The 71015-nt window shown below is 40.3% G+C and overlaps 5 protein-coding genes across 7 annotated transcripts in view; 2 read left to right on the top strand and 3 right to left on the bottom strand.

Moving 5' to 3' along the window:
* Positions 1 to 947: 947 nt before the first annotated feature.
* On the bottom strand, positions 948 to 17837 carry atp6v0a2b (ATPase H+ transporting V0 subunit a2b). The gene is made up of 20 exons (XM_084055849.1): positions 17043 to 17837; positions 16245 to 16323; positions 15588 to 15685; positions 15188 to 15325; positions 14923 to 15020; positions 14146 to 14272; positions 12781 to 12863; positions 11945 to 12038; positions 9747 to 9959; positions 8305 to 8455; positions 8059 to 8198; positions 7794 to 7939; positions 6814 to 6904; positions 6587 to 6705; positions 6283 to 6493; positions 5128 to 5247; positions 4904 to 5020; positions 4511 to 4628; positions 4053 to 4224; positions 948 to 2953 (listed from the first exon to the last, which is right to left on the bottom strand). The coding sequence occupies exons 1-20, from the start codon at positions 17157 to 17159 to the stop codon at positions 2851 to 2853; spliced, it is 2535 nt and encodes an 844-aa protein (XP_083911975.1). The 5' UTR covers positions 17160 to 17837; the 3' UTR covers positions 948 to 2850.
* A 499-nt stretch (positions 17838 to 18336) lies between these two features.
* Positions 18337 to 25763, bottom strand: tctn2 (tectonic family member 2). Of its 2 annotated transcripts, none has more exons than XM_084054173.1 (18): positions 25645 to 25763; positions 25173 to 25289; positions 24666 to 24739; positions 23703 to 23904; positions 23472 to 23572; positions 23167 to 23366; positions 22228 to 22348; positions 21979 to 22135; positions 21291 to 21374; positions 21044 to 21163; positions 20856 to 20930; positions 20406 to 20504; positions 20165 to 20282; positions 19587 to 19690; positions 19276 to 19423; positions 18983 to 19117; positions 18767 to 18855; positions 18337 to 18664 (listed from the first exon to the last, which is right to left on the bottom strand). In XM_084054173.1, exons 1-18 carry the CDS (start codon positions 25736 to 25738, stop codon positions 18543 to 18545), a joined length of 2160 nt encoding a protein of 719 aa, XP_083910299.1. In that variant the 5' UTR covers positions 25739 to 25763; the 3' UTR covers positions 18337 to 18542. The 2 variants fall into 2 exon arrangements, with proteins under 2 accessions (XP_083910299.1, XP_083910298.1); XM_084054172.1 differs by having other exon boundaries at positions 18983 to 19123.
* Positions 25764 to 27017: 1254 nt separating this feature from the next.
* On the top strand, positions 27018 to 41062 carry LOC311042996 (tRNA (32-2'-O)-methyltransferase regulator THADA). Of its 2 annotated transcripts, XM_084054109.1 has the most exons (31): positions 27018 to 27190; positions 27769 to 27949; positions 28049 to 28135; positions 28229 to 28253; positions 28344 to 28492; positions 28879 to 29001; positions 29385 to 29505; positions 29861 to 30006; positions 30116 to 30200; positions 30302 to 30438; positions 30642 to 30839; positions 30957 to 31686; positions 31772 to 31924; positions 32084 to 32193; positions 32281 to 32441; positions 32533 to 32702; positions 32836 to 33006; positions 33591 to 33739; positions 33859 to 33993; positions 34084 to 34188; positions 34288 to 34488; positions 34648 to 34798; positions 34985 to 35234; positions 35788 to 36024; positions 36220 to 36424; positions 37275 to 37463; positions 38314 to 38564; positions 38679 to 38849; positions 38936 to 39202; positions 39301 to 39503; positions 40490 to 41062. In XM_084054109.1, the coding sequence occupies exons 1-31, from the start codon at positions 27075 to 27077 to the stop codon at positions 40735 to 40737; spliced, it is 5625 nt and encodes a 1874-aa protein (XP_083910235.1). In that variant the 5' UTR covers positions 27018 to 27074; the 3' UTR covers positions 40738 to 41062. The 2 variants fall into 2 exon arrangements, with proteins under 2 accessions (XP_083910235.1, XP_083910236.1); XM_084054110.1 differs by lacking the exon at positions 27769 to 27949 and having other exon boundaries at positions 27062 to 27190.
* Positions 41063 to 44382: 3320 nt separating this feature from the next.
* On the top strand, positions 44383 to 51496 carry pik3ip1 (phosphoinositide-3-kinase interacting protein 1). Its single transcript, XM_084055108.1, has 6 exons — positions 44383 to 44648; positions 44908 to 45036; positions 45613 to 45729; positions 47191 to 47361; positions 47500 to 47578; positions 49778 to 51496. The coding sequence occupies exons 1-6, from the start codon at positions 44537 to 44539 to the stop codon at positions 49992 to 49994; spliced, it is 825 nt and encodes a 274-aa protein (XP_083911234.1). The 5' UTR covers positions 44383 to 44536; the 3' UTR covers positions 49995 to 51496.
* Positions 51497 to 52433: 937 nt separating this feature from the next.
* Positions 52434 to 71015, bottom strand: part of limk2 (LIM domain kinase 2) — a 21640-nt gene continuing 3058 nt past the window's right edge. Inside the window, exons 3-16 of the mRNA XM_084054698.1 lie at positions 64168 to 64303; positions 59857 to 59966; positions 59072 to 59260; positions 58626 to 58731; positions 57805 to 58019; positions 57454 to 57640; positions 57228 to 57314; positions 56859 to 56990; positions 56102 to 56158; positions 55746 to 55811; positions 55180 to 55354; positions 54912 to 54967; positions 54662 to 54819; positions 52434 to 54037 (exon numbers count right to left, since the gene is read on the bottom strand). Coding sequence (XP_083910824.1) covers positions 53827 to 54037; positions 54662 to 54819; positions 54912 to 54967; positions 55180 to 55354; positions 55746 to 55811; positions 56102 to 56158; positions 56859 to 56990; positions 57228 to 57314; positions 57454 to 57640; positions 57805 to 58019; positions 58626 to 58731; positions 59072 to 59260; positions 59857 to 59966; positions 64168 to 64303 — 1885 coding nt within the window. The 3' untranslated portion in view covers positions 52434 to 53826. The remainder of the gene's footprint in view (positions 54038 to 54661; positions 54820 to 54911; positions 54968 to 55179; positions 55355 to 55745; positions 55812 to 56101; positions 56159 to 56858; positions 56991 to 57227; positions 57315 to 57453; positions 57641 to 57804; positions 58020 to 58625; positions 58732 to 59071; positions 59261 to 59856; positions 59967 to 64167; positions 64304 to 71015) is intronic.

Below are 71015 nucleotides of genomic sequence, written 5' to 3' on the forward strand. Positions count from 1 at the left end.
TAGGTATTCTAGTATTCTACTTCCTCTTTTGAAGGCTCATTTGTTACAGACTAACCTGACTCGGTGGGCCTCGTTCTTCAGGTCCAGCCAGCAGATTGTGATACTCTGTATTCTAACCTAGCCTGATGAAAAGCTAATGCTCAAAACACCATTTGTGGTGATAGTACTATTAAATTGCTATTGCTATAGGAGCATTCTCTAGTGAGGCTTTTTTGTTCTCATGTGTTTCTCTGTCCAGCATCACCTAGTCTTTATCATTTGCATGTGCATGCTTTCACACCATCTCCATTTCAGAGTTCACAAAAAGATAAGGAAACAGACCACATTTTCAAAGAAACACGATTTTCAAAATAGATAAAACAAAATGCCTGGAGATGAATTATGTATAGAAGATACAATATATTGAGCTTTGTGCTTGTTGTGCTTTTGAGGGATACGGCTGCAGACAAATTAAAAGTAAAGTTTTAAAAGGGTAAAGTGACAAAGTAGGGTTAAAACAAAACGTTTTGTTAAAGGCACTTCTGATAGTAATCATTGCTATACAGTGTGTGTTCAGTAACAGGGGGTTCCCTGTCCCTTCAGCTCGTTAATAAACAGAAAATACATTTTCAGGTAGGTGAGTCCAATTTTGTCGCTCATTTCTTTGTGTCATCACTTCCAATTTCACTTGTTTAATCTGTATCCTGACTGAGTTCTCTATCCTGATTGGATAAAATTGGTATGTCGACCTGAAAATGCATTTTCTGTTTAATAAAGAGCTGGAGAGACATGGAGACTCCTGTTACTGAACAAACTCTCTAGCAATGAATACTATCAGAATATAGAGCTATTTAACACTTTAACCAAAAAAAAAACACTTACCCTACCTTTAACCACACTGCATCAAGTTCTGTATTTCAGCCTTGGCTCAATTATATCAGTCTACAAAGAATATTAATTATAAAATGTACAATTCAATCAAATAAAATTTATTACCATCTTCAACATAAACAAATAGAAAATTAAAATAAAAACAGGAATGTATTAGTACAATGTATTTTTTTTTCTCCAATGTAATTCCTTGTGAAACCCATTCTCATTCTAAAAACAGACAATATTGGGGCTGCATTAGAAGAAATGACATGTAGAAGAACCAACCCCATGTGCGAATGTTATCAGTTATCAAAGAATGTCAAGGCAAATGCATCATACAGTACACACCTCTACAATACAGTGGTTGTCTGAATATTTTACCAAGTTTCGAATCTTGTTCCAATATCAAAGGCCACACCCTTCAAAAATGAAACACTCATAAACTGAAACACATTGCCGTTTGAACACCACAGCGAGATAAATTGCGATTGAGAAGGTGCAAGAACTCCCATAATGTTGGGAGTATATTATGTTCCCTGGGTCTCATGTTCCAAATATCCACCCTTTTGTGATCAAATTCACACACATACCCCTTGGTGCTGAGCCAAACAGTAGAAACCGGTGGAACAAATTTTAAAAAGGAAGGCTCGCAACTCACTTTTTTGCTCTGCAGAACTCTAACGTTTTGATGCGGTTGGATCTTCTTCGGGTTAAAATATCCATGGACACACTATCCACCTAACCGGACCTGGATACTGTAAGACCCTGGGAACATAATAGACACTAGGAACATAGGGGTGACCCCATCATGTTCAGCATAATGATCACAAATAAAACTGGCCAGATTTAATCATTCCAATGACAAGTAAAACTAGAAACATAACATAAAACACAAGTTAGATTTTAGTACACTAAAATAATTTCATAATTTCTTAAATCATATACATACTAAAGCATTGTTTGAGAATGATAAGGCTTCACACATCTTTCCAGTCTACACAGTAAAATCCACAGCGTTAATTTAACTCACAGTTCAATCAATACTTACTGTGTAGTGCAGACTTTTACTGCCCTATCGCCAACTCATTTCATGGCTCTAGAGCAGCTAAAACATAAAAGGATGTGAAGCTTTCAGTGGAATGTGAGACGCTTCCCACAAGGTGATGGGGGCATAAACAACATTGTAAATACACATCTTCAAGAAGCATATCACAGTATGGGACAAACATTCCACTTTCAAATTGATGCACTTTGATTCCAAAAACAAAATAACAATAGTAATAATTTAAACAATCGCTCTATAAAAGTATATACATCTCTTATCACATTCATGTCAAAACACTTTTCAATACAGAAAAGTCAAATACCCTTTGCAATTTCTTGATAGACCCAAAATATGAAAAATGGAAAATAGAGGATAATATTCTCATTCATTTGGTTGTACTTCTGTAAGGCAGTCAGTGCAAGAAAAAGTATAAAATAAAATGTGAAAAGGAACTTTTGCATCCCACTCCTCCCAGTGACCTCATTGACAGAAAAACTCTCAAACATACATTTAAAGCAAATAATTGGTTTACCATGTGGATGATGTAATGTTGAACAATTTCAAATGGGCCATGTTCAATTTCTCTGTGCAACATAAATATGAATGAAGCTGCAAGTTCTGATTCTGATACAAGAACGCTCAGTGAGCACATGAGTGAAAAAAATCATAATCCCGGGCTAACAATTTGTACTGTCTGTAGGCATGAAGAGGTCATCATTAGATACAAAGTCTTAGGCATTCTTGGGCTTGTAGGAAGTTACACTTTTCAGACTGCCTTGTAAGGCTTAGGAAGCCAATCATGTCAGACCTCGATTTCTTTTAAACAAACCTTCTTAAAAAAGGTAAAAATGTCATCAGGTCATCATGAAGTATCTAGGTGGCCTTTAGAACTGATCTCTGCTGGCACATTTTGGCTGTGTTTACTACAGGACAATGACGACCTGCGTGTCCTTTCATAGCAAGCCATCATGCTCAAAGCTGGATGGCAGGAGGGCGAAGGAAAAGGGAGAAAACTTGATCCCAGTTCCACCGTAGAATTTATTCTGGAACTCCACCCTGAGAAGGAAAACAAATGTTTAACTACAGGAACAGTGATTAATCAACTATTCTTCCTAATCTGTAGTAATCATTGGTTACTTTTTACTTTATATTTTCAGATCAAGAGAACCACTGATGAACCTGATCAGATTTTTTTTCAAATATTTCTTTCCCTTAAGTCTGTTCATGTTAATTTATTTGTTGTGTATCATGTCAAAACCTTTGTTTTATTGATATGATAAGATATATGTATTATGTACCCGCTTTCTCTTCTGACAGGTAAATAAATAAATAAAAAGGCAGTATAAGTCCAATGTTTACCCATCCATAGTTAGGAAAGTATTGTAACTAGGTATGCAGTTTATGAACAAAGCCATTTTGTATTAAATAAACATGAATAACAAGCACCATTCAAATAATATTTTTGCCGAACAAATTTCCCCCTTTAACCCATTAAGACCGGGAAAGCCTATACGCGGTTGGTTGTTATACCTTTTAAACCGGGAAAGCATCCGTGTTATTTTAGATGTTGCTATGTATATAGCAACAGGATTTCTTTTACATTTTTTGAATAACAAATAGAAGATTTTCTGAAAACTTAGATTAGGATTTAGAAGGCGTTTTTAAAATCGGCCTCAGGTCTAAATGGGTTAAAATAGCATACACTTATCCTAAAATAATTCTGCTCAATCAGTGCCCAGCTACTGTAGCAATTCCAGTGCAGTATCTCCAGATTATGAGATATAAAAATCCAATGGGTCCACACCTCCTGGGTATGGGAATGAAAATGATAACGCATGCGTAACTATAACCTTCACCATTTTTTTTATAGTTGTGTGTGAACTCTGCCATTCACTTGACTTAGAATGATTTTTACAACTATATTTTTTATAGTTATAGTGCTCAGAGTGAATGGCCCTTTAGATAAACATTTTCGTTTGTCTTGCCAGTCACTCACTTAAATGTTTAAATTAGATTTTTCATTTCCTAAAACAAATTGTAATTATGGAATGAAGCAGGCTGTCGAGTCAGTTGTAAGGCCAATGGAATTATTAGTCCAAATAAATAACATAATAATAATAACAGGAAATCATTGTGTAGGGGGCATGCATCTTACCAGTGCAGCCTGAGGGCATGAAGGAAGGCAGACAGTCCCTCCATTACCAGGAGGATAGACACTGTGAGAACAGCAAACAGGCCAAACACAGGGACCAAGAAAATAATGCCTAGACTGGTGTCCATCCGCAGCCCCACACGCATCACCATAGTCCACAGCACCTCAGACAGCTCTGTGAGAGCAGAGGCAAGGAGACATTCAGTCCAGTGATATTTGAGAGCAATAGAGATCAAGGAACAAGAAATATATTGCCTTTTTACACTACAGTAGTGGAATATCATTCTCAGGGCTATCATTGGGTGTAAATTATTTAGGTCAACAGACCAAACCATCCTAGGTCAAAATCTTAGTTGCAATAGGTTCTTGCAGTTGATTTGCCAGTTGTTTTTTTTTACAAGGAATTAATGGCAAATTTGTGTTGAGTGAGGGTCTGTGAATTTCACAAGGATGATACTCACGGGCATGTGCCAGACTCAGAGCCCAGAGCCTTAAGTAGGAGGCTGTGTTGGAGACGCAGCCTAAGCAAAACTCTATTGTGTGGATGGCCTGGTGTAGGAATTCATCTGCAAAGTCAAACTTTCAAAACAGAAAAAACAATAAAACATTACTTGGGTGGGGGCAGAAATCTGCCACTAATGTTGCATGATTGTGTTTTTTAAGTGGTAACATAATATGACTAGCTCAGTGGTTCTCAACCTTTTCTGGATCCGGGACTTCCGGCTTGAATATTAATGTTATATATTATTATTATAATTTCCCAATTATTTGTTGGCCCAATTGCAGTATCCTCACGGCCCACAGGTTGAGAATCATTGGACTAGCTGAGAAGACAATGGTGTTGTCGTGCCAACCTCCTCTGTCTGATGCTCTCTGCTGGTGGAGAGGTCACTGTGACTGCTTCCTTCCTCCATGTCTTGAGCCCTCATAAGGGAGAGTTCCTCCTCACTGCAGCGTCGCACACGCTCATACTAAGGGGGTTAGTGACACAAATATTTAGGCACATGACACATCATGCCTATCCACACACATACAAAGGCAAGAGCACACACACAAAACAAGACACAAGGAAACTCACCCTGTACATTCCTAGGTGGCGGCCTCCATTGTGAAGCCAATAAAGGTAAAGCGGTTTTCCCAGCAGTAAAACAGGCACGGAGAGCAAAGCAATGACCACCAGGAACACCTGCAGTCCAGTCTAGATGAAACAGAGCAGACATGTTCATAAGCTTCTCATATCCTCTGCCTCAGTGACAATAACCAGCTTAAAAGGAAGTGGACTTCATCTGATCAGTATCGATCAATTAAAATTTGTGATGTGACCTCTGCAGTAGAACCAGCATCTGCAATTAACTTTGTTTCTCCACCAGCTACTGTGGCAGGTAGATACAACTTTTCTACCTGCCACTCCCAAAACCAAAGCAGAAAACATCACAATTAAACACAGACCTTGGAGAATAATTGTAGTTTTTTTTTGCTCTGCATTAGGGCTAACAACTACACTTTCAGTCTTAAACATTGGCAGATTTTACATTATCATCATTATATTTTGGATGGAAAATGGTGCATATAATGCATTCTGATGGTAAGCCTAGAGTATAATCATGTTGCATGACCTTTATTCATCACCTATTGAGCCAAGTTCAACTGTGGTTTAGAGGATTTGACTATTAAAAATATAATACTGTAAATTGAAAGCCTTGAGGATAAGGGCAGATCATCATAAATATTACATACATCAACTTATTTACCATCAAGTTAAAGTCAATTAATTCATTTGCCAATAATCAAGCTTATAATTCACGTTTTATGTTGTAATACATTGAACTATTATTACCATACATATTTATTAAGTACATTCAATATTGAGTATCTGGTTTAGAGGCTGATTTGAATTTATTTTCCCACAATTCTTTCAATCATTCCTGATGTCCTGATTTTGCACAAATTTACTGCTGATTAGAACAAATCTGTTTAAAAGGTGAGTCGTGGCTTCATGATGCATTTTACAAGCAAGTCTCAACATGAAATGATCGCTAAGATATTAAGAATAATGTTTTACAACTATTTTATAGACGTGATAAGGGTTCTCATTTATAAAGAAAATAATGCAGAAAACCTACCCGCCACTGTGGAGGGTGACCTGACAATTTTTACCAGTCACAGCTAACAATCTACCCACATTTGGCGGGTATTTATTTCAAACCTAGAGTCGAACAGAGTTCCTTCTCACCTGTCCTGGATAGAGGGGCTGTATAGCATCGCCCTGCATGAGGAACATGTTTATAAAGTGGATGAGGATGCTAGGGGCATTCTTGGAGTCCTGAGCAGAGAAGGCCAGCCACTTGTAGAGTATCATGAACACCAGGTAGCCAAACAGACACAGCAGGAACAGGATTTCGGGAAGAAATACCAAGTACAGGTTGTATTTCTTCCTAAAGTGCCTATGTGGGTGTTGACATAAATAAGATGTAGTTATGCTCCACAAAATTCTGTCAATACAAGCCCTAACATCAAATGAAGACATGGTTACTTACAAGTGGTTAAAGATACTGAGGATGATCCCAAAACTCATGTGTATGACGCCCAAGGTTACTGACATCTTCATCTTATATGAGTTTAGGAAAGTGAGGCGATTGGATGCCAGGTTCCAGATCTTCACAAGGAAAAGAGAAGGGATGTCATTTGAGTGACTAATATACAATAACATTGATAATTGATGTCATGCATGATGTTTATTTATCTGACAATAAGAAACATTCACCGGGTCGATTCCCAGCGGGTAGGGCCCTGTGAAGACTCCTGTAATATTTGGATCCAGACTTAGAAAACGATTGGCCCTGATATGATCGTCACTGTCGGGTGAAACAAAATATTAGAAAACATATCCAAAACTGTTTCATTGTCAATACATAGATCTGTCTTCTCTAACATGTTTAATAGAAATAGACATTCTCATTACATGGCATTCACTATTAACCAGACAATATGTAGAAATGGGACTTTTGTTACATTTGGTTGTTGAACGGTTCTACACTTTCCTACAGCAATGGTTCTCAACCTGGGGGTCGCGACCCTCCAAGGGGTTGGCAAATAATTTGGAGCAGTCGCCAGGTGCTTTTCTGAATGTGCTCAAAAATAAAAATAAAAATACACAAATACATTCATAATTTTCAGTTTTCTCTGTTAATATTTCAGTAGAAGCACAATCAAGAATATTTAATTAGTAGGCAATATTTGTATGAGGAAGAGAGAGCAAGTGAGGATGTTTCTGTGCTGTGTTTTTATGCGTGTGCGCGCGCGCACGCCCGCCCGCATGCACTCAAGCCTGTGTCTTTACTACAGTGCTGAATCTGCGCTCCGAGCAGCAGGCAAGACTCAATCCTTACTTTTGCACCATAAACTTAACTTGCTCCGTCAAAGTTTAGGACACTATAATATGTCAACAGCAAATAGTTAATCTATGTAAGGAAACATTACTTGTACTGTACTCTGTCGCCACAACATGGAATGGGCTCTCAACAGTACTGGGGACAGTGGCTGGATCTAGCCGTTAGTTAGATCCGTCAAAAAAAAACACCACACACCTGACACCCCACAAGGATCGTCAAAACTCAACATGGGTAAGAACGTCCAGGCTTAGCCCGTTTACAAAGCGATGCGAAAACTGTATACCAGCAAGAGTTATTACAGTATGATTTACCTGCCATGTTATGAAATGGATCAAACGTATGAAGTACTCACGTCCATTTCATGGCACGGACACTCCAGCCAGAACCAAAGATGTTAAGGGACTTGGAGAAGCAGTCATTGTAGATGAGACCAGTATAGATTGAGAACAGGCCCATCATGAGAATGATGTAGCGGCCCTCAAAGAATGTGTTCCAGATCTGCAAAAACATAAATCACACAAAACACTAAGAACCAGGTAAATGGCAAAGACATATATGTACCAAGTCTGCTTGTGAACAATGCATGAGTCTACTTCTAGAGTGGTCTACTTATTCACCTCATTCCTGGTGCGTTTCAGTTTGCGATCGTTTTCATAGAACACCATCCAGAAACCGAACAAAGCCATGATCAGGCCATGACCCAGGTCACCAAACATCACAGCGAACAGGAAAGGGAAGGTGATGATTGTGTAAGGCGCTAAAGACCAGATGGCAGAAAGTCAATAAGACTGCTGTGGACCCATGGCAGCTGAATGTGCATCACACACACAAATTACAAAACAGAGTGGTGACCACATACATACCTGGGTTAACCTCTCTGTAGGTGCCCACACCATAGGCATCCACAATATTCTGGAAACCGGAAGTGAATTTGTTGGTCCTTATTAGTGTGGGGGGAGTGTCGTTGCTGGGGATGCGGTTGACAAAAGACGGAACTGTTGCGCCACTCTTCCTCTGTGAACAACAGTGTTGGGCAAGTTACTTTAAAGGGATTGTAGGCAAAAATTATAAAAAATGTTGTCAAACACCGCCGCTCCACTCACCCCCCTCCTCATCAGCAGTTCGTTTCCCCGACCACCAGGGGGTGACGCAGGGGGGACTTCTAAACGGGCCATGCCGAAAATAGGTTGCTTTATTCGGATACAATGCGTGTCACTGACCGCCCGGTCCGCCCCTGCCGGCTCTCTGAATTTTTATTTTTAAATAGGCTCTGTCATGATAAATTGACTACATATATGAAGTTAAACAACTAAATTCTATCCAAACGATATCTTAAAAGTAAATTCCGTGCCTCAAAAAAGAAGTTTGAGAGCGTTTTTTTTTTTTTAACCGAAAGTAAAAAGTAAAAATTGCCCACAGAAAAACAATGGCGGCTCGTTCCATTTTTGTCGGCTGCACTCGGTTCCGTTTGGTTTCACTCGAACAGTTCACACGGACGCGCATGGACGCGCACATGCGCGCGTTAATTTACGTCCCGGACAAACATAAACTGTAGGGAAAATACGGATTTCAGAAAGAGGGCTGTGTTTCAATGCAGGAAAACACCCCAGCATCATTATAGTGGCTGATAGAGGGGAAACATGTAAAATATATATATATATATAAATATCTTTTACATTTAGGCTTAATGTTGCCTAGAATCCCTTTAAAAAAATAACTTGTTAGTTATTGTAACTGCTCTCAAAAAGTATCTAGTTACTTTACTAGTTACTAAATTATAAAAGTAACTAGTTACTTGTCTTTAAAAATAATAGTAAATAAATATATACACACACACATACTGTATATACACCGTATATAGTTACTTCAAAATGTATGTATACATTTACATGTTGCTGAAGCCACAAAAATGTGGAATGCCCTACCAAAAGCCGTGAAGGAGTGTAAAACCCTACTCTCCTTCAAAACCGCTCTAAAAGAGTACCTACAGGTGGCTGCAATTTGAAACTGGCCCCTGTAAAAGTCAAAGCCTTGCCCGCCCGCCCCGAACTGTTTACAGTAAATATTTTCATTTTTCTGTTTTCAAACGGTTCATATGATGTTTTGCATAGTAGTGTATATCTGTCTGTCATTAAATGTCTCTGAGTACAAAGGACCCCAATGGAAACAAGCCATAGGCTTTCTTGGGTTTTAAATCCTCTTAGCTGACCTTGTATTGACCTGTACTTTTTCAATCAATATTCAATCAATCAATCAATCAATCAGAGGTAACTTTTGCATCATGTGTATTGTGTAGTTTTCTCACCGAGCCTTCCTCTAGCGCCATCCGCAGGGTTGGAAGGTCACTGACAGGACACCACACTTCAGCGATCAGACACTTGTTTGTGACATCAAAGCTACACATGTTGAGGATATAGTAGATGGATTTCATCTTTTTGACTTGGATGACCCAAGTGTAGACAGACTCTGATGCCTTGTTCAGAACCTGTTTCAGATAGTCCTCTGTCCTGTAGAGCACCTAGGGACATGAACAGTTGATGAACAAATATTCAATCCACCCCCATTTAAAGAAACAAAGATATTTCTCTTAAATGTCAGAATTTGTGATTAGATCTGGAAAACCAGGCAGGGGAAACAAAATAAAACAAAGGGATCAGGAATGCGATCAGGAACTAAACTTGCTAATGTTTACCGAGTCACTCAGCATAACATTACGGCGTCAGTATCGTGGCATTTTTAAAAGCACTTAAGCAGAGTATAAGACCCGATACAGATATCGGAGCATCCCTAGGGATCGTTCCCAATGGGCATCGGCCTAGTTAGACTAAGTATTGAGTTGAGTATGTGAAGGATATCTTGCGGAACATATGGATACATATTAACGTGAGTATAAATGGGCCTTAACCGCCAGCCCTTTTTTACGGATGTGTACAAATCCCGTAGGTCTCAGTTTCAGGTGTTGCTGGAAATATGGCTTTTGCTGGGGAAATTACGTGTTTGTGTGTAGGTATGTTTGAGCAACAGAGGGAAAGCAAGAGAAATTCAACTAGAAAAAGTGCTCATCGGAGCCCAGGTCTCTACCAGGTCAGGTAGGTTATTGTGGGCCAGTGATGGTTGGAATTCAGTCATTATAGAGGTGAGTGTAATCTGTAGAAGTTGAGGGATTAATGTTGATTAAGTTATTGCACAACATATTATGTCGATTTGTGGGAGGAGTATAGAATATAGTTTTGAGTTTGAGTTACTGTTAATTATGTTGTTATTAAAGTGAAATGGCGTGTTATAGTATTATAGTCATAAATATCAGACAGATCCGTGTTGATCATATGACTATAGATCATTTGTACAGATTTATATGATGTTTGGACAAAATCAATAGGAGAAATATTTAAAAAAATGTTTTGCAAAAATCGGCCTCCTGGTGGTGCTATAAAAGGCAGATGTGAAAAAGGGCAGAGGTTTTTCCTTTGCCACTAGGGAGTGTGCGTGCAAAGTTACATGCCGATTGGTCTAATATAGGTAAAAAGGCGAATCGGCCTGTTATAGCACCACCATGAGGATGATTTGAAAAATGTAGGGTGTCATTTCTTCCTTGGCCTAGTGGGAATGCGCGTGCAAAGTTTCACAGCAATCGCACACTGCGTTCATGATTTGAGGCATTTTGTTCAAAGCGGAGAACTCCTGCAAACTTTGGAAGCCAATCTTAGCCAATCAGGATGGAATATGGATCACATGAATATAGAGATACTGTCAACCAATTTGCGAGATGTTTGGACAAAATCTGTAGGAGTTATATAAAAAAATTGTTTAGCAAAACTCTGCCTCCTGGTGGCGCTAAAACAGACCGCGGTTCTGCTCTGGCATCCAGGGAGTGTGTGTGCACAGTTTCATGTCGATCGGGCCAACGGTGCCGTAGATTAGCTGTTCAGACAGACATGCGGACGGACGGACGGACACACACACACACGGACAGACAGATAGGGGGCAAAACTTAGTCTCGGCACGTCTTTGGCCTGGCGGAGACAATAAGTGTGTAGAGGGGGGGTAAGACAAGGGGAGGAAAAGGTCTCATGTAGATCATGTGCTACAGGCAGCTAATGTAATTCTTGGAGCATTGCTCCTCCGGATGGCTAACCTACCACAGCCGCCAGTACTGGCTCCCAAAGGAAATAAAAAGCTCATTCATGTTACATTCATGTGTTATTTTGTAACTGAAAATGACCTCAAACTGCTATCTTTCCACAAAAGACTGGTACAAGAGTTACCCTCGCTGGGATATAATGAATACATTATACAGTATGTTCCAATCCAGTCGGAACACCTAAGCAGCTTATATTTTAACCAGCAAATGATAGCAAAGAAATCTTTCAAGTAAACCATTAGTCGGTGAAGAAGTCACAAATTTAGCTGTGAAAGCAAACTATACATGTTTAACCACTTTTCTGTGAGCTATTAAGTATAGGAGCAACAAAAACCTTTTGAATGATAAAAAATTAGACATACTGTGTGCAGGTCCTGAATGCGGGTTCTAAGTCCCTCTACAACATCATTTCGCTCGTCATTGCTATTGGGATATGGATACAAGTGACAGTGATAGCTGGGGAGAAACAAAAAACAAGTGTTAGCCAAAAGTCAGATAAGCAGTGCTAAACAGTGACAAACCGCAAACTAGAAATACTTCCATCACGGTTGTATGCCCCAGATGCAATTTATAACCTAGTCTGTCTGGACACCAGGCATAGGGATATTTCTCCTATCGTCTCTCTCTCTCTCTCTGCACATAGTTTGTGTCTCTTTCTCTGTGTTTGTTCTTTTTTTTATACACTACTTATGTGTATGATGATGTGAGGCATATGTTTGATGTTTGTGATATAGGGGAGTATGAATACAATTGCTTAAAATTGTTTACATTTTATTCAACTGTGAGGTTACAGTGACCTTAACCTTTGACCACCAAAATCTTCACTTCATCATTTTATCCTATTAGACATTTGTGTGAAATTTGTCGTAATTAGCATTATTATTAGCACATTAGCGTTTGTGCCAGATGTAATGAAATTCTCTTATGGTGTTCCTGAGATGAGGTCACAGTGACCTTCACCACCAAAACCGAATACATTTTTTGCGCCCAAATGGACATTTGTTCCAAATTTGAAGAAATTCCCCTACGGCATTCCTGAAATATTATGATCACAAGAATGAGACATACGGGTGGATGTGCATACAGACTACGCAAAAACGTTGGCCATGCAGGGAGCGTTACCATAGTGAGAAAAGAAGATGATGCCTGTGGCTAAGGCTGTTACCGGCAAAGGCATAAAAACAAGTTCAATCATTACCAGTCACAGATCTTCTTAACCTTCTGGCCGATTTGTTCCCCCCAATAAGAGATCAGGAACACCACACTTTTAGTAGGTTCACCCTGTAAAGGAAATAACAGGAAATGTTGTATATCCGAGCCACCAGGACCAACGTTTCAAGTGAAATTAATTCACAGTGTCAACTCCAGAATAGTACATGGACATCGTCAAGCCAATACGTCAGATAAAACTTACATGAACAAATATATCAATATAAACTAGTTAAACTACATCATTATAGGTTGGTTTCAGTGGATATCTTAGTGTAGACCACATATCAAAATAAGAATCAAATTATAAAAGTGCACTCAAAGCGCAGATCTCCGCCAGGCTGGGTTGCCTACAGGGCAGTGTCGGTAGTGGGGTGCAGCCGTCCGGACACAAGGAGGGTGCAAAGGAAAATTTAGTGTTGGTGGCGCCCCCTATGAGCAGAAGTGAAAGCGATTTGCCGATTTTGGAGGTGCGCTATAGAGGCCCATCAACATGCAATACCAATTTGGGTATGATTGGATGTTGCGTTCATGATATAATAGGCCCCGGCCACAAATTTGAGATAGCAATTACAGGCAAACAGTACAGAGTATCAAACCCCTGTTTGACATTCATGTCACATGATACACAAGACCATTTGTGGCCAATATGGTGGGTCCAGTCATATTAATGCTACAAAACTGTGAAAAACAAGAGGGGGGGCTTGGAACTCACTTTTAAAAGCTCCAATTGCTATTCACAGCAGCAATACAAATTGGAGCATTTAAAAAAAAGTGAGTTGCGAGCCCCCCTCTTGCTTTTCATGGTTCTTTTTGTGAAGTGAAATCACTTTTGGCCTAAATTAATTTCATGATTTGTGGTATTTTTTGCCAAATGGGCCCCTCACGCAAATTTTGGAAACCAATCGTAGCCAATCGGAATGGAATATGAAGAATCTGACTGATATATCTTCATCGTCATGTGATCAAGATGTATATCAATCAGATTTTTCATATTCCATTCCAGAGAGAAGGTGTACTAACTAAGTCTGTTTTGAAGGCGGAAAATGTAGTCAGGACTTGTTGCGTCAAGATCAAAGGAATCCAGGGGAAACTTTTTTTTATTGTTGTTGTATGACCTACTGTTCAACAGTTATAGGCCACTCACAGTCATAATGACGGGTGAAAACATAATCCCCATAATCCCTTTCCGGCCAGGCGGAGATAACTAATGAAACCTGTGGTCACTTTAATATGCAGATATTTTCATTGTTTAATAAAAGTGTCTTTTTCTTTACTGCTGATCATCTAATCTCACTCTGAAATGCAGGGAATTGGTAAGGACTGTGGATAATATTAACTCAGGGGGACATACAGTGTCAGGGTCTTCAAGATACTCATCAATCTCCGAGTAGCTGAGGATGGTGTAGCCTTTACACACTCTCCACATCATCCGCTCAAAGGCCTCTATCTTTGTCCTGTGTATCAGCCCTGAGATAAAACTGGGAGAATGGGGAGGCAAACAATTTAAAAGCATAACAAGTGTGCACCAACATATCGTTGCTGTTGGGCGTAAACCTACCTGTATGTACAAAGTGAAGTTTTCCAACGGATCCAATTCTAGCTATTATTTAGTCACAAGCTCTTGTTAATATGTTTCATTGGTTAAATATTGATAAAACCCAGAGGCAACCTTAACCATTTTCAAACTGGCGTCCCTATTTTGGCATGTCATTAACCCATTTAGATCTGAGGCCGATTTAAAAAACGCCTTCTGAATCCTAACCTAAGTTTTCAGAAAACCTTCTATTTTTTATTCACAAAATTTGAAAGAAATCCTGTTGCTATATACATAGCAACATCTAAAATGACACAGATGCTTTCCCGGTTTTAAAGGTATAACAACGTATAGGCTTTGCCGGTCTTTATGGGTTAAAGGCTTAGTTATGTTCCAAATTCTTAATAAAATAGCAGATCTACAAGCTTGCGTGTTGCGATGCATTATGAGTTTGTGGATCAGCTATTGTCACTACTTTTGCATGACAATGTCATATAACAAAGTATAAAATAGGGCATTCAGGTATGACAAATCATCAAAAGATGAAGTTTGGACAAACAAGGTATGATGATAATTTGCAGTATAGTCCCTCACCCCAGTTTGGCTCCAAGCCTCTGCATGCTGTTGTAGTCCATCATGGTGTCCTTTTCCAAGAAGGGAAACTCTTCATACTGCACTTGTAAGGGCTCATGCTGCAAGACAGATAGGGGAAATGACAACTGTCAAAATCAAAAGTGAAATACAAAAACTCACATGATGTTCAGTTCATGTGTTTTTTGATATGTACTTGTTTGCTTATTCATTGAATAATAAGAGGCAAAAACAAAGGAGGAAAAAAAAACATTGCCAAGATGCTAACCTCTGCGCTTCGCTGAGCAAAGTTGCGTGTGATACGCAGCATGTGCGTGTACTCTGTCAGTTCCAGAAGATTCTTTTGTAGCTTCTCTTTGTTTCTGGTGACCTCGCTCAACTCCACTTCCAGCCTCTGCAGCTGCTCCTGTAGAACAGAGTGACATGCACAGATGAGCAAAGTGTTACACTTCAATATTTTGTGTCTCTTCATATAAGTGTGCTTTTAACTAAAGGTAAAATACGACATAAGAATAAAATTGTGTTAATTTCTACACTAGTACAGACCACCACAGACACAAACTCTGCCTAGTGTGGAACGTTTTATGAACATGTAAGATGGAGTAGGAAGCAACTTACAGTATGATAGAGGGATAGCAAAAACAAATAATATATATGCAATAGCTAACCATTATAACCATGACATGCTTGGGCAGTGGAGCAACTGGGTTCACATCTCCTTCTGGAAGTGGTATATCAGCTTTTTTTATTTCCCTCAAAAGGTATCCTGTAAAAGATAGAGTATATCTGTCAACATAAGGTAATCTTTTCAGTTATCACTGTAACACAAATACAGATAATACAAGGAGAGTAAGGATAGGAATGATACTGCCGAGCCTAATCTGTATCCAGGCAAGCTCTACTATGACCCCTTGGGTCATTGGTCCTCAATTGAATGAAGAACCTCAGAGCAGTGGTTCTCAAAGTGTGGTCCACTGTCTGGGACCCTCAGTGTTCCTTGAGAGGGTTCCAAATGGACCCTGTAACTCAGAGTTATGGGGGTCCTTCAAATTAAAAAAGTTTGAGAACCACTGCCTCGGGGGGTATGATTAGAACCAATCTAGGCTGGCTTGGCACTTCTTTGGGGGATAGAATCCTATCACAAGTTGTCTTCTAGTTCTACCTTATATGGGCCCAGAATTTAATCTCCTGCAAATGGCCTCCAATTAAACCACCCTTCTGCCTCGTTGACCACTCAGATGATTGGCTAGAGAGCGCTTCTTAGTTTTAAGCCAAATAGGCACTTCTAGAAGTTAAAGCGGTGTATGTGTATTGTGTATCCTTACCAAGAATCCTCTCCATCTCTTCGCATCTTTTGATCTCACTGACAAACTTTCGTTGGAAAGTGTTGACACTGGGATTGAGCTGAAAGGTGCAATGTGGAAAACATGTGTTCGGTCAACAATTAAAAGTATCAATTTGCAAGGGAAATAAGACCTCAGTTGTAACTAAGTTGAAACAACAAATCAAGTTAAAGTTCCAGACTATTTTGTTCAGGTGAAAAGGGTGTCAAATCCAATAGTTGTCCGTATGCTACGCAACTCAGTGTATAATCTATTAGTTAATGTGCTTTTGCCGTTAGCCAATTAAGTTATGTCAACTGTCTTTGACGGAAGTTTTTGCAACAACATGTTAGCTGCTAAAGCAGCTGCAGCACAATCGTGGTGAAAAAAGCACTCAAATGTTTTACCTAAGTAAAAGTATCAATACTGCAATGTAGAAGTACTCTGTTACAAGTAAAAGTCCGGAATTCCAAAATTACTTGAGTAAAAGTACAAAAGTATTGGTATAAAAATGTACTTAAACGTACCGAAAGTAGAAAGCACTCATTATTCAGAATGTCCCATTTCACAAGTTTTCAAATGTATAAAATGTCTATAAATCATTTAAAAATAGCAGATCTACAAGCTCACTCTCACAAGCTCTCTGAGATGTAGTGGAGTAGAACAGTAAAAGTACTGAATATTGTAAATACTCCAGTTAAAGTAAAAAATAAAAGTAAAAAATACCTCAAAATTGTACTATAAAGTACAGTACTTGAGTAAATGTACTTAGTTACTTTACACCACTGTGGGGAAACTTACGTCTCTGAACTCCACCAGTCCCATTTCTCCCAGTTCACTGATACAGTCGTACGAGGATCCGGACTGCAGGAACAACTGGGCCAAACACATCTCCTCACCACGGAACAACGAGCCCATGTTGACAGGTTCCTTTCAACCCGACAGACACGTTGATATTAGCTAGTAAGCTAGCTGCAGTCTCGTTAGCCAATGTTATGGCCGTTATGAGCCTCCATTTGAGCTCTGAGTAACTTCTGCGTTATTCCGGGCTCCGTTTTAATGTCAATTGTTTGACTCAATGTTGACGCTAACGTCAGTGTAGAGTCTGCTAGCGAATACCAACACGCTCGCCCCAAAACACAGTCGCCCCCCCACCCCGGGACAAATCCCGCGGTATTCCAAAACGTGACCTCGGTAAACTATGCTTAAACCTAACCTTAATCCTAAACTTAACCTCAGTAAAGCTATGCCTAACCCTACTAAACGTATGTCCAACCTTATCCCCTCAGTGAAACAAGTACGAGAACCGCTGGTCCACGAAGAAAATGGGGGCGAGCGTGTTTTGGGACGAGTCTTCCCGTTCCCCTGCTAGCTATTAGCCGGCGACGAGTTGATTCCGTGGTGAGAAAAGCTTATTTATTCCGTCTGGTCGAATCACTTGGACACTGGCCGCTTCATTTCCATTGTTAACGTTGGTTGTTTGCTCGCATACTGTACTCCCAGTTGTGTAAAATTATAATGATCTCATAGAACACTAAGTTTCATCAGACTCCAGCTAACAAGGTAATGATCCAGGCTCCTCCACGTCATTTCTCACTCACTGTCAGACCGTCATTCAGAGTCTTGTTGCCAGATTTTTGCGAGAGAAATAAGCAGCCAGGTCTAGGAAAACAAGGCCAAAGAAGCAAGCTCACAACGCGTTGCATGCGAGCTTGTAAGATAAAATGTGGAATATTTGGAATATTTTTTAAACGTTCTAACAACACAAATCTGGTACAGGGCTCTCTGGCGAGAACCACTGGTTTAAATAACAATTTAAAACATTGAGAGCAAGCCTAAATAAGCAAGTACACTTTAGAAACAAGCCCAAAAAACTTTTTTTACAAGCAACTTTACATAGAAATAAGCCCAAAGTCGCTTATAATAAGCTGATATGGCAACCCTGATTCAGAGTCCTTACATGACAGTTAACCTCGCGTCACCAGTCTTTCCACCCATAGATATACATCTATGTTTCCACCTACATGACAGTGAACCGCCCAAAGGAGAAAAAAAGCACAAATATTTATATATATATTTTTTTCATTTCAAACGATTCAGCAACCTACTTTTATTTACACAATGATACATATTAAACATCCTCTTAAATTAAATTGTCCACAGGGCAATATCACAAACATTTTAAACACTCTCCCTTGTCCCTGTCTCTCATCTTGATCAGGACCTATGTCAGGTACGCTCTACAGTGGGTCCACCACATTATCAATCCACTATTGGGTCTTTAATTAGAACTTGTACGTTTTAGTGAGAGGAATTGTTCCACGCCTGTCGGATTTGTCTCCATGGAGTCCCAAGAACCGAGGCAGCGATGAAGAAGAAAACTAGGATGAGACCCTTGGCCAGTGACTGGGAGTATGGCTCACCTGAAAGAGGAAAAGAGCAGATAAATCAGTAATGCTACAGCCATTGACCACTATTTGGAACACACTTCAACACAGCCTCTGTGGGACATATCAAAGTCTCACCTGTATAATATCTGGTGATGGGGAAGGCAAGCTCAGGCCAGCACACATCATTTCTGTCACAGTCATACTCCGTGAAGTTGATTTGAAACCTAGGAAAAAAACAGGGGACAAAAGGGGAAATGCATCAAAAACCATCAGACAGCTCAAAGGGAAATGTACACAATTCAAAGTAACTATTAAGCTATATTGTTAAGTTTGTATCATTTGAGAGGGCACCTTGTTTTGGGTGGTCCAGTGTTGATGGGAATGTCAGTGAAGGTAATTGAGGAGGTGACCGGGAATGACTGAGTCATTTGGTTCATGCATGGAGAGGAGTCACCTCCTCCACACTCCATTCTCCAAGTAGATACACTGTAACTGGAAAAGAGCCACTTATAGAGACATAATCTTTCACACATCTAATGAGACTCATGATTCCTCATAATCTTAACCATTTTGGTCTGTGTGAGGAGAGGGCATATTATAGATTAATGAAAAAATGATTACAAAAGCAGTGCAGCATTATATACCTGACTTGAAGGCTGTGGATCTCCTTTTGATGAATACCATCTATCACCCCTGTGACAACACTGCTCACATGGATGTGCAAGTGCGACGGAATCCCAGAGCATGAACTTGTGGAGTCTTCTGCAGGATTGCTTGAGTTCAGTGTTACAACTGGAATGTGCAGTGAGGAAAGTGAGAAAGGCATGATGATTAGAGACTGAGAGGCATTTTACTCTTCTGTCACATCCGGGGATGGGATAAGAGCAAAATGGCTTCCATGTGAAGTTATTTTAAACATATTTGTTTATACCATAAGTAATAATTATGTGCTTACAGGTAATGTTTGCCCAGTCTGCCAGGCTTAGGGAATCTGGGTCTCCACTCTTTGCCACATGTGTGGCTTTAAAGAGAGCACCCTGGAGAGAGGCAACAGTGTCTCTAAAGGAGACAAAATCATGACATTATACACACAAATAATGATGGCATACACATGGATTAAAGGAAAATAAAATCTAAAGACTGAAAATTGTTAGGGCCAGGGCTGCGATTCGTGGAACAGCGTGAAAGGACTCCCACACACACACTAGCGCTGTGTTTCATAAACAATTTTCACAATATGTACAATTATAATGTTTGGCCAAACAGCCAACCAGACTTTAACCTTTGCTTTATATGAAATATCCATCATCATTAGGGTTTTCTGGGAGATTCAACATGTGTTCTATTGCTAGTTCAACCACTTCAAATACTCTTTAATTTTAAAGCTTGTAGATAGCCTATTTTTGGCACGCCACATGTTTCCATGGAAGACATGCTGACTTCTATGGAATCCAAATGACTGAAATCAGTAATGGAGACTGAGAACTTTAATCCATGCATACATCAAACGTGAGCTCAGACTCAGTGACTCACCTCAGAATGTTACATTGAGTCAGATTCTGTAGGCTGACTGGTAGCAGACATCCGGCTGTTGAGTTCTCCCCAAACAGAACTGGCCTAATCTCAGCAGCGTAACAGAGCCCACCACTTACTGTTGAAAACAGTAATTTAGTTTATACATAACACCACAACATATAAATTGTTCAATGATGTTATTGCTGCAGCAATGCCAATATGTTACTGTCTTCTTCTTGGATTGAAAAATGTATATTACCTGGCTTCCAAATATTGATTGATGTTCTCTCTATGAATCCTGTATTGTTCTCTGAAGTGTCCACAAATCCTCCAATAACAGGCCTTCCCACCTGATACCCTGAATAGATATATTATATAAAATATTTGCCTGTTAACCAGTGGAACAAGTCTATAACATTGCAGACCTGTCCAAATGGTAGGTTGGCTAGTTTCTGTGATTTGTACATACAGGAAAACAGTACACATAAACTGAGATGACCCTGATTCATTTAACAAGAATAGACCAGACATAATATACAACAAATAAATAGAGTTAAGATGAACATACCCCACCAATGCAAGACACATTCAGTTTAGTGGTGGCTGGCATTCAGTGCTCCCACCATTGAAGGAAATAAACTGCTGCCAAACCTGTGTGTGCATGGATGCAGGCTATATCAAAATGTATGGAGTCTTAAATTGCATTAACCTGGGTTCCCTGAATTTGGCGTGCCTGTAAATTCGCCGTTCAGAAACACAGAAGAGTACCTTGTAGTTAAATGCACTGTTGAAAAGACAGAGTACAACAAATGAGGTCAGTATTCATCAAACATAACACTATAATGTTTTAATGTTATAAACCAAGTAAGTTAGCAAAACTTAGCTGGAGACCCTTACTACTATCATTGAAGGCGACATTCCCAACAGTGCGTGTTAGTGTGATATTCATAAGGCTGTTTCCTCGCCAGAAGAGTTTGTAATCCAATGCCACGGTTACATTCTCACAAAAGTACATCTCTTCATCAGCAACAAGTTATGTGATGATGTTTTGGGGAAAAGAAAAGAAATCAGAAACAATCTCATAACATTAAAGTTACTTATATAAGTTATTAAAGTAATGGTAAATGTAGGGAAATATTCATACTTGTAGGAGCAGTAGGGTCTGTGCTCAAGACAAAGTGACTAAGGTCACCAGCTACTTCATCCACCATGTCCACTGTAACCACACCTGAAATATATTCCACCAAAAATGTCAAAACATTTTAAATAGCAGAATGTGAATGATTGCAAAGTGTGCAATCATTGCACATCATAACCATGTGAAACCATGCATTCCTATTCTGCATATAACCATAATGTTTAATATGTACATGTGACTGAGAATCCAAGTTTGCCACAAGTACATTGCAAGAATGCATGCCTATCTCAAGAAGGCAATACGACTGACCAAATTACAAAAGAATACAAAAACCTCACAACAAAATACAGTGATTAACCACATGAAGCCAGTTTTATACTTTTCTGGTGTAACGCAAAAATAGCGTAAATCTCTCCTTGTATGTTAGCATCTAATCCAGTCAAATAGATGGCTGTTTCATTGACCAAATAATACAACTGGCCTCCAGCCAGTCTGTACACCCTACAAGGAGGCGCTAGCTGAAATGCTACCCAAAAGGCTACATAGAATTACAAAAGTACACATAATCATTAACACGTTTTTAATCATGATCACATTTGTGTACGTGGCCTTATTTTAAATTGTCAAAGAAAGAAATATAAAAATATTATGATTACCAAATAAAAACGAAATATATTAACTATAAATACTGTACCTCCTTGGCCATCCTTCACTTGAACCCTCAAATCAGTTGCTGTAGTCTGTAAAGGAGGTTGATCTGGGCAGGAGCGGAGAAGGGTCACACAGTTTTCTTGGAAGTTTTTCAAGAATGCCACAGGAGCATTGTCTGCACACTGACCCAGGAGAGAATGCTGTGGACACACACGCACACGCATACGCACACCTTGTAGGAATGTGGATTTCATACACCATAAAATAAAAATACAATAAAATAAAAACTAACCTGAGGTATAGTGAAGTATTGATCCTTTAAGGTGAAAATAGGAGTTCCTTGGCGGTAGTCATCAGTGGAAATTGGTGCCGACAACACAGACGGTTGGAAGGAGGGCCCAGGGATTGGTGTGCTGAATATGGTACAGTGCATAGGTATCAGTAAATTAACACTGTAATAAACAAATAACAATGTTAAACATCACCTCTAACTATCCCATGGTGTCCTGCAGGGGAGTGTTCTTGGTCCCTGACCCCTTTTCTTTTTATTATACATTAATGACATGAAATCAGCCTGTGACTGTAATTTATTACTATTTGCAGATGACTCAGCCCTACTAGTCACTCACCAGGAAAAAGAGAGGTAGAAAAACTACTTTTTAAGATCTGTGTATGGTTGGCAGACAACAAGCTGTCACTTCACCAAGCAAATGCCAAGTTAAAACAATCTCCTGGAGAGTGGTAGTAGGCAACTCCGTAGACAGCCAAGGAATCTTTAATGTATCTAGGCTGCACTCCATATAATAAGCTATCTGGAGAAATTATGGCACTCAAAAGATCTCCAAGGTAAATCAGAAAGTAAAATGTTTTGCTAGAATATCATCTCTAGTGGATCAAAGAGCTGTAGTAATACTGGCTTCAGCACTTATACAATGTCACTTCGACTATGCCTGCACTTCCTGGTACTCCAACACCCCTAAGATTTTCTAAACAAAAAAAGGTACTTCACAAAACAAATGAATTATTAGACTTATCCTTAAAACTCCATCCCAGAACACATCTTCTCCATGACCACTTTACTTCTCTTTTGACTATTGTGTGCTTTTGTAATCAATTGTACATGCAATTTGTTAAATAAATAACTCAATCAATCAAAACACATGTTATTACATTATTAAATGTGGAAAATAAAGTCATATAATGGCGTAATATTGTTACATTTGTCTCTTACATGGTTTCTCCCCGATAAAAAAGTCCAAGGTATGGATTGTTTTCAGATGGGGAGTTAACACATAGAAATGGAAACCAATCAGGGGCGTTTTCGGCTGATTGGGCTGAGCACTGATAGGCTGGAGTAGGAGATATGTTCCCACCATACGGCCCAGGGAAACAGTGGGATTCAAATAGCTTCAAATCGTCAGGGGAGCAGTCCTGTGAAGGCAAATTCAAATAGAACATGAACAAATACAATGTAAACTGTCTAAAAATGCCTTTAGCTATTATTTCAGAGTATGTCATTATGTGAAACTCAAATACCGTGTCACAACAACAGCGTATATCACATGCTGTGGGAGTAAGGTCACAGGGACAGGAGCCCAGTGGATGGTACACTTGATTGGGTATTACCGTTTTCTTATCTGAAATAAAGAGTGCCATTTTTGGTTTAGCATTGTATAGCTAGACATCACTTTGCACCGCTGAATGATTACTTGCTCTGAATTAAATTCAGTGTAAAAGATCTGGGATCTGAGCTTGTATTGGACTTACCAGACAGAGGGCTAGTGGGAAGCAACAGGGCATAGATCTTGACCTGGATGATCAGTAAGGCCTGAGGTGTGTCTCCAAGACAGGCAGATAACTGAAGAGTCTCCAAAACACAAAGTGGTTTGGGACAGCAGTCTGAATCGGTCTCATTATCACCACACAAATTCAGGCTTCGGTTCAATCTGAGATGGACTCGTGTTATGGTCTGAGGCCCAAAAGAGGAGACAAAGATGGCAGCATTAGGAAACATTGACTCACTGCTACTGTATATAAAAGCGGACATACAAATAGCAGTCGTTGCCAGAGTGTTTGTTTAACAACATCGTCTCATCTCCTTGTCTCTCCAGCTCTCTAGTAAACAGAAAAAACATTTTCTGGTCAGGATACCAGTTTTATCCTATCAGGAGAGAGAACTCATACAGGATATAAACAAGTGAACTAATTCAACAAACTAAAACAAGCAGACAAAATTGGAAATGGAATATAAAAAATATAAGCTGAAAAATTATTTCTCTCTCCTGATTGGATAAAATTGGTAGGCCTATCTCAACTTGAACCAACTTGTTTAGTAACAAGCTTGACGGTCATAGCTGAATGCTGAATGGTTTGAGAGTCCACCTGGGAAACCAAACGTCCCAGGTTTGATTACAGGCCTCAACAACGTGTTGAAGTGTCCCTGAGCAAGACACAGCCCCAAACTGCTCCCCGAGGCGCTGCCCCGTACCGCTCATTGCTCCTGTGACTTAGGATGGGTTAAATGCAGATAACTCATTTCACTGTGAATGTAAATATACAGTGAAAAAGTATAATCTATATACTATAAATGACATTTACAGCACTTGTATATATAGAAATGTATAGAACATAGATCTTTAACTTTTAAACAAAACATTTTTTTTACACATCACTTACCCTTTTACTCTTACTTACCACCACTTTAATTATAAATAATGCGATGCTTCTTACCTTTCCCACCTGTTCCGTTGTGACATTCCACTGCGTCGTGTTCTCCTCTCCACATGATGGTGGTGAAAGGCTTCCTGTAAATTGTAGCCAAACTCAGCAGATCAACATTACACATCAACTGACTTTTTAGTTTTTAATATCAATAAATTAAAATTGTATATAATGTAAGCGGTCTTATAAGCCCTCAAAGGGTTTCTTACCATGTATGTATGTATGTATGTATGTATGTATGTATGTATGTATGTATGTATGTATATATATATATATATATATATATATATATATATATATATATATATATATATATATGTATGTATATATATATATATATATATATATATATATATATATATATATATATATATATACAGTTGTTGTGCAAATCAAATAAATCAAACTGACATCTTGATGTGTGACAACCCTTTTGTATTTTGCATTACATTTTTTACAAAAAAAACAAACATGATATACAGTATACAACAGCTAGATGAGAGACACTTTCTCTACCTGTGGTATAGGATGGAGATGCTGTCCTAAGCTTCAGAGAGATGTCCTGCGACGCGTTTCCGAGCAAGAATGTTGTGATCGTGGATCCAGTAGCAATTAGATAGGAAGGCTGAAAAACTGTTGAATACAGTGTGTAAGCACATTGATTGATTGAATACTTTATTAACAGTTTGCAAAAAAAGCACATCAAGTACAGTTCTAAACAAAAGGATGCTAAAAGGATTAAACCCAAGAAATCACTATTCCATTGGGGTCCTGTGTATTCAATTAATCGAACATGACAGTAAATGCATAGAATACCTAGGGCAACGTTACTTCATAAGTTACCTCTAATTATTACAATGTTTGCAGAGATATGTATCGATCGAATGTGATATTTAAGCCAAGGATTATCACATTCGCAAGCTGGTTAACGCGCCCAGCTAAGCTTTTTGGCATTAATTTGAAAATTAAGTGTAAAATGAGGCCTTACCAAGGGTACTTTCTGTATGTGAAAAGAGGAAAAACAACACTAAAACGCTCATACAAAGAAAATAAGTCTTAGAGGAACAGTGTGCTTTAGCCATTTGTTCATTTCAGGGAGCCGCCATGGAATGTCTTGGCAACGAATCCTGGACCAATCACAATCTAGAGGTAGTGTTGCCAGATCTTGTGAAAGAAATAAGCAACCCAGGTCTAGGAAAACAAGCCCAAAAGAAGCAACTAGAGCACTATTTGAAATACATGAAATGTATGTAGATCACCGACATTCTAGGGCTAACTATACTGTAGTGTACACATTGAAAATAGCCGATCTACATCAAGCTCACAAATTCATATTAATTTGGGGGTCCATTCCATAGCATGAACAATATTTGAGAACCACTGGTTAAAATAATTTAAAATGTGTGAAACAAGCCCAAAGCAACAACTGCACTTTAGAAACCAGCCCAAAAAACGGCAACCCGCAACTACCAATATTGACAAGCAACTTCACAGAAAAAGAAGCCCAAAAGTCGCTTAGAGTATGCCGACATGGCAACACTATCTAGAGGAACGCTTGTTCTCTTGAACCCAGAAGAAACACGCTGACGATCAAAAGATCAATAGAGACACCAACTGGCTTGGAGTTGTACTACATGGTAAAACTCAAACACTTCCTTCACATTTCATTGAATAATGATGAATATTTCATATCATATTCCGTGTCTTTATTGATTCATAAAATTCCCCCCCAAAACATTCACACTGTGTCAACTATAAAAGCTAAAGTACTTTCTAGGAGGAGGCTACAATACACACGACCACACTGCCACAAGATGGCAGCAACGCCTTGTTGTTCCAGTTATATAACCGGTTTCACGTAGTAGAAGCAGTGTTGCCATGTCGGCTTATTATAAGCTACGCTATGCTTGTTTTTCTGTAAAGTTGCTTGTAAATATTGGTGGTAGTTGCGGGTTGCGTTTTTTTGGGCTTGTTTCTAAAGTGTACTTGCTTATTTAGGCTTGCTTCCATTTTTATTATATATTATTTAAACCAGTGGTTCTCAAATATTTTCATGAAAATGTTTTGTGCCAGTTAAGCTAGGGAACATTTGTGTTGTTAAAATGTTTAAAACACATTCAAAATATTTCACATTTTATTGCAAGAGTTTTTTGAAAATAGCAGATCTACAAACTCAGTTGTGGGCTTGTACAGCTATTTATCGGCTATTTTCAAATAACCGATGCCATAAGTTTAAAGGGCTCATACTATGTGGCCCTAAGTTTCATCTTTTGGGCATGTTTTCCTAGACCTGGTTACGTGTTTCTATCACAAAATAAGGCAACACTGGTCACACGAGGAAGAAGGTACCATCATTTGTAAACGTGTATAACAACAGTTACAGTATAATATTTATTCACCGTGGGATTTAAGGGAAAGATGTTGTCAACTGAAGATCTGATGGCGAGTCTGCAAGACTGCATAATCACAACAACAGCCACAGATGTCAGCACAACCCTTCAACTCCTTGTCATTAAACTGGGTGAATGTTCCAGGTGGGGTACATAATAATATTTACAACTGTGCACAGACGGTCTGTGGAAAGTAACTAAGTGCAGTATTTCCAATTTCCAGTACTTTTACTTCTACTCCACTACATCTCAGAGGCAAATATTGTACTTTTTATTCCACTACAATTATATGAAAAATACTAGTTACTTTGTAGATTTTGATTATTATTACAAAACACACTAACCACTTCTGCCCTATATATATTTCGTCCATTTGAAAATAGCAGATCACAATTTGTTGCATCGCGACTCATTGTGACCTTGTAGATCTGCTATTTTCAAAAGATTTGGCAAAGCAAAGCAAAGTTTGTTGTTTACCCAGGGTGTCGGACTAAGCACGAAGCTTGTTTCCAGCCGGACCCTGCATGGAAGCCTTGCTCAAGGGCTATTCAGCGGTGATTCATGATTGATGTGATGAATTGGGGAATCGAACTAGGGACCTTCCGGTATCAAGGCCGCCCCTCTAACCACTAGGCCACCGCTGCCACAGCCCCATATCTTATCCTAGTGAGGGCTGTCAATTGATAAAGTCGAATGAATGTGACATGTTTGACGTTTAACAGGAGTGATGTGAAGAGATGCAAGGAGAGATGTCTGGAGGAGGCCACTCAGCTGTTGAGAAAGATACCAGAGGCAGAGTTACATTCTGTGGATAAGAGTCACCTACTGCTTCTAGTGAAGCTCCTCATCTCCATGCAATTACAGATGATTAACATCTCCACAGCCAGTCGTAAACTGGACCAGGTCAGGCTTAGAATCTAGATCTACTCTGGTTAGATAGATTTGATGCGTAGCTTATAGTGAATAAAGTGCATCTTAATGAGTCTCCATTTCCTTTTGCAGATGTTGCAACATCTGGCAAAGGTGGATCACCAGCTAGTTTTTAAAGAAACCTATCTCTGTTTGCACTCCATAGTCCACGTTGATCAGGTACCGAATATTCAGTTGATCCTTGTTTGTCAAATCTCTGTGTATTCATTCATCATTGCATTGGCGATAACTTTCACCTTGTTTTATTTTCAGATGTCAATTGAAGATCTGCAGAGAGGTTTGTGTGTAGGTTAATGATGATGATATATGTTGCTGTTTGTAATTGCATTCATAATGAACGTTTCAACTTTATGACTAACATTTTCAGCCTGCATGTTCCTGGAGGACAGCACTATTGGCCGTGCTGTGTGGCGAGAGATCTGCCCCTCCTTGTTAAAAAAGGTGGCTGAGTTGTTCCCCGTTATACTACAAGAGGAAGCATTGAGAAATGGACCCATGTGCTATGCTGCAGTTAAGGTAGTTGTAGACAGCAACCGTATGTCAGTGGTTCTCAAAGTGGTGTCCGGGGACCCCCAGGGGTCCCTGAGGGGGTTCCAGGGGGTCCCGAGCAAAAGTAGATAATAAAGCATCAAAATCAGTTCAACCACTTTACCCTATAAATTGGCTATTTGTCTGCATTGTGAGCTTGTAGATCTGCTATTTTCAAGAAATCTTGTATGGGGTCCCTGGCACAAAATATTGTCAGATGGGGTTCCGTGGCCAAATATATAATTACTTTTGGGGTCCTTGACATGAAAAAGTTTGAGAACCACTGCTGTATGTCACGAGTGACTGATGATAGTATTTGTCACATGTGGTTGTTGTTGTTGTTGTTACTGATGTGAAATCTGTGATCTCCATAGGTTTGTTTGCAGATTTTTCAGCTCTTGCCTGGTGAGGTAGCTCCTCTGGTGTGGGTAAAGGAACAGGGGAGTCCAGCAGTCCAGAGTATCCTGCAGGCCCTCATGGACATAATCCTTGGAAAGGTATTGTTGTGATTCGGGTTGGGTTGACCAACCATGTGGTCCTTTAAGAGTCTCCATCTAACTAAGGGTGGTGAGTGATATTTCAGTTGAGTCGCGCACACATGGAGAACAAGATGACACCAGGCAGCATCACACGACAAGTTCTGAAGTTTACTACACACATAGAGAATAATCAGAATATATATACAGAATTTGACACATGACGTGACCAAAAGATATGAGACAAGAACAAAATGAATAGGAATAGAATATGCATCTCGTATCATTGTGCACAGACGTCAGTCATAATTCATAACAGGTATCTGTCTAACTTGAAGTATCAAATTACTGTTGCCTTACTACCTTTCTTCTCAGTGCCCCTGTTCTCTGTGTTTGCATTGCAGTGTTCCAATAGGGACACGCGGCTGTTTGCTGGTACCGCTGTGGCCATGCTGATCAACACAGCACCAGAAAGTGGAGTTGGAGGAGAGGCAGCTTGGAGTCTGCTGCAGATCTCTCATTTAGGTACAAAACAATCAGCATGTTTACATTATGAAAATCAGTGACGTTTTGAGATGTAGTGCTGTATGCCATTTTTACTACATCCATGGAAACTGAGTTTGTTCAAATTTTATTGGATATTTGAGTAAGGTTAAGTATCATTCTGAATGTATTGTGGAATATCATATATGGGCAAATACATTTTGGGGAAAGAAAATGCATTGAGTTTGTGTCATGCTGCATGTCACCCCTGTTCTATAATCTCCTCCCCCAAAAAATAGAAAAAATACTGTAAAGGTCATCTTTGAAAACAAAATGCTGTGGATACAGAGATAGACCAATGTTAGGATTCATGTTATTGATGCAATGCATCCGTTAGGTCCTTGGATGCTGACTGTTGGTGAGCTCCGTGTGCAGTGCAACTCTATAGGGCAAGATGGAGTAGACAGGCTAGCTGTGAGCAGGGGGCTATTGACCTGCAGCCGGGCCCAGATCCTGCTCAGCTCCTGTGTGGACACTACAGAGGTATATCAAAATCATTCAATCTGTTTCCAAGTATAGCATTCTTGACCTTTGTCTCTTGTGCTTCCCTTCATCAATGAACTAAAATCTAAATATATTATTTCTGTTCCAGGTGTGTTTACTCCTGGGAGGTTTGTTTCCTCTCATCTCTGCTCTGTGTGAGGAGAAGTCGGCCTGTCACTACTATGTCTTTGAAGGTGAAAAATATGTACAGTTTTAGTGTGCACTAAAATGTGCACTGTGCATAATTGTATACTGTATATGGGAAAATGAACTGTTAAGACTGTTGTCATTGCAGCATTGATACTATGGTTGAAGAAAGTGAAAGGGAGTCTGGCTGACATCTTGGACATGACAGGTGTTCGCCTACTAGCTGAAGACTGCAGTCTACAATCGGAACTAGTTAAAGTTATCTGGGACAATGCAGAGAGCCCAGTGAGTGTGACTGACTTCATTAGATTACTGTACATTAAAAAAAAGTTACCTTGTCCTGTGGTAAAATCATCATTAGTAAATTGAGCTATTTTAATTATTGTTATAATTTACACACTCCTGGTTCATGTCCTTGAACAGGTTGTGTTTTGCCCGTGGCTGCTTTAAAAATATATATAATTCTCGTTATCTATTTGCAATGGCAGGTGGATGGTGTGCAAGATTTTGTGCACAGTGCCTTTTGTCTTTTGTTGGAGATCTATGAGATGGACTGTCAACGATTTGGAGACAGAAATAAAAGTCTTTATTCTACTCTACTTCAACGTCTAATCAAACTCCCATGGGAGGCAAAAGCCAAATATTCGCCTCTTTGTGCTCTAATCCCATATTTGGGTACTGACACGGTGAGTTAAATACATTTACTTCAATGTAAAATAACCAATAGACAGATAAGATAGACCTTTATTTGAAATTCAGGTGTGGCAACGCTGACTTTGACTAACGTCTCCTCAACAACACAGGTGCTGGATAGTTATACTGAAATTCCCAATCATCTCCTGAAGTGCCTCTCCACCAATCATCTGTCACCATGTGCTTCTGAGCTTTACAAATGCCTGATCCAGCTGCAGAGGAGGGAACTGTGTGATGCCCCACCAAAGGATTCCCCGCCCACTGAGCTGCATCTTGCCAATCAGTGGGCATTGCGTTGGAGGTCCACCCTTCTTGAGGCTTTGACCTCTGAAGTGACCCTTCTTCAGAACAACAGTTCAAGCCACATATTACCCTGCACCTTACGAGTCTTCCCTTCTGCTATGGAACCTCTGTTGGCCTACTTAGAGCCGGCCGCCCCAGGCCACCTCCATGCCTGGGCCAGCATCATGAGTTCCTGCCGGGCCACAGGTGGTGTTTCACCTTTGGCACTCCAAGGTGACTCAGCCCTGGAGACCCTCCAGTTGGCTCTCGGGACTGCGGATGACAAAGTCCGTCTTGCTGCCCTCAATGTCCTGAGTTGCTCACCAAAGACAAAGGATGCGCCAACTTCAGAGGAGCTGTCCCTGATGAGGTCATTTATTACTCAAAATCTGAATTGTGATTCCTCACCTTTCCGGCAACATTTACAGGCACGAGTAAAGAGGTTCCTGGTTCGTATCAGAGACTGCTGCCTGGCCCATGTCAGAGGACCAAGGGTCAAAAACAATGTAGATACAAGCCTTGCCAAGGAAGCAGAGCTGTTACTGAGCCAGGGAGTGGGTGAGAGAAATAAAAACTGTTCTTATATATATAATAAAAAGCTGTTCTTTGGGACAGGTTGATGGTGAATTATTATTTTCCTTAGGTTTTGTGGATTGGTTGGGTCAGCTCCCATATTCCTATCTGGCACCAGGACACAGTTATCAGAGGAAGAAGACGGTATTGCTTCTGCTTTCTGCAGTTCTGGAAACCTGTACAGACACCTGGAGTCCTGAAAGAAAGAAGGGGCAGCCGCCAGGTTAGTTTAAGAGCCGGAATGGAAAAGCCAGGCGAAGGCTGACATTTTTCTTGTACTCTAATGTATACCCAAAATGGTGCATACATTGCCTGCATATATGTGTGTATATGGCTTTAATATTATTATGTACTAACAATCTTCATGAAACTGTTTTTGCAGTGAACATGGCAACTCTTATTACTTGGGCCAGGCAAAGAGGACAGTGGAACTTCTTCTGCAGATCAAAACAGTTGGTCCTCATTGGCTGTTTTGAAGATTCCACCAATGAGGTGCTACTGGTGCTTCACAATCCCTGTTTAGAATTCAAAAATAAGTATATGGAAAGATAACTTTTAAATGATTTCATACTTTTCCAGATCCGAGAGCTCTCTGCAGGGTTGCTGTTGAGATTCTTCCCACTCAGTTTTTCAGATGACATCACCCCTGTGTTGTTCAGACGAACCAAGCAACTTCTCTGCAGTCCTCGGGTACAGGAGGCTCAAATGGGAGCCCTGATGATGAAGGTGCTCCTCCAGAAGTAAGCTTTACCTCCAGCGTATGCAGTGTTCTCAGAATAAAGTCTGCTGTGCTAGTGAGGGCTGAGCTTTTGTGAACTCTTTCATTTGCAGATCTCAAGGCCAGTGTCAGGATCTCTGGATAAACAGTAATGTTAATGAGAGCAGTTTAAGTGACCGCAGGGCCTCTGGTGTGGTCAGATACCTTGTGAATGAACTGGCGCAGCACTACCTGACTGCTAAGGCTGATATGATGCTCGCTGCAAGGACCAAACCTATACATGGTGAGTCCTGAGCTCATAATCACATGGCAGCCATTTCTCACTCATGCCATACTCTGACAGATTAAGAATGTTTCCATTCTTAATCTGTTGTAAAATACAGTGTAAGATGATGATGTTCTGAATTGTGTTCCAGGTATTTTGTGTGCCCTTGAGAGGTGTTTGCTTGAGGTGCCCGGTGTTCTGTGTGACATAATCGACAATAATTTGACCGTTGAGCTACTGGGCCTGCTGGAGAATACCTCTCTGCTTCTGCTGGGTGTACTGTATGGGTGTGCTGCCCAGGACAACACTGTTGACCAGAATGGTAATGTTTCAGTGTCCAGGAGAGAAGACTGATCTGGAAATGGGGGTTATGTAGCATATATAATATAGATATATAATATTTAATTTATTATTATTATTATTGTATTATTATTATTTTGTTTGTTTTTAATATGTAGCACTTTGAAACTTTGCCCATATTTCATGACCCTAGATGAGAGTAGGAAAGAATATTTACTGTTCGATCGAAAGCTTACCTTCTGATTCAGCTCTCTCGTCACAACGGTGCGGTACGGCGAATGCAATACTGCTCCCACTGCTCCGATTCTCTGGCTGATCTCACGCCCCATCCTTCCCTCACTCGAGAACAAGACCCTGAGATACTTACTCCTTCAATTGGAGTATATAGTGTGTGTGTGTGTGGTTCAAAAATCTGTGTTGATTTGTAGAGATTGTGACAAAACGGGACTATCATAGGCCTTTGTTACAGAGTTTATTTATCCCATAAATCATCCACAGGAAATTCAGGAACCCAGAGGTAGCTACCAGGTTAGTCTGCAAAAATCAGATGGTGGATGGAAATGTGGGTATGGACTAGTATCCTTAAATCACTGCATTCTTTCACAGACGTGCTCCCATCTTTCTGTGACATGGGGAATGCCATCAGTTCTCTGATAGCCCAAGCGGATGTGGAGAGCCGTGGAGAAGGAGAGGAGTGTGTTCTGCTGTCTGAAGAACACAGCTTGGTTCTAACCTGCTGCTGGGTAACACTCAAGGTAAAGTAGAAGTGCATGCCAATTATAAGATAGAGATTATTGAAACACCATTACCATCACCACAGATATGAATCTTTGCTGGTTATATTGTAGATAATGTATTTTCTATTCTTCTCTAGGAAATAGGATTCTTTTTAGGATCTCTAGTGGAGAGAATCCTTGCTGAATCCAAAACACTGTCACTCCTAACAGTGGAGGAGCTAAAAAGGGCTTCAAAAGTATTCAAAGACATTCTGCTCAAATGTCGCCATTGGGTAAGAAAGAAATCCAGCCCAGGGCATAGATCACTTCAACACTTGTCATCCTCATCCCTGTAAAAACAACAACGTGGTTCTCTCCACCAGGGGGCAGTGGAAGGTTGCTGTGTGGGTTTCACCAAATTATGTGCCTCTCTGCTGAGCAGTAGCAATCTGGAGTTAAGGGACATCCCAGCCCAAATGCTGAAACAAGTAAGCTGTCAAAGGTGTCCCCATGGGTTATTTAATGATCCACCCTTCAGACTGCTGCTTGACAGGTTCATTTCATCCTCTCTGACTTTCACTTTCCAGGGGCTGCATGTTTTGCAGTCTCCTCGCTGTACATCTGTGACGCGGCGAGCAGCAGGGCTTCCCATGCTTATCCTGTGTGTAGTGTCTGCAGAGGAGGCCAGCAAATCCCGGCCCCTGCTGGCCCACAGCGTACACACCTTACTGGAGACAGCTAGAACTCCTCTACCTCAAAACTGGGACCAAACACTGGACCTGCCTCAGGTAAAATTGGCATGGATGAAAAATAAGAAATACAAAAATAAAAATAATAGTGGCCATACATACAAAGAGAGACACACATATAAATACACTTGTCTGACAAACTACACATACATGCAAGTTGTACTGTATGCAAGCTCTTATACTCTCCATTCTACCTAGGTGAGTGCAGTCCACACTCTGCAGGCCTTGGTGCGTGGCTCTGGGCTGGGAGTGGCCATCCTTCAGTTTGCCCCTGATATAGCCATCTTGTCCCTCACGCTGCTCAGTTCTCCTTGCTGGGCGATGAGGAATGCTGCCCTACAGTTATACAGTAAGACGTTAATTAACCTGGGTGTGTCTGGAGCTCGAGTTGGAGCGACAGTTTATCCAATATGATAAACATTGTGTTTTTATTTGATGTACCCAACTTTTTTTTAACTTCCTAGTCAGATATCTTCTGATGTTCATTGAAGTCACTTGATTATACAAATGAAATAAATAAAGTTTATTATTATAGGTGCTCTGTGCTCACGAATGGTTGGCCAGCAGCCTGGGGGTGAGGAAGGCTCTACGCAGCATGCCATGTCTCCCCCTGCCTTCTTCATCCACTACCCTGCACTGCAGCCCTTCCTTCTGCAAGAGCTAAAGGGGGCAGCACAAGACCTCCAGGGACCGTCCGGGGAGGCCAGGCTATACCTCCACCCTTCCCTCTACCCTGTCCTCACGTTATTAGCCAAACTCCAGCCTGGCATCCCAGACATAACAGGGTGAATTGTAGTTTGCACATCATCATGTAATTTGCTTGAGCTAGATCATCCTTTAGTTTAGTCTGCTGTATTTTTTAAGTAGGCAAGGTAGGCCTTCACAATTTATTTAAAAAACCTTAAATTATGATTGTCTGTATTTGGTCAGCTGTTACACCTTGTCTCCTCACCTTTGCACAAGGGTTAATAACCAACATTGTACACCTCATCTCCCCATCCATCCGGCACCCAGAGGTAACTAAATCACTGAGGCCACTACAAACAGTACCAACGATAGGGCACCGATCAACAAATGAGCAGCAATATGATACATCATAGTTAGCAATAATAAGGATTCATAATTTTGATTACAATATTAAGCAACAATAATTGTGATAATCATTTTAGCCATAAGGCTCCACAAAGGCAAGGTGAACTAAATGGTCAATAAACGTATGTTCATTATGTACATCTGAGCTATTTCTCATGACTATTATTGTATTGCATTACAATAATCTTCTCATGACTGACATGGCTTGGCCTGGTATTTGTATCTCCTCTGGTCTTTCTTTCCCAGAGCTCTGTCAGACTTCCTGGCTCCTTTACTCCATTTGGCTGCCAGCCCCATCTATAGTGTCAGAGTGATGTCCTCCAAGGCCTTGGTTGCCATGACTCCTCCGTCAGAATACATGAACAATATCCTCCAATTGACAGCTGAGCTGCTGTACTCCCAGAAACCCTCTTGTCACAACCGACTCCATGGACAGCTATTACAGATCAATGCCATTCTAGACAGAGCTCTATGCACAGACAGGTAAGAACACTAACATTAGAAATGGTTTATTCCTTCATGAGCTGATGGTTACCAGTTAACACTAAAGTGCTTTTTGCTAGTGGAAACTGGAAATTCGTTGACATATAGGAGCATGGATTAACACCTGGCTATAGGAGCATGGATTAACACCTGGCTGTGGTAAACACTTTGATAATGCCATGTCATTAATTGTAGGGCCACTTCAGCTGATCTGCGTGAGGTGGTAAGCAGAGTGGAAGCCTTGTTGTGGCTGTCGACTGGAGCTCAGCACTGTCCCATGGTGAGAGAGGCCTACCTTGGAGTAGCACACTCACTGAGAAGATACTGCTCTGAGGCCTTCCTGCACAAGATCAGTGACACACTTCTACGTGAGCTACATACACCACAGCATAGACTTCAGGTATACTTTGCTATACTTTACTCTCTTCTCTCTCCATCACACTCACTCACACACACACACACACACACACACACACACACACACCCAGTGGCGTGCCAGACATTGTTGACTGCATGCATGCGTACACACAGGCGTACGTATGCATGCACGTGTGCATTTACAGGTAGATGATGTTGAATAGCCTAATTTAGCAATGATACTTAGGCCTGTCACAATTATTACATACTCGTCTAATCGCAATTATTTGAGATAATCGCAATTATTTTTGTCATAATCGTCATCCATCCATCGTTTCCAAGTTGAAAGATTTTCACACATTTGCAAATATTAAAAAAGCAGAAATAGTATCTACAAGCTTACAGCGCGTCACAAGCTTGTAGATCAGCTATTTCTGCTTTATTTACAAGTATAAAAATTAAACATGTCAATAATTTCTTTGTATATTTCAGTTATTTATCATATCTGCCCTGTGCAATCTTTGATTATGAAGCCTAAAAGGCTTCATGTGTTCCAATGTTCAATGCCAAACACACAATTGAATCGTTAATCGCAATTATTTGAGTGACAATTAATCGTCAACTTGTCATGGTGACAGCCCTAATGATACTTAATCCGACCATCATTGTTGTCTTGTCAGTTGTCACAAATGTTAAGACGCTCAGAAAAACCGGTCAGTCAGTGCTATGAATTTTCGATCTGCGACGCACCCTGGATGCATTCCTTTCTAAATTCACAAAATGGGTAATGGGGTGGCACCTGGACACGCCACTGACGCACGCATGCATGGACACACACACACACACGCACACGCACCACAGATTTTGATAAATCCCTTATGTCAACCCTACAGGTCGGGTCATCGTCCTTCCATCAAAAAGCCATTCACTTTTTGTGCGCAGACCTAATGCAGGCATGTCAAATATGGGAAAGTTTTTCTACAGCAAGCCCTGATTTGAAGTTCACATTGGTCACTTGTGTGGTGGATGGGTGTGACTTACAAGAGGCTAGTTTGCAACAGGTGATCCAGAGAGTGCTGCAGGTAAGACATGATTCCTTCTCTCAAGTAGTGGTTACTGCAGAAGCCCCTTTTCAAAACCTGTCCAACAACTTTCAGTACAACATGACTTTGCTAGAACACAATATAAGGAAATCAAGGAAGCAAAGATATGCTTGAATATAATGCAATGTGAGAGTTAAATCAGCCTGGAGATCTTATTTTCCCCTTCCGCAAGAAATGGGTGTGTGTATGAGCTATTATATTCTATAATCTTGAATACTTGAACAGTGATGTCAAGGATCTGTCTTTTTCTGTGCTGTGCCATAAGGTTCTCATTGGCTCACTTGACAAACAAACTGCTGCATTCTATGCATTCTCTACATTGTGTAATGATGCCTTTATAGCTATATCCCCTTTTGTTTTTTAACAATTCCACTAGGATTAGTCACCCTTTATCACAAGATACCTGTTTTAGAAATATATACTGCATGTTGCCCCCATTAACATTTCAGTTACATTTGTGTCAAATGTGGCATTTCATCACACTTAAATGATTGTATACTATGTACAGTATTTTCAGAAAACATACTGTGCTCTTTTGTTATATTAACAAAAGAGCACAGTGTGAGGATGAAACGTATCAGGGCAAATGAGATGATGAAGAATAGACCACTAAGAACTGACATACATTTTGCACTTTGTAACATTGCTTTTGAAAGCTGTTATTCAACCATGAAGAAATTATCTCGTTATGCCCTGTGGTTGAATATGCCCTTATTATCTTACAGATTTCCCCCATAGACCTAATGTCTTCCCAGTTGTGTTATGATGATTTATGGACACTATGTCCATGTCACTGTGACAAAGACTTATCAGTGTTCCTTCTGCCCAGTTCAACCTGAGGGAGGCACTGTTGAGTCACAGTGTGGAGTACCGTAGGACCTACCTGGCAGCCCTGGTAGCAGTGATGACCTCTGCATGTCAGTCCGTCTTACCTCAACATTCTTCTTTGTCAACTGCACTGGATGGGCCCATCCTGCTGGAGTGCCTGGAGTTGTTGCTCGGTTACCTGGAAGGCCAGAAGGGTGGACCAGAGTTCCTGTCCTGGGTCCTTTGTGCTGCCAGCCTGCTGCTTTCCCAGAGGTTGGCCTCTACATTTTATGTATTTCATTGTTTCCTACTTCTGTGTGAAAACAAATTACTTTGAGACAATGAACTCCGCCTCCCTCACTTCTTTCTTATCTGTATGTACATCAGCCTTCAGATTTCCATGTTCCAGCGCTTGTGCAGCATGTTGGAGGTCCACCGGGACCCAGCGGCTCCCGAAGCTCTCAGGATGGCCTGTGCTCAGGCTCTGTGTCTGGCTGGAGCTCCCATAATGAGACGAGCCCTGACAGAGAACCACACGTTCCTAGTTATCAGCACCAGGTACTGAGGTGTAAAATCAGATCTTAGATCTCATGATCTCTCTCCTGCTTCCTTTGAAGGAAATGTGTCTATTTTGTGTTGTGCAGGTTGATCAACACAGCCCTTTGCCTGTTGCAGGATGAGAGCCAGCAGGTAAGGATGAAAGCAGCGTGTTTCACTTCCATGCTCTACCATGCCAGAAGAGGAGCAGGCCAGAGAAACATCTACCTCATGCAGGTCAATCAGGCAGTGCCCTTCTTGCTGGATCTGCTAGTGGAGAAATACTGGGATAGTCCTGGGACATTGGAGGTGCTGCTTTGTCATCTGCCTGAGCCTAACCTTGGAGCTGTTTTGAAAGAAGCCAATGAGATGGGGTGTGTTACCTCACCCAGTCAGTACTCTCATCTAGATGACATTCGTATTATGTCAGATTCTTCTTATATTGCTCAATTGTTATTTTTCACTTCAACAGGTGTGCCAGTCTGTATGAGCAAGATGAAGCCAATATGTTTGCAGAGCCCTCCGTGATGTCTGCATATCTGCTTCCTTACCTGCTGCAGATTGCAAACAAATACTGTCAGTCTACTGCCTTGGCAGAGAGCCTCAGATTGTGGGCAGAGGAGAATGTTGCGCAGATCCTAGAGAACCTTATGGTCTGCAAAGACTTTGAACCAGGTAAACAATACATTCATTTAACCACTTAAACCCTATATACTTCATCGAACAGCAAATTGTGAAAATAGCTGGTCTACAAGCTCACAACGCATTGCACCACAATGAATTCTGAGCTTGTAGATCTGCTATTTGTAATAATCTGCTACTTGCCTATAATGCCCAAAATAGGGATGCCAGGTTGAAAGTGTTCGTGGACCATAGCAATGGTTTGGCATGGCCATTTTCCAAAGCTTACTGTATGTTTTTGGTCCCTTGAGTCTGTCCGTCTGGCAACAAACAGTTGCCAACCAACAAAATTAGGAACATAATCGTCTCGTTAGTCAGGTGACAATGACTGTCAAACAGGGTTTTGATACTCCTTACCCTTTGCCTGCAATTACCTGCCCAAATTTGTGTCCGGAGCCTATTTCGTATACATCATGAACGCAGCATCCAGTCATGAGGGGCATCTATATAGAGCGTGCCTCCAAAACCGCTTCATTTCTGTCCATAGGGGCCGCCACACATACGTACAGTTGCACTGTCTGTCGTACAGGCTCTATTTCCCCCTCACCTTCCTCGTGTCCTGACAGCTGCACCCCATGACAGCCCTTGGTAGGCAACCCTGCCTGGCGGGGATCTGCGCTGTGAGGAGTGTATTTTTCTAGATTTTGCCACTGGTTAACATTCATCTCAGTATGGTCTGAAAATCAACTTGCAAAGACTTGAAACTTGCTTGAGATAGCACAGTGACAATTCTGTAACCATATATATATTTATTTGGTCAATGTTATGTTATAATGCATTTGAAAGCTAACATTCAAAAACTTCACAAACGCCAGTATGCTTTGGAAAATGTTTACAGGGCTAAACATGCCAGACCAGTGGTATGGTCTTTTGTTTTTACTGTGTAGATATTGATATGGAAATGGAAATCATAATCAGTTCATAAGTAGCTATGATACACAGTACATGTTGTGTGTTAGCATGTTCTTTATTCTCTGTAGGTGAGACCCTGAACCCGGCATGGCTGGCACTTCTTGTGGATTCAAATTTCCATGGCACCCTATGTGGCCTCTTCACCAGGGCTGCTTTCCTTCTCAGGCTGTTGGATATTTCTGATGATGTACGATACCTTTGTGACCCTTTGACCCTACGGACAAATGTGCAAGATATTTTTAATCGGCTCAATCAGAATGGGGTCCAGTTTTCTGATGTCTTTACTGCTGCTGTGGCTGGAGACTTGCCAGATTAAGGAAATGGAGTGTGCTCCTCCATTCCATTTTTGTATGCTCAATGAATAAAGCTATCTTATGTTGATATCAGATGTGTTTGGATGTTCCAGGAAAGCCCATGGCAGCTACGTATATCAACCAGAATGGGTCCTGAATTAGCTGTACAGCTGCTGATTCTGCAGTACAGTAGCTCTGGACAGAGATGACGTATGTAAGTGACCACTGACTGTAGACAGCTGAATGCGTGATCACATTACCTAAGCTGATGAGAGGCATATTGGTCACTAGTACAAGCTATGTGTGCAGAGTTAGGGACAAGGTAATATGAGAGCACTATACAGTGTACTGATGTGAAAGCCTCTGTTTTATCACAATACTCAAGTATAAGAGAACATAGGCTATATGATGTTTTTATTCTATTAATTATTGATACACAATGTTTTGTCTGCAAAGGCATATTTGCTTGTATGTATAATAGAGAACTGCAAGTTGAACTGGTTGCAGATGACTCAGCATCTTTGATATCTTGATATATTTTTTGTTTCATCTGCACCATCACCACCAATAACGGTTCAGAAAAATATAATGATGCAATGCAGCAGCCGCTGGAGAGATGAGCGGCTTGGTGCCCACTAGGGAATGTGAGGTTTACTGTAATGATCCATTAGAGGTATTCTGCTTGGATAAGTGTCCATTTTCCAACTGCATAAAGGCTGAAGATGATTGACTGGCCATGATAGCAAGCTGGTGGTTGCTCTGCAACAGACCACCCACTACAGCAGGCTTACATCATCATAATGTCCCAGTCCTTTTGTTAGAGAAGTGCACTCATTAGCATCAGGCAAACCTTTGATATGAGGGAACAGAAAGTCACACTTCATTGATTTTATCCCAATGAAATGTAAAAAAATACTAGCTTGCCCTGTGATTTATATTGGCCATTTGCAAATGTTTGAAATCATGTATTACAGGTTCACTTGATTTATATTTTTCTCAAATAACCATGTCAACATAAGTTTATCTTTGAATTTACATAAAAGGGACAACTCTAGATACAGGCAGATATTTTTTGGTGACTTGTGTCCTTGACAATTTGTACACCGAAATAACAAGGTCCTAATTTAGTGGAGGGGAATTAAAAAAATGAGTGTTTAGGAGGCTGTGTATGAAGCTGAAAAGTGACCATCTGGCCTGGTAAAAGCTTTTGCTGCTGTATCCTGGGACTCAAATGTTACAGCCTCTCTTTCAAAAAGCCTGTGTGTGGTTAATGAAATAATTAACCATGGCACCAAGGCCAAGTAGTCACCTCAAGCTTTTATAAGGTGGACGTGCAGATGCATTTGTGCGTGTGCACACATCATTTGGGGCATAAAGAATGTGTCTTTCCACTGATGTATCACAACAAATCAGAGAGAGATGATTATAGCTTTATTTTGGGATAAAATGCACCAAATGTATGAAAATACATCAAATTGATTTTCGAGCTGGGGGGATGTTGGGGCCAGGGTATTTCCCAAAATATTTGTTTTGGCGTAACTACGATCTTTGATTCTGCCAGCGTTGCTGACACTGCATTCATCGTAAAGGTCTCGGATGGAGGGAAGTTCACATCCACTGATGTGCTCAGCTGTCTGCTTGGCACTTTGCATTGCCTTGCCTTTGAGATCAATACAGTTCCCATACCAGGCTGTGCCTGTGACGCAATCAGTCAGAATTCTGTGTACCTACCTACCTAACTTCTACGTCGGTAGAAGCACTCTGCATCACGTGCCACATATTGTTTAAGGGAGAGTTATTTTTAATACAAACAATACTGCCCTGAATGTTATCATGTAACAAATGATATATACTTTTTTTTCCACACCCGCCATGTTCAAAATACACAGAAGGGATGACTTACAAATGCAGGTAGTGGCAAAGCTGCCCATCTTTTGTATTGAACAATACCATTCATGCATGGATTCATTCATTCTGCCTTGTTCAGACAGAAAATAAGCCATTATGGAATGGGACAGAGAGTGCAAGAGTTGTAGGCCATGTTTGTTCTAGTAATGGCCTGAAAGCAGGACAGGCATGTATTTGAAAAGGGGAGTGAATGTTGACAGACTGAGTCATGCACTACTGGTGGCACTGCCTGCTCCTTTTATTGGTCAGTCCAGAATGACAGGTGGCCTCTTTCCTTTGAGCATACTGGATGGTCCAGGCATCCACATCCACTACAGGCAATTCTATACTCCATAAGAAGTGATGTGTGAAGTCCTGTTATGCCATGGATTTTCACATGGGGGTAAATGACCAAGGTCAGGGGTGTGTGTGTGTGTGTGTGTGTGTGTGTGTGTGTGTGTGTGTGTGTGTGTGTGTGTGTGTGTGTGTGTGTGTGTGTGTGTGTGTGTGTGTGTGTGTGTGTGTGTGTGTGTGTGTGTGTGTGTGTGTGTGTGTGTGTGTGTGTGATACAGACAGATGTATGTGTATGCAGATACAGATATTTAGGTAAAAATATATTCAGGCATTAAGGAATTTTAACTGTTTCCAATTAATCCCCAGGCGAGTGGATGGGCTGTCAAGAACTAGAACTAATCAGTTACACAGCTGATTATTATTATTAAAGGTTCTGGTAAACTGCAGGCGTTATCACCTGTTGTCCTTGATATGTTTCTAGTCATGGGGCTGCTTGCCACCCGCATATTGTTTATTATAGTCAGACTGTTGGCTCAGCTTCATTAAATAGCTCCCTCCCTTGGCTGGCGTTGTAGTCAGATGATTTGGCCCCGTGCCTCGTAAACAGTGGTGTAAAGTAACTAGTACATACTATATTTAAGAACAATTTTGAAGTATTTTTTACTTTACTGGAGTACTTCCAATTTTCTATATTTTACATCTTTTACATCTCAGATCCAAATATTTTACTCCAAAACATGTATTTGAAAACTTTAGTTACTAGTTTGTAGATTTTGATTATTATTACAAAATATACATTAACCACTTAAGCCCTATATACGTAGGCTATTTGAAAATAGCCGATCTACAAGCTCCCAACACAACGTGTTGTTAGGCTAGCTTGTGTAGATCTACTATTTTCAAAGGATTTTCATACATTTTATAAACTTGGTAGCCTGGCATGGCCAAACTAATATCACTGCGTAGATATTAGTCTGGAATCTCTGTGTAACCTGCATTTCCAAATGGCGAATTCAAAAAATGTCTCTGGTGATAAACCGGCCCAATATTTGCATACTGGGCCCTGATTCTGATTGGTCCCTCACTACTTCGGAGGGAGTGAAATCCAATCACAACTGAGCGGTGCCAGACCAAATCTGCCGAGGGCAAGTTTTTTTTTTGCAATGGCAGAGTTGTCTTGTTTCCATTCTAATGAAATGGGACATTCTGCATAATGAGTAGGCTACTTTATACTTTATACTTTAAGTACATTTTGATACCAATACTTTTGTACTTTAATTCAAGTACATTTTGAATTCCGGACTTTTACTTGTATGTAACAGTATGTATTTCTACATTGCAGCAGCATTGATACTTTTACTCAAGTAAAAAAAATTGAGTACTTTTTCCACCACTGCTCGCAGGAAACGAGTGAGGCTTTAGGACCTTGACGTTTCCACTGCAACGATCCTCCTGCCAGAGAGGAGAGGCTCTGAGGCTGTTTACCAAGAAAGCTGAGAACCGTCGCTTCGACAAAAACAAGGGCTGTGACTCGAGAGAAGGGAGCAGTTTGACTGATCCATTCAGCATAGGCTCTTCTTACATTTAAAAACATTCGATATTTTCTCATCATTTTTTTTTAAACTAGCACTACAGTGCAGTATGTTATCACATTTTTTGTATTCATCACATCACTTATGCAAAATGTTTTTTTCTTTGCACTTTGTTTTGCTGAGTGTGGCTTTTGTGGACAGCAGTGCATCAAAGGCTGAAGGTAATTTCATACAGCATATTGTTGTACAGACTCCAGAGTATTAAATGTTTCTATTGTTGTAAAGTATGTTCCATTGTATGTTACGATTTTAAGTATTTCATCAATTTCAACATGTTTTGTTATAACAATAAATGGCTACAGTATGCTAAACATTATTGATTGCTCATTCAACTACTTTTCTTTTGTAAACACAAACATGACTATGGAACAGAACAGGCATTTATTTATCTTGCTTGCTTTGCTAAATTATTTTGTTCAGACTGTATGAGATCAAATGGATTGGACTACAGAGGAGAACAACACAGCTCCTCTTCAGGACTAACCTGTCTTATCTGGACCAATACCACCAGAGACTATGATGCCAGAAGCCATACTGATTCTATGACAGGTAAGGAGATGCAAAAAAGAAGAGCTCAATTGAGCATCCCACCAAATCAATATGATTCCCTTCTACTTGTCATTCAGTTCACATGGCATGACGACACACTGACACTGTACATATCGCCAAGGGTTAGGTTACTTGACTCGGAGGAGCGGAGGGGTGGTTTGAAATGTCACTGATGTTATTATGTGCAACAGCATTGTTGACTGAGGCATGTTGGCTGCTATCCATGACTCTTTCATCTTTGTTTTAATGTTTGATGATACAGTGACACAGTTTTACAATGCACAGTAGGCTGGCCCCTATAAGCGCTTGAATGTTTAAAAGGTTAGTAATATTAAAAATAGAAATTATTTACATCATATTTTAGTAATTAGATTTTCTTTACAATATACTATACAATATGGATGGATCCAAAAATGGTTGCTGATTCTATTCTTTGCGATAATGCTGATGTGTTCATTGTAGTGTGATGAAGATGTGTTAATGTTTAATGAATCAAGGGATTTGCTCAGACACCAAGAGAGACGAATAGTATTTGTCCATGGGTCTCACATGTCATATTTCTGCCTTATTTCCTAGGTGTCGGGGACCACAATTACTGCCGTAATCCAGACTCTTCCGAGAGGCCTTGGTGCTATATTGTCGGCCCAGATGGAGAGGTCCAAAGACAATCCTGTTCCATCGACACATGCAAAGGTAGCGCAAAAGCATAAAAAAATGTTTTTGGTATATTATGTTCATAACTGCAGTGAACTAGGGATATATGTACAAAAACAATCCACCATTCAAATTATAAATGCATAGCAAACAAATATTTGTGCCTCAAATTAACATCCAATTCAGAATATAGCCAACAAAATGCGAGATGGCGGCCTCTTGTTTTCTTTCTTTCCTCTTCTCTTTTTTGCTGTTGTTATTGTTATTGTCTCCTGTGATTTTTCTAATTAATTATTGTCCCTTGGCTGGCTAGGTTTGCTCCCAGAGAGGAGCTCTCATTAATGCAGTTGGGGTATTTGAGGCAAATTAGAATTGTTTGGAGGACAATGGTGCAGTTATATAAATAGTCTAATTATTCAACAGAGCAGTAGCAACCTCTCAAATCAGAATTCACTATGAGGCACTGTTAGTCAACCAAAATAATCACAGTCAGGTTCCTATCAAACTCTCTACAGAGTATATAAGAGTTTACCGATTGATGGCCATTATTTTGTCTTCAGATGTCTTTTTTTCCAGTCAAGAACCTAATAGTATTGTAGCTCAGTTGACTAGAGTTGAGCCACTAGGAGGATTCATCCACCTTGCCCTTTGTTCCGCCATCTCAGAGCAAAGCCAAGTCAAACAATAACAAATGCTTTGTCTGCAGACTGAAGTTTTAAACAGCCCTAAATCTTGCCTCAGTTGCCTCAGGAATGACATAGGCCACACCCAACAACTCAACTCATTGGGTGAAAGAAACATGCTTCCCTAGATACAGCCCGTAATTGGCTGCTACCCACTATGACCTCATGCCCTTTAACTCCAGCAGAATTGGAAAACAACAACTTTTTTTTGGAGAGGGTTGGACCAACTCTCCTCACATGTGAGGCTCACATGTCCCAATGGCAGATGTTGATGTGTGCAGCTGCACCATCATGTTTCTTGAGACACGTGATCTCACCATGAGCTCACGTGAGGAGAGTTGGTTCAACCCTCTCCAAAAAAAAGTAATACTTTGATTTATGGTCCCACAACCAAAGAAGAGCAGTCTCAGGGAATTTGTCATTCTCTTGTCATATAGCTTTGTGTCATGGTAATAGTAATGGTAATCCCATTAACAGTGGGAAAAAAGGCTGCTGCTAACAAACACAAGAATTGGGTCTATTATACGGTCTCAGAAGTATCTATAAAACAATATAGATCAACAGACTTAGAACCAAACCATGATATTATATTGTATATTCGACGACATCTCATATATTATCAAATAGTCCACAGAGTAGGTACTCTTGGTGCAAAAACACTATAATTACAATTGCACATGAGGAAAAAACGCCTTTGCCTCATGTGTAAATGTAATTGGAGGGTTTTCCATTTGTGTCTCAATTATAGCACCACACACAGCATGTTCATAAGTAAAACTTATGATATTGAGGTTTTTTTGGTTCATTCTGTCTTCAGAACAAGCTTCCACGGTGGCAGATACAGCTGGCACCCTCAAACCAACGTCCACTACAGCCGCGATGCGGATCTTCCAACCAGCTAAATCAGGTCCTGCTCCAGGAGAAGTGATGGGCATCAGTCAGAGAGTACACACAGGACCAAAAAAGAAAAAAGACCTGGGTGCTATTGGTATGTTCCAGATGAAGTGGCTTTCTAAAAAAGATATAGTAGCAAAGTGTAACTGCTTTCCCTTCTACACATGTTCCTTGAAATTAATCTTTTGTTGATATTGTGGATTGTTAAGTGTGTTCTGTCTTTGCGTCTCAGGCTATGTCCTTGGCATCTTCATGATGACTCTTATAATCCTCCTGGGTGTCGGCATCACTATGGGCTACTTCTACAAGAGGTCAGTGTCTGAATCATTCAAAATTCTTGCAGACCGCGACAACTTTTAGAAAATAGGAATATGAGAAGGGTCAGACAAGGTGTGAGCAGTTTGTAGGTAGGACATACAGGAATTGGTTTTGCCCACGGTGCAAAAACATGACACATAGTATGAAAACAATGCATTTGCACTAGCCAGACGATCAGAGATCTCTGCCTCCTGATACGTCTTTGGAAATCTAAATTCAATGAATGGGCTTGGATGCCGGAGAAAACCAGCCGTAAGAAAGCTTAAGCTATGCACACTGCTTTGAAAACCAATCCTGATACCATCCCAATATGAAGGGCCACCCTAAAGTCTGTTAATTTTGGTAATGTTATCACCCAGTTTTAGCTTTTTTAGATTTTGATGTCACCAGACATCAGTAGGCAGATCTCTGATCGACTGGCTAGTGGCTACACGAGATAATATGCAATATATGCATGGCTGACAAACAGAAATGAATGAGAATACCAAAAACTGCCAGCATCAGGCGCCAACAAAATGTTGTGTTTTATTGATAGACCAGTATACCGTGGAATGTATCTTGAGAATTGGGGCCCTCGTCCTCTTTTGGTTGCACAGGAATTCCTTCTGTACAACACATAATAATAATTGACCACATTCACATGGCAGCCATTTTGCTTTTGTGTTATATTTAGGTGAAACCCCCAAGATTAATTGCTGTGTGAATATAGTCAATTAGAGCATCCAAAGCACTGCTCCTCAACTAAATACTGTAATGGTCTACTGTGAAAGTCTATCTATGTGATAATATTACAATTGACTGGCAACTGTCGTGTCCAGTGACACACAACTTCTCAAGAAAAATACATACTGTTGTCTGTTAGGGCACATGTTTTAGTGCTGCTTGTTACGGATCTGTGGAGCGGAGAGCATCATCAGCTGCTATTATTTCCGTTCTCTAGTCAGCTTTCTTTTGTGGCACGCTAATGTGATGAGGGCCATTCAGATGCCTGTGTCACAGCAACCACAACAGAACATGGGCGGGGACATGCTTCTGAAAAGCATACAGCCTGTGTCTATTTTAAGCATCTTTGTGTGATATTCCAGGGAGAAAAGCGATTGTGGAGGGGTATCGTAAATCCACTGCAGCACCACATGCCCTTGTAGATCTGTGGTTGGCTGTTCAATCTGATTAGCTGGGCCCTTGTCATTGTTATCTATTTTGAGAAGGAGATAAGCAAAAGCTGCAGCCTGCAGTAATGCTAGAGGGAATGAGGGAAATTAGTCCTAAAATGACCCAGACCACAGTTCAAAGAATCTGTGAGGATAGGTAGGTGTAGTGGACCGTGGAACATTAGAAGTAGGCTGGCAGGAAGCAGTTTCAGTCTGTTCTCTGTATATCAGCAGTTCCCCCGTAGCCAGACAACTATTCCACAATCTCTGAATGCTATATAGAGTCTGGAACTACACCTCCCGGAAAGCAGAGACAGGAAGCTGGAATCTGTTCATCATTTCCATTCACTAAACTATATTTTAAAACACATTTTCTTTTTCTTTTTGAATTATTTTAATTTCTGCTAAGCAGCAAGCTATATACGTTTAGATTATTTTTATTTATATTAGGACACATTTGAGCAACTGTAAAGATGAAATGGAAGCGGGGAGGCGTTGTCACATCCGCTTTATCGCTTGATCATTTTCAGAGCTTCCGTGCACCAGACTGTATGACGGAAGCATTTGAAAATTGTGGGAGACAACAGTCTGGCTTGCGAGACTACTGATGGCTTAATAGCATTTCTTTACCAATGCTTTGCAATGGCTGAATATCTACTGTGTTTTGATTAAATAGTACCCTTGTAGTTAATTTGTGCATATAATATATACATTTTATTTTCCACAATGCATTTTAATCTTCACAGTCATGGCTCTACAAAATATTCTGCTTTTATCTTATTCGTAGCTTAGTTTCTTAACACAACATTGCTGTTTCAGGAAAGTTCAAGCTTAACTGATTTTTTTAATTTAAAACAAATGATGATTCAAAAACCTTTGAACACATCCAGCAGATGGCGTAAGTCTGCAATTTCCCTACTGAGCTTTGGTAATGGAAACTTTTATAAATGAGGGCTGACAAAAATGAATTACTAGACGAGGGCTGCCTCCAGTTTTACAATAATGAATGATGTATATGTTTGTTTTATGTTTTTGCTGCAGGGCTCGGGACATAAAGAAACATCATGATCAGCATGTGTATGAGCGGGAGATGCAGAGGATCACCCTGCCCCTCTCTGCCTTCTCCAACCCCACCTGTGAGCTCATAGACGAGAACACCATAGTCATCACAGCGGAGAATGAGCAGAGCCCTACCCAGGACACAATGGAGGGCGGAGACCCTCTCATGGGCCAGCAGGCTGGTACCCCTGGAGCCTGAGATTGAGTACTGTCTTCACGGGAAACCATGGTGAATTTCATTGGACCGAAACACTCGCACCCCCCTCTCCGGCCCCCAAGTAACCTCTGTTTTGAAGCCTTTAATGGAGAAGGAAAGCAGTGTTGAGCTCCAGAGACTTGACTTTGTGTCAGTTTTTTCTCTCCTGTTTTTTAAACACACCTGTGTTACAAGCAGGACGATAAATTGACACACGATGGACAGAACTGAGGCGATATTTCTCAACTGATGGAAACCGATGAGGCAAATCGGGTTGGATGGCACTGTACAGTAAAAGTGTGCATGTCAGGGCCGTGCTCGCTGACAAACACGTGATATTCCAAGAAAATATGGTCATGGGCTGCATCTTGTAACTGCAGTATAGATCTATTGAATGGGATGTTGACCAATCAATGATTATGATAGTGTGTGATTTAATCTTCTTGTTAAAGACACTGTGTTTGGAATGGGGTCATTCATAGCCTTTCTCTTGTTTTCTATTTAATTTTGTTCAAATGAGAATGTTTTCAGAGATGCAGACTGTGTTTCATTACAAGCATGCTTGCAAGTGATACTGACTCACTGGCTGACCCAAGGGTGATGAAGGAAAGTCATGAGAAGGTGTATACATAACTACAGAGTCTACTTGGTCTTGAGAGATAGTGTTAAAACAGAGGCGAGAATATATATTTGCAAAAATCAGGGAACTTGGAAGGTAAAAATGGTTCACTACAGACAAGGGAACACCTTCTACCCTGAAATTGCCTTCACATGATACTTTACATCAGAGTGCATAATTTCCCTGTATGGTTTCATGCGTTGAAGTTGTGAGATGATGAGAGATGAAAGTAGTATAGTTGTCATTGACAGATGTCTATCTTGACATGCTTTATTTACACAGGTAAAGAAGTGACAGGAATACAGGGTGCTCTCTTTAAATAACCAATGACAGTAGTTGGTCCTCAGTCAGGACAGGACAACACTGCCACGAAGTCGGAACAGATCAGACTGGGTCTGCGATCTAGATAGCACTGGACTTCGTCAACTTAGCTGTCTGCTCGCACAGCAAATTAGTTATTTTCAGTGAGCAAGGAAAGAAAAGAACAGTGTACTCTGTGAAGTGTTGTTGGCACCTGGTGCTTAGATTAGATTCAGACCATTGAGTTATGCACTCCATGCTTCAGGGTAAAGAAAGGAACAGAGCAGTAGAAGCCAGTCCAAAGCTTTTTGTTGAAAAGAAATCAACGATTTAATGTTCAATGAAATGAACAATAAATAAATGTTGAATGCACGAATATGGTTGCCTGTGGTTTTAATTTTGGTGCCATTTGACAGTACAACACTGTGACAAAGATAGTTGGAAACAAAATGCCTGATTAAAAAACACCCTACAGAATTTGAGGATGCTAGTCATTTAAATCATAGACCATGTCTATTTTGTATAGACATAATAAATTATAAATATTGCATCACCACAGTGAGTCTCATTTGTGGTTAAATATATCAGTTTTATCTACATATATGCAATATGCAATATGTCACAGTACTATTGCTCATCATTTGAAATTAGTACTTGAATTTGTATGATTGGCAGATTTTTACTGCTGGGACTGAAATAAAATAATTTAATCGAAAACAAAGAAACCATGTTTTATCGTCCCAGTAAGCATCTTAAAGGTCTCTATCCAGACATCCTGTGTCTTTTCCATGGGACTCATTAAAGAGAGTTAGAGATGGTGTGTCCAGGATGTTATCCAGAGTTCTATCAGGCTACACACAGTCTCCCTCTGGTGGTTACTACAGCACTTCTGTTGTAGCATTGTTTGTATTTATATTTTTCAAAGCAGAGAAAAAACGATGACAACCTGGCATAATGCTATCAACAGAGAAAACTATGATACAAACTGAACAACTTTTGCCATTTAAAGTGAGTGCCTTTATTTTTTTGTGGTCAGATGTTCTTGCTTCTATATATCTGATGCTCTTGAACAGGATACTGCAGAATGTCACCTGTGTCAAGTCCGGTCCTTAGCATTTCATGAGACCCACTCGAATACTTAATTTGACTGTCAGCCTGTCTATCCACTCAGTTTGTCCCAAACATTATCTCCAAAGATACTGTGGATTGCCATGGAATTTTTGTGTACCTTCATGAACCCCAGATAATGGCCCCTATTGATTTTAATGACCTTCCTCTAGTCTAGTGCTACACTTAGGCCAAACCTCCCACTAGAAGGAAGGTATTCATACTAGGAAGGAAGATGAGGCCTAATGATATGAATGACACCATGACCTATCCTCTAACACAAATTGGCTGATGCCAAGATGAATCCTTATCCTACCGATTTTGATAACCTCATAGCTAGCACCAATTTAGGAGCAGAACAGATTCTAGGGTCAAGAATAATATTGCAGGATGACAGATAAGAAATGTTTTTTAAAAATCTTTATTTATGAAACACTACAGTGATACAATTAATAGTGGTTACAACTGGTAGTTGTCAGTACCTTAGATAATGATAGCAAAAAAAGAAAACTTTTACAACCTTTATATTATACAAAGTGTCTTAAAATCTACAAATCCATGATTCCCATTAGAATGGACATCCAATTAGAGCCAGAATATATACATATTTCTATACAGTTCTTAATAAGAAAAATATACAAATCCAGTTTTGTCTGTACAAGTAACCTTTTTAGTAAGTTGCAATGTCTTGGAAAGCTCAGCCCTGTTGAACACAAACCAGGATCACATGAATGAAGAGCAGCAAGTTTAACACTCTCCTGTATGTGTGATGTAAAATCTACTACTGTAGTTTGTATTGAAAACAAGCTACAGTAAGTTACCAAAATAGGAAAACAGACTAATCACAACTGTGCGAAGTCAATGGTTTAAAATATGAAAAAAAGCCTACCTTCTAAAGAACCGTAGATCTGTCACGTTAAACCTAATTATGAGAACACTAGGATTGTGATTTACAAAACAACATACAACAACATACTAGACCAATAAGTGACTAGTATAGTAAATCAGTGGTCTCTAGGTAGAAAATTCACTATAAAAAATAAAATAAAAACATTTAGTTACATAACATTTAAAGGTAGGGCGCTGTGTGACAAAGAGGTTTCTCCTTCGTCAATAAAATAACATTCTTATGATGTCTTACTTCACATCTATCTGAACATAGGTGTGTTGACTTGGGGGCCACTTAGTGTTTGGCTTCCATTACCTACACCGTCTTTTTGACGGTAGACAAAGTTTCCTCCAAAGCCCTGTCATCTATTTACTCTGACATGTCAATCAGCCAGGTTGATTTCTTTGCCGTTGTGGTGAAGTAAGGCTTCTCATGGGCAAGGACTGATCTCTGCATTCCACACATAGCAGACAATAACTCCAGAGCCAAATGGAAAGATAGAAACAAGCCACGTGAAACAAATCCACTTTCACAAGGAGACTTGTATTAAATATAGACCAAAGATCATCCACAAGATTAGGACTCCTCCTTTGTCAGGCACAGGGCCTCAAACTATTTCACATGTTCCTGTAATGCACAGTAAACATTACACATAACCCTGCATTTCCTGGTGTGTACATCATGTGATCTATTGTAAAATTAAAACGAAACTAGATTTTTTTTTCTTGAAATGCAGCTCCTTCCTTTCCTCACAATGCAGGCCTCTTGTATAGGAAGGAGACTGGTCCAGCTACCTCAGGTGATCCAGTTTCCATAACGTCATAGTTCATTTTTTCTCTTCTCCCCACCGACTGTATACTGTAGTTGCAGCAGTTCAAACAGGCCAGAAGGTAGGGTGCAGGTCCAAAGAGGCACTGGTGCTAAGTGCCATTGCCTGTAACATTAGATCCATCTGGGGAAGCTACTGTTGCCGTTGCCTTGTCTGGGCTCTGAGACAGTGAACCGATTTTGCGACCATGAAGTCGACACAGACTTTGGTGCAGTTCATCCAGTGCAGCAGGCAGGGGGATGCCCATTTCCTGGTTGAGGGCCAGAGCTTCAAAACAGTCCTCCAGTTTCTGGAAGGGCGGCCTGGGGGATGAACACATGGGGGGGTTAGAGGTTAAAACCAGGCTGAATGAGGTGAGAGAGAACATGAGGAAGCAATCTGGCGGTGGAGGCATTCCCCTTGCACATGAAGGCTGAGATTGTATCTGAACGTTGTTTTTTCACTGGTTCTACAGAGTCTACAGAACCGCCTGGATAATGTCACACAGGGTGAAGCTGGAGAAGTTTCCCACACGTAGCCTGCTTAACAAACTGAATTTCTCCTAACATGTTACTTTCCCTAAATTAAGACCCATCTTATTCCGCTTTTTGGCTTATTTCACATTTTCTTAAGCAGTAATCAACCAGACACAAAAAATGAAGAAAACTGTTCAAACGAAATAGTCAAATTAGTGGATATACAGCCGCCACACCCACTGTGATCAACAGCTTTTGATTGGTCAGGGGCTACAGCTTGTACCTGGTTGAGTTTATACTGAGTATGTTAGTAGTTAAGTTTATTGTTAGGCAAGTTCATGTGTTCTATGTGATTAAAGATGGGATAAGGAGCACCCGGAGACGTAACAGAGATTCCGTTAACAACCCCATCCGACAGCCGACTATCCACCACCCAAAATTTTGTTTGTTTCAGCAACACTAAAGACCCACCGGTTCTCTGGTATGAGGTCACAACAGGCCACAGCCAAAGGAAAGAAAGCTGGTGGGCAGTCATCCGGGAGGAACTTTTCAAAAAATTTGGCAACATTCAGGCCAAAGTCCATCGTCCTGGGGAGGCACTCGGGGTCTGCAGACACCTGCCCGATAATCTGAAACACAGGACCATGGACATAATAGTCAACCCATGCGTCTGCTTGTTTGTATACACAGTAGATGTGCTGATGTATAACAGTGGTCTTACCTCGCAAAGCACAATCCCATAGGAGAAAATGTCCACCTTCTCATCATAGCGTTTACCTGAGATAGATAAGATACCTTTATTAATCACGCAGGGGAAATTCAGGTGCCAGAGACACCACAGCATTAAAAGTTACAGATACAGGGCATAAAAGTACAGTAGGTACAGAAGAGTAAAATCACAATAAAGATAAAATGAAGTAAGGAATACATTAAGGGGAATTTTGTTTAGTTTTTTGACTAAGGGTGTTATTCTGGCATGCGTTGCTTACCATTGAGCATCTCTGGAGCCATCCAGTAAGGGTTCCCCACGACAGTATAGCGCTTCTTGCGGTCAATGCGTCTAAACACTCTCTTCTTAGAGGTAGGCTTTTCAGATGGGGGTTTAACTTTGTCCTCAACTATGAGCCGGGAAAGTCCAAAGTCAGCAACCACCACTGTGTTGTCCTGTTGAACACATGAATATATCTATAAAGTGCACATTCAATTGTGGGAAAAGTGGGTCAAACAAACCAAGGCTGGTAAAGTATTGTGTAAAAACAAGATACAGGGAGAACCATAAAATACCTAACGATTTAGCTGAATGGCATTGCTGGTGTAAAGTTCTTAGTTCTTAAAGGCATAAGCTGAGGGATTTCATGATCAAATCCAAGATCTTGAACATTGTGAGATTAGACTCTCCTCTTCCGTGTACAGACATGACAGTCTTGGGTAGCGAAAATAGCAGATCTACAAGCTCACAAGTCTCTATTTTCATATAGATCAGTCTCAAGAAGCAAATCATGCTTTGTTTTGAGTATGTACAGTATTACTGCATGTTATAAGCAGCGTTACCTACCAGTTTAACCAGGCAATTATAAGAATTGAGATCTCTGTGTATGATGCTCATTGAATGAAGGTATGCCTGAAAACAAAGATTAGACAGTTAGTTGTAATAAATACTGTAGGTAACATTGTACGGCAAGGCAGGTTTATTTGTATAGCACATTTCATTCACAAAGGCCATTAAAATACATAAAAAGGCATTTAAAGAGCAATGATATAATCTGCAATAAACTTTTGATGTAAGTAAATAGTACTGATGGAGTATACTGATTTTGTATTTATGCAATACAGATGCCCACAAGAGCTAAAAAAAATACAGTATGCTTTTCTTTTCATGAATGTTAATGTCTTTGCAAGAGGCCAACTCACCATTCCAGAAGCAATGCTCCTCGCAAAGCTCACCCTCTGCTCCCATGGAAACGGGTCCTGTTAGGCCCCATGGAAGAAAACAAAGGAGAAATGAATAATAGATGCTACCCAAAGTGTGAAAGAAACTGATCACTGTTACAATATTAATATACATTCATATAAAAAACCTGAGCTCTATAACTATTGTTAAAGGTTTTGTTGTTTGGTAGAATTAAACGATCAAAACAACAGTAAAAAACAAGTCATTCAGAAAAAGACCATTGAAGACCACATGTTCTGAACTCCAGTTTAACCCATTAAAACTGGGAAAGCATCTGTGTCATTTTAGATTTTAGCGTTGGCTATTCAAAAATAGCAGATATACAAGCTCACAGCGTGTCACTGCGCACGCTGCAAGCTTGTACATCTGCTATTTTTGAAAAATCTTGTGAAGTGTGAGAACTACTGATTTAGAAGGCATTTGTAGAATCGGCCTCAGGTCATAATGGGTTAAAGAGTCAGTGGTGGGAGGTGGTGTGGAATTTTCACCTGGGAACACTTTCTCCATCTACCCTCATTCCACAGCCAGTTCACATGCCAGCCAGCCCACTATAGAGTCAAGAGCCCTTTATCTGAGTAGAGTTTACTCCAGGGCAGCTCCATCCCACACAGGACCAAGTACAACACAGCACATTCTATGGCAACTAACATTTATTTTGGTACTGTGCTGTGGGACAGGAAAGGGAGGAGGTTAAGTGAATCAACTAGCTTAACGCACCGTATCTCTAATGAAATCCTTCAACGTGCCTCCCTCAATAAATTCGGTTATCAAATTCAGCCTCTTGTCCTTATATAGCACGCCAATGAACTTCAAAACATGGGTATGCTCCAGGCACCGCATTACCTTGACCTAAGGAGCAATTGAGAGAGTGACAGACAGAGAAGGAGTGTTAGAGTACCATTTCAAGAAGGTAATCAATGGAATCAAAGTTCTACCCTGGTGAAATTGCTTTTGTGCAAAAACAAATCACATTATTCTTTTCCGTTGAGGACTAGAATAAAACATAGAATATTTGCATGTACACAGTTGTTGTTGGTGGTGGTATAATAAATCATAGCTCCGTTATGAAATCTAGGCATCCTTTACCTCTTTCAAGAAGGTTTTCTGGGTCTCCTCATCACAACGGATCAGCTCTTTCATCACCATGACTTCTCCTGTGGCTTTGTGGGTCACCTTTTGGGGTGCACACAAAACAAATTCAAAGTTGAAGTACAGACCTGAGAAGCAGTCAACTATAGCATTGGTATGAATGACAATATGTAAAAACAGTGCAAACACTTGGATGGCAGGATGTGGTTGGTTAGATGCTGACCTTGATGGCCTGTCCAAAGAAGCCTTTTCCAAGCACCTCACCATGGATGAGGTCACAAGGCCGGAATATGCGATGAGAGCAGCTATTGGAGGATCGCAAGGACTCAGAGCGCCCGATATCTCGTGTGAGACTAGGGTGCTCCTTTGGAGAAGCTGGCCCTGGTGACTTACATATGCTGTTACTGCGCCTATAATGGAGAACAGTGTGGTGAGCAATTTAGTATAAGACACACAATAAAAAGGCAAAACCTTTGAAGGATTCCTAAACTGAACAATTATGTCTATCACAACTATTATATTTTTGTTCTATAAGCATTATGTTGTGTTGGTTGCTTGGCCAACTGTAATGTACCTTAATGATCTTCTCTTCAGAGTTCCATCATCAGTCACATCTGTCCTCTCTAGGACGGCATCGGACGGTGAAGAAAGGCGCATGCGTGAGGTGGCGGGAACTCCCAGCTGGTTCTGTGAGGACCCGAGCCTGAGCCTGTCCAAGCGCTGCCTGACTGGATCATACTCTATCAGCAGGTGCAGTGTATGACTGGTTTGATGGATAAGGTCATCCACCTGAACATGCCCGATGAAAGTGAAGCATCTCTTTGAACAAATGTCTTACTATTAAACAGACAATGGGCATAACTGTTCGTCAGTAGGACGCCAGATAATTTACATATATAGTGACAAGAGATAAATACAAATTTAGAAGGATGGGTTAGCAAAAAATAAGACTGGCAAGTCGTAGGTTAAAGGTTAGTTATCAAATTCAGTTGTACAACAGGACTTTAGTAGCTTAAGAATTCTAATTACATTTCACTGCAGCAGAGAAATTATTATTGGAATGCACCTCGGGGAAAACAGGATAGGTGGGAAGGAAGGTTTGTAAGAAGTGAATGAAGGTAGAAATGGAATGTATGTTACGGTGAGGTTATGAGAATGAGCTACTGGAGCCATGCCAGACACCCTACTCTCCCTGCTAAAGAATGTGTAAATGATGTAGGAACGAATGGAATCTCAACAAGATCTCATGTACTGTTCTATATTTTAGTAACAGTTTATGTAGTATGTTTATTCATACAACAGTTCATGTAGCATGTTTATTCATACAACATGCACATTTATGAACACAGAACTTTACATATAAGGGGTGTTTAACATACTGAGGTACAAACTCACCTCCTCCTCCATCAAGGGCCCCACTGGATTGCCATTGATCTCCAGGATCCTATCTCCAACATGGATTGCATTCCGAATCTCTGGACTTATAAGCATCCCCCGAACCCTGGAGCAACACAGCACCAATAGTTGTATATTAATCAAATGCACATAAAGAATATAATGGGTTGTTGTTTTCAAAGAAGCTCATGTCTGTTATTCAGCCAGTAAAAACAGACATGGACAACATGGACAGTGTCTGCGATCAATGACAACATTGTTCATATACTTGAGCTGGTAAACTGAAGGTTGCATCAACACGTTTTAAAGGTTCAACTACAAGCTTATGTATTCAGTGAGACCGACACACACTTGCATCCTGTTATTTAGAAAGCCTATAATCAGTGTCACGTAATGCAGCATTACGCATACTGTCCCTGCAGTGCCACTAGAGAAGAGACACTTACTCTTTGACTTGGACACTGGCTGAGCCGCTCGTCACGTCCCTCACCACTTTGACGGAAAACCCCCTCTTGCCGTTGGCAGCAGAAGGCATGGAGATGAGAGTTACTGTGTGTGGAAGGGAGTCTAGGACCGAGTCAGATGAACACTTCTCCAACATAGGTGTGAGAATCACCTGCTTGTAGCATTTTCCGCTGCACACAAGTGAAGAGAGTGTGAATCATTACTAGTGTTCAGGTGTAGCTGTTAGTAATGTATGGTCCCAAATTAAAAGTAGCTGAATTAAGGCAAACAGCTGTGACACATTACCAAGGTTTAATACTTGAGCTAATATTTCCACATAAAGCTCCAGATTTAGTTAAAAGTGAATTCATGTTTTTAAATGACTACCCGTATGCATTACAATTAAAAGTGTATCAAGGCTAGAACTCATGATTTAAGTAAAAAACTAATAACAGTGGTAATCGTCGCTGATGAAACTATAAGATGCAGTGCTCACTGCTCATCCAAACAGGAGAAATAATTACTATAGAGACCATGTCCTCTTACTTCTCAATCTTCAATGTATCTGCATTTGTATTTCACCAGTTCATTCACCAAACAAATACCCCAGGAATGGTATAAGGATACCGAACATGCAAAGACGCAAACAAAGAAACTGTGCTAAATAGAGCATATTCTGTTAGCAGAGAATGCCTAAACACTCCATAAACATCTGCAGCAGCATACAAATAAAAAAACAATTTTATTGTTAATAATAATAATTGTATTAATAATAAAAAGGTCTTACCAGTACAGTTTGGAATGTTCCACCAAGGCATATGTATCCCTGTCCTCAATCACCACCTTGCAGCTTAGACACACAAAGCACTCTGGGTGATACTTGTATTCTCCGGCCACCTGGGAGGACAAATGCATTGGATTGATCTTCATGTTACTGTCAAGGTATATCCTCAAAGAAGGACGCAGTATGATCTCGAATGTGAGCATTCTGTGTTGCACTGAGCTCTGCTCTTCAGGAGGAGGAGTGCGTTATGATATGCAGTGGTGTATGCCGCCACCCTCCTCTTCTCGTTGAGTATGACACATTCAGTAACACCTGCTTAACTCTATACCTGTCTGGAATCTGCTATGATGTCACCACCTACACAGTCCTAAGCAGGTCACTGCTCCAATGTTCTCGTCACACCTCCCATTGCCAGCTCACACTCTCCCCGGTTATGTTCTCACGAACACACCGCCTTAATGACAGTTCCCTTTCCCTTTCTATGAGTTGTCTTACACTCCCAACCAGCTGTTCTTTCTCTCTCCCTCGCATGCAAGATGACAACATCTCCTCTCCAGGCATCAAAGAGCAATGTGGCAGGCAACTTCAAATACATATAATGTTGATGTTTTTTTAAACAACTGATTTGGCATTTTTCTGCTTTATTTGACTGTGAATAGAAAGATAGGAAAGGCGTCCTGCCCCAGAGGAAAGGCAGGACAGAGAGAGAAGAGAGAGAATGACATGCAGCAACGACTTATAGTTGTGCAGTTGTCTGGTAACAAAAACAGAAAGATATGTCAATGACAACACCTGTACCGTATTAAAGGCAATATTGAAACACAAAATAAGTGATTAGTCTCTCATTAGTCTTACAATGCACACTAATACAAAGCTTTCTACACACACGCACCAAGCTTAATATTTAGACTATATATTAAGCTCAGAGGCATTAGAAATGTTGAGATTATTTGTACCAGACTGAACTGTATTTTGATAGATAAATGCCCTTCAAATGGTATATCAAATGACAAACTCAAAGGCTGCAGGAGTCACTTTGAGATTTGTTTAAATGTATATTCTATATTTCAATTTCCAAATTCAATGAGGGAAAATCAAATGAATGAATGAACAAAATTTGAACCAGCATCCCCCCCCCATTTTTCCACGTGGACTGTGAATCAGAGTGCTGAGAAAGGATTCCCTACTGCTACGGTAAGCACTGGGTGATGTAAGCCAAATGAGTGTAACCTTCAAGTAGTCTGGCTGTGACTCCCTGGCTGCAAGGCAAGAACAACATCACTGACCCCAGTCACAACAAGCTTCAACATGCCCACGCACACTGGTGGCAACGTTGGGTAACAGGGAAGGGAGACCACAGTTTTCACTGGGTGTGAAAACACATGCCTCTTTTTTGTGCATGTAACTAAAGAATGGGGTGTTTTTCTTAATATACCCCAGGACATACTATACTAGAGTTTGTTGCTGTACATTTTACCCTCTAAGCAGAACAACAAGAGAGATTATCAAAGCAGTTTAATTTTAGACCATTTACAATGTGACAGAGAACAGTAAAATGTCACAGCACCCACTAAAAATAAATTCCCAATGTCGAATAAAACGCTGTTTGCTTCAATCTGCTCAGTAAAAGCCCTTCGAATACCACAGCACTCACAACTAGCAGAAACAGCTCGGCATAGCTTGTCCCAGCTGAGGGCCCATGATGGTTAGAGTTGCTTGGTAAGTGGCTGCCAACTCAAGCCTGCCAAAAATACTTGGCTACATGGACTAGTAAAGCGAGATGCCAAGACTAAACAGAAAGAGGTTCATTATGTGTTTTGCTTGGTGGCACAGAACCCTTCAGTTTAGACTCCACATTAGACCAGTTAAAGCAAAATAACCCTGCTTGTGACCAGTGAGGGATGATGCCATCAACCTTTCCTATTTTGTTTAGACTTAAGACTTCATACCAAATAATTAAAAAATATGTAACATTTTATTTGAATGCCTCTCAAACACAGTGTATGAAAAAAAGAGACAGAAATGCATTAACTAACACCAACTCTGAGCTTACCTGAGCTACCAAACCCATTATCTCATTTTCTAATACTGGGATAAACACTAAGTCTTATTTGAGAAAGACAGTCTAGCTTAAGCATTCTACACTTCTCTTTACCCAAGAATTGTTAGATGTTTTTGCCTATCAATGAAACTTTATTAAAACTCACCTACATTAGTGTTTAATGCATAACCCATTGTTCGTGGATCAGTGCCTCCTTCTGTTATTCATTACACTTTGTTCTATTTCAGTCTTCTTCATTAAATCTCTCGTCTTATTGACAAACCTTCATATCAGCCTGTTAACAGGACCTGAGCAGCTCCTTTATTTTTTCATTAAAAAGGAGTAGTTCACCCAAAACATTACTTATTTTCTAGTGAACTACTCCTTTCAGTTTTCCTGTTAATTCCTGTTAAAGGAATAGCTATGACAACTAGTCAAAATATCCTGGATCATTAGCTTCGGAATCAATGAGTTTAAAGGAACATTTGTTAGTTGAAACTGACAGCTTTTATCTATCCAACATTGTGTGTCATCAACTAGAAAATGCTCAATTTATAGTGTAAAATATAAGCCATACAAAGGAAATTAACCAAAAAATGTAAATATAGCTATTTCCCTGTAATAACATGTAATTACACCCTGGCAAAAATCAATCAATAAACACTGTGGCGGTAGTGGTAGACGAGGTAGTACTGCATCTACAAAGCCATCCCACTGTGGTGGACTTAAGCTAGGCAATGGAAGCTCTCCAAACCAACTTGTGTTCTTCCCTCTCCAGGTCCCCACTAGGTCCAGTCTATACTTGTGGAAATGAACTGTGAAGGACTTCAGTAAAGAGAACAGAGCGGGCCTCAAGGCGAGCAGGGGGGGTAGCTAATACACAGATGAGGTCAAAGGCCCAAGCTGCTTTGTTCCACAGCAGCTCAGTGTGTAAGTCATCGCTCAACTGTGTATGTAATCACCACAAAACCAGCCTGCATGATATTTTTATGAATGTTAGTTAGCATTGATCTCAATCACCGGGGAGGAATTGGAACATGGAGAGCTTTGACCCACTCTTTCTAGGGAATCTGGTAAGTTGAGTTGAGGGGAAACATTGGCAATGTCTTCATGAATACATGCAATGAATCTTATTATAACATAGCACTAAAGAATCTAACCTTAGTACAGCCTATACCACCAGAGGTTTTCAAACTTTTTGCGCCCAAGGCACACCAAAATCTCACACTTGTATTCATATTATGTGCAAAATAACCTCAATAACTTGTGTTATAACTCTGAAACTTAAAAAAAAAAAAGTACTAATACAGACATACTGGTTAGAGGTCAAACAAAAAAGGTGGGAAGGATGCATGACATGGGCACACTTGTTATCAGGGACTGGGGGTACAGTATGGCCTGTCTCTCTGGGTAGAAGGCTACTGGCTACACTGTGTCATTATGACAGACTTTCTAACTGTGCTTGCAGGTTTTGCAATGCAAATTTGTTGCACCCCCCCAAAAAAATAAAAATAAATGCACGAATGATGTAGCAGTAGCTTATCCATTTCTGATTAAACCTGCCGAAAGCTGACATGTTTGCATTCCTCCTCATGCCAAATAAAATGTTGAACCATAACAAAATAGCGACAGCCTATCTACAACCTCACAACGTGTTGCATCTGTGAGCCTTATATGACATGCCCAAAATAGGGACTCCAGCTTAAAAATGGTTAAAGCATTTTTAGGGCGTGTCTGTGCTCTCTGTCTGTGTCAGCTGCCAAATTTCTTGTCACATAAGTACCATCACTATATGTATAATTTGTTTTCACGTTTTATACTCAAACAATTAACTTTCATTGTATAATGGATGGAAGTCAATTGCGCTCAGATTGTGCCTGAAACCTTGCAAAATTTGGAGTCATACGATAGATGCGTCATAGACGACTGATAGATAACATCACAGGCTGGCCATATGAAGTCCGAGATCCACATTGGAGCCGCGCTGTTCTCATGTGGACCGGAGATCCACATCATACGATTTTTGGGGGGAAATGGGAAATGAGTACACACAAAATACTCATAGTAAATTAAAAGATTACAAGGGCTACACTAACAGAGTATTTTACTGTGAACTGTAACCTACCTGGTCAAGCACTTAACATGGTTAGTGTTTTAGGCCAATGTTTATTAGAACAGGAACTAAAATGGGTACAAGACAGCAGCATACTGATTAAGTAATAGTCTTTGTGCAGTAGGCATTAAGTGAGGATATACATTTACAGCAGACTTACCATGGCAGGACCAGTCATTAGCAGAGAACAGCCATGACAGATCTCCCCAAACTTCTCCCAGTAGTGTTTGCGGCAGTACAGCTTGCCATCCTTCTCATAGTACCAGTTAGTTAGGTGGTCACAGCACACAGAACACCTGTGGAGAGGAAAACAATACACTTGGTAACTGTCCTATGCAGGACATAAAGGAAATGAAGGGAAAAGAGTGAACAGATGGTGTCTTTTAGCAGAGGATTTTTCAACCATCAAACGGTCTACTTCAAGGTGATACGCCAGAGGCCAAAGCCCAGCGTATGATTTCAAAGGCATGTTGACAACTACAAAGGTATATCCGAGTAATATCTGAATGATACCTGTCGAGCAAACAGACTGACAAAGAATGTCATTGATTGACCCGAGTAATTTAGGATTTAAAAATCCTAGTCTTGCATGCATACATGGTTAGTCGATACTTTTACCAGAGAAAAAGAGAACAGAAACCAGCCATAAAAATCTGGATCGATGCCCAGACATTTTAATTCATTTTCTTCAAACAGATACCTTAGATTACAGACTAGTGAAAGGATTTCAACAATGAGAAGGGAGATGGTGCTGCAGGAAGCATCAATCACTGCTGAACATGATACTTTCTCCTCCCAGGTTAGACAGGAGTGGAACATTAGCTGGAGGCCTTTTCTCCTAGATGACAGCATGTACTTTGTCTGCGTTCATGAAGGTAAATGTATTAGTAGTAGCTTGTTCCTGAGACATGCTAGGTCTTGCTTGTAAGCTGCTGAACTGGCTAGGTCATATATCAGGAAGAACTACCTGAAGCTGAAGTCTCACAATTCACAGCAAGAGAAATCTGATAGGCAGTGGTAATAGCACATAGAGTGCAGAATAGACAATTAGGACTTTTAGTCTTAGCCTTCACTTTGCACCTCCCACCCGAACACGGGTCAATTGTGTATGTATATAGACTATAGAGCAGGGGTATTCAACTAGATTAGGCAGGGGGCCACAACTGTAAAATAATTTGGAGTTGGGGGCCACACAGTGCGTGCACATGCACGCATGTGCAAAGCGCACACGCGCGAAATTTTTCGTGCCTAATTCGGGTCTAATTCGGTTCTATTTGACCAATATAAATCAACTTTTTTTCGGGTCTAATTCGGTTCTATTTAAGGTTCTAAGTTAAGTTCCAATGAAAGATGGCCTTTCAAGAACTAATGAAGGATAAATAATTTGTACTGTTTTAACTTTGATAACATAAAAACGAACATATATTTACATAAATAATAATTATGAAAATAAAAAAATAAAAAACATTTTTTGGAATATGGCCAGGGGCCACAAGGAAGCTCCTCGCGGGCCGCACGTGGCAGTTGAATATCTATGCTATAGAGTATAGCCTGTACTATACAGTATAGACTAGCAGGCTCAGCCAAACCGGCTGCACCACAGTGGATTTGAACCTCTCCGCGGTGGTGGACAGGTACTTTAACCCTGCACCACCCAAGCTCCCTAATTTTGCACACTCCCAGCAACTCAGTCAGAGTGGTGTTAACAGTTGCTAAAACTGTTAAAGACAAAATCAAGCCTGATATTAGTCACCCCCTGAGATTCCCAGTTACCTAGTTAGACACCCATTAAAATATAAAGAACAGTGATATTCAGTGACTGTCCTTAAAGTCCTTAAATTTGACACACTATAATGTGTACAGGGCATAAGCAATGGATGAGAATTTATGGTTATTACCTATTTACAAACTATCAACATCAAAATCTGCATCATCATTTGCCACATTCCAGCATTTTAAAATAACCCAGTTGTTTTCACAGATAATGAAGCACTACTTTGACAACTATTTATGCGTTCATGAAAGACTATGAAGAAAATTAAAAGTGGAAAATGCCTGGGCTTAAGTCTGCCAGGGTAAAGAGATTAGGTTTTGCTTGATGTTTGTATTTGCATGCTTTACTGACTTTCCATTGAGTTGTTATTCTTAAATCAAGGTTTAAGTAATTCAACAGAGGAATACCAAATGGCACTGATGCATGCCGAGTTCATACTTAAGTTGAATGATATGAGTCCTGACACAGCTAGAGAAATACTTGACAAATCAAGGAGAAATGTTATGGTCCTGAAGTGAACAACAGAGATGGAATGTTTGCAAGTTATTAGAAGAGCAGGGAGCACCTGCAGACTATGATGTGTCTTGGTGGCAAAATGGTGGCACTAGTAGACTAAGAACAAAATGAACACAATGAAGAACTTTTCTTTTAGAGATTATATCACAGAACTGGTTGTCCTTTATTGATGCTTGTTTCGACCACATTCAGGATTAGCATATCAAAATAATTTAAAAACTGACACACTTGACACACATTAAATCAAAATTAAAACCACAGTTCCTAAAAGGTTGAAGGTCAATACATGTTCCTTCCGACGTTGGACAAAACTTCCATTTCGCATTGGCTTTCCGAACTACTACGGAAAGTCACAACATCTGGGGGTGCAGGAGTTTCCAAAAAAAACCTTACCAGAAGTTCAGACTTACGTCAGTTATCATCACCTCCCTTTCCGGAAAAAGGTTTGGACGTCGGAAGGTGCATGTCTTGCGCTTAAAGACCTAAGTCTGCAGCATACTCCAAACAAAGTCTAATGTCTTTTGGCTACGGCAGGTGTTATTGAAACAAACAAAGTTTTCACACTTGGAGCCTTTCAGCTCAGAAGTAGATTCAGACCATTAGTCAGCTATATTTATTGCATATGCGAACACGTCAAAAGCACTCAGACCCATGCATTGTAGTAATAATAGTTTTTTTTTTTGTAACGCACTTTATATTTGACATAAATCTCAAAGTGCTACGTTGCAAGAAAAAAAGATGTAAAAGAAGGTGTCCGCAGTGCAGCAGGTAGGCTATAGCTTATCCAGGCTTATAGACATTGGGACAGATGATCCCTGAGATTAAAAAGCTCTCTGGCAGTGGCAACATGTGGACAGACCACATGTGCCTTTCTCTATTGATATAGTTGGAAGGACAGAGAATATGCAGGAAGTTATGGTCTGTGGTACAACCATCTTCGGGTACACACAGCAGTGTTTGATTTCATTAACATCAGCAGTCATGGTATTTGTATTAGAGGCAGACCGTTGACCGATATATTGGTTTGGCCAATATATTGGTAATTATTTGACTTTTTTGACGACATTGGTATCTGCAATTATGCAGCCAATGCATCCCGATTTTTACCCACTTCCAACCGGGCACGGCGGCACACCAAATCCAACTTATTGTGAGCTTGTAGATCGGCTATTTGTTTAACTTTTTAAACAGGAGTTAAGTGTTAAATAAAATAAATGTATGTTTAGGTCTGTATTTTATGCGTGTTCGTTGTTGATTGTATAATTAAAGTTACATTTTCATAATAAAAGTTTATATACTTAATTTAAAAAATGTATTTATCAAAAGGTTAGTTGTGATTATCTTTATTTGTTTACTAATAAGTTAAATAGTTTTGCAAATTGACTTCAAGATTTTGCTATTTTTTTTCCTAAAATATTGGTCAAAACATCAATAATCGTTGGTTTAGTACTCTTCAACACTTAGATCAGCATCAGAGACAAAAGTCTGGCATTGGTCGGACTCTAATTTGAATACCGCTTAATGTTCACACTAAGACTTAAGTGAATTGAACTACTGTTACACTGCATTTCACAGCAAAATGACAAAGAGAGGATTTTAGACTGATTAATCACAGACCAGGAAGATGTGGGGAAGTGGTGCTGACAGTCTGCCAAGATAAAGATCACATTAGTGAGGGGCACTGTATGGGCAATGCTGCCCTACCCACAGCTGGGCTATGGCCACAATATCCTATTAAGAGTTCTGTCTGATGGGAGGGCTGAAAAGATCACACTACCAGACAAAACAAATTACTAAAAATGATAACAGATAAAGTCCCTTCTTCACTCAATTTATGTGTAAATACCTCTTAAACATTGGTTACAAGTGAAACTTTTATTTTATGTTTTGTGCCAGCTCTATTGTTGGCAATTTAATGATAGGACAATCATCCATGATATATCAGTGTACTCATAGCTGGGGCGGAATTTCGTAATATGCTAACTGAAGATAGATTAAGGTATAGACATGAGGCATGAGTGAGGTGTGAAGATAGCTGTATTTGCAATGCTACATTATTATTCCAGATGCAAATGGAAATTGCACAACTTTAGCTCAGAGCATCCTTGGCAGACACCCTGTAAATTAATTTCAGAGTACATCCAATCCTTGAACAAACTGTCTCAGCAGATGAAAACAACTGACAACTATAGCAAAATGCCCTGAGGTATTACACAACAAAAACAAAACATCTGACAGATCCTAAAGCGCATGACTTCCTCCTGCCTGTAACATAGGAACTGGTCAGTTTGTTTGTGTGTGTGTGTGTGTGTGTGTGTGTGTGTGTGTGTGTGTGTGTGTGTGTGTGTGTGTGTGTGTGTGTGTGTGTGTGTGTGTGTGTGTGTGTGTGTGTGTGTGTGTGTGTGTGTGTGTGTGTGTGTGTGTGTGTGTGTGTGGGGGGGTACACTAAACTGAGGTGGTTATCCTAACAATGCAAGACCCGCCTACACAAACATCAAAAAGGTAAACATCACTCATTTCCTCAGATCCACATTCCAAGGGGAATGAATTCTTGTGTTGGAGTATAGTAGTAAGTTACAAACTGGGAGGGTCTACGATACTGAGAGAGGGAGTGTTTGACTTTTCACTACAAATCAAACAGTGTGTGTCTACCAAGCAATCAATCTCAAGGAAGAGATAGAACAGACATCGTTCAACTGGAATTAAGGTATATCGGATTGATAGGTTGTTTACCGGTGTTAATTTACCTCCGAAAGTGTACAAATGGATTTGGTTCCATGCATTTTACCCACTTGGAGTAGCTAAAACTCAGAACAGCCCTTTTAAGAGCCACCCAAACATAATTCCTGCAAAATATCATTCATCAGTAGTAAAATCAGTTCAAGGGCTTGTGTTGTGTCACTGTCTTTCCCATGTTGCTGGTTTCCTGTGTGGGGTTGGGGTTGGATGAATCAAGGAGTCAAGTGGCCGTCTTCGACGTCGTTGCGTCGGTCGCGAACCCTCCCGTTTGTTATGTAAAACAAAAAAATAAATAAAAACAGTCGCAATGCGCGACCCCAGCGGCACCTTCCGGCGACCCCACTTTGGGTCGTGACTCATAGTTTGAGAAGCGCTGTACAAGCGCATACCCAGCGATGTGCGCAGCCAAACTATATGCAGACTTTTGGGTTATACGCTCGGTATGCATAGTTTGAGTTTTGGACAGGAGCGCTGGTGATTTAACACATGGGGTGCCAGTTTTTTTTAAAAACAGAGTACACTGAGTGCCAGGATTTTTAACCATTTTTGAGGAGCCGAGATACAGGCTTTTGAAGTCATAAGTTAACCAGGAAGTGGACTGGAGTCTAAATCTTCGGAAAATGATATCTCCTGGTGCTGTGAAGGAAAAAAAAAATATATATATATATATATATATATATTTATTTATTTTCAAAAAAATGTTTTTTTCAAACACTGTTGGCGTGTGGTGTCTGTAATCCGGTAATCCGGTCATTTACGACCCGACGTGGAATCGTTGACACCCACAAACATGAGAAGTTGATGTTTATGCTGTTTCAGCTAAGCTACCATGTGTGTGCAAATAACACAACCGGGATTCAAACATTGCTCTTATCAATCTGCATGATAGTGCAATGGAGATGATATCCCATAGCCCGAACCTCCGGTGTTTACACAAAAACACTTAAAATGTGGGGAAGTGAATAACAGGCTTCCTCACTGTCTGCATATGCTAATGGTCAATGCCTGTGTGCAAGTTAAGATCATTTGCTCAACCCACTGAGGAGAAAAATGCGGATTAGACAGAGGTTTCCTTAATTTATAGTAGGATATGTATGTATGTGTAAGTGTATGTGTATGTGTATGAGTAAATATATATATATATATATATATATATATATATATATATATATATATATATATATATACATAAATAAAATAAGAAACACTATTGACTACTATTGAATTAACAATACTCTGTACATTGCCAAAGATGTGGAATTCCAATATCATCATAAATTAAAGAAGTATACTGGAGCTCTCTGCCAATTCTGTTCCTTATTTGGAACAACCTGGGAGCCAGCTTTCTTGAGAGAAAAACAAAGGATTCTGCAGTCAGTGTCTGGGATGTCGAACCCACATCTCTGAATCGCTGTCTAGGAATGCAGCAGTGGTGAGCAGAGCAGTGTGGAGTCTGCTGTTACCTATAGGCCCCAAAGACACTGCCAGGTTTACTGGAACATGAATGACATCAGCCTATAAGCATGATACAGAACGTACAAGTACAAGGAGGGTATGATGTGGACAATGGACAATAGCAACAACACAGGGGGTAGCATTTACAAGGAAGCCGTTTTAGTCGGTCTTGTACTCCAAATGGAATGCAGAGAGATTCCATTCTGTGTGCAAAATTAACACCGTAAAAGAAAACCCTGAAAAGCAATTAATTAAGTGTCAAATTACTACTGATGTTAGTATTCCAACACCTGTCAGGATAGGTGATTTTAGGCCAGCGGGATTGACCGCAGTGGACTGAAATACAGCACACTTGGCTGACAGACAGCACAGTAGTCTGGTTTTAAAAACACATTTCCAAAGTAATATACAGCACTTCAACTGAAAAAGAAGAAAGAAAGAAAATGTGACGTACATTCAGACATGGACGATGGTGTGAACTAGGGGAAGCCAAAAAAATGGTAAGCAGTATCAAAATACAGAAA

The sequence above is a fragment of the Gymnoscopelus microlampas genome (genome assembly GCF_963454915.1).
Source record: "Gymnoscopelus microlampas genome assembly, chromosome: 4".
Lineage (NCBI taxonomy): Eukaryota > Metazoa > Chordata > Actinopteri > Myctophiformes > Myctophidae > Gymnoscopelus > Gymnoscopelus microlampas.

Bases quoted from the DNA above. Each gene is read 5' to 3' on its own strand.
- tctn2 (XM_084054172.1), bottom strand. From the start codon at position 25,738: ATGGCTAAAGCACACTGTTCCTCTAAGACTTATTTTCTTTGTATGAGC. The intron at 23,367-23,471 runs GTATTTGAGTTT...TTGCCTTCACAG, and splicing joins TACGCTGTTGTTGTGACACG to GACTGCTCCCCTGACGATTT. The intron at 20,931-21,043 runs GTAAGGGTCTCC...TCTTTTCAACAG, and splicing joins TGTCGCCTTCAATGATAGTA to TGCATTTAACTACAAGGTAC.
- LOC311042996 (XM_084054109.1), top strand. From the start codon at position 27,075: ATGTTGTCAACTGAAGATCTGATGGCGAGTCTGCAAGACTGCATAATC. The intron at 27,191-27,768 runs GTGGGGTACATA...GACGTTTAACAG, and splicing joins AAACTGGGTGAATGTTCCAG to GAGTGATGTGAAGAGATGCA. The intron at 34,189-34,287 runs GTAAGCTGTCAA...TTCACTTTCCAG, and splicing joins CAGCCCAAATGCTGAAACAA to GGGCTGCATGTTTTGCAGTC.
- atp6v0a2b (XM_084055849.1), bottom strand. From the start codon at position 17,159: ATGGGCTCGTTGTTCCGTGGTGAGGAGATGTGTTTGGCCCAGTTGTTC. The intron at 12,864-14,145 runs GTATGTCCCCCT...TTTCCTTTACAG, and splicing joins ATCTTGAAGACCCTGACACT to GGTGAACCTACTAAAAGTGT. The intron at 8,199-8,304 runs GTATGTATGTGG...TCTGGTCTTTAG, and splicing joins CTACAGAGAGGTTAACCCAG to CGCCTTACACAATCATCACC.
- pik3ip1 (XM_084055108.1), top strand. From the start codon at position 44,537: ATGTTATCACATTTTTTGTATTCATCACATCACTTATGCAAAATGTTT. The intron at 44,649-44,907 runs GTAATTTCATAC...TATTTTGTTCAG, and splicing joins CAGTGCATCAAAGGCTGAAG to ACTGTATGAGATCAAATGGA. The intron at 47,579-49,777 runs GTCAGTGTCTGA...TTTTTGCTGCAG, and splicing joins ATGGGCTACTTCTACAAGAG to GGCTCGGGACATAAAGAAAC.